Source organism: Pelmatolapia mariae, linkage group LG8, assembly GCF_036321145.2.
Source record: "Pelmatolapia mariae isolate MD_Pm_ZW linkage group LG8, Pm_UMD_F_2, whole genome shotgun sequence".
NCBI lineage: Eukaryota > Metazoa > Chordata > Actinopteri > Cichliformes > Cichlidae > Pelmatolapia > Pelmatolapia mariae.
The window spans coordinates 9926558-9998646 of NC_086234.1; the positions used below are offsets into that span (position 1 = coordinate 9926558).

The window sequence follows — 72089 nt, forward strand, 5'->3', positions numbered from 1 at the left end:
ATCTAGCATCAGAGTCCTTATAGAAGCAAGTTTCAGCTCTGCTTTAAGCCGAGCCTTGTTGTGACTGCATTTCTGTGTATCTGATAAGTTTAAGGCTCACAAACTGGAAAAAGCTGAGCAGATCACTTCTGCCCAGCAGTGCGGTGCAGTCCAACTGCTGAGTGAAGACAAACCGGCCTGGCAGCTCTCTCTGTTTTATCCCTTCTGATGTGAAATGCTTCTTCCTGGATCAGCTTCAAATGCAGCATTCTGAAGCAACACACACAGACAATTTTAGTGACAACAAATCAAAACGTGTATTTTTTTTGGAACACTTTTTGCTGCCGTCAGCCAAAACCTGCTGCTTGGCTGAATTTATTTTGCAGCCAGTTTCTGTTTTGGATGTTTCCTCTTACAAAGCTGATAATGTTTTATTAGTTTTACTGGAGCTGCAGCAATAAAAAGGAAATAGTAGAAAAACGTATTTTCCAGCAGCAGTTTAAATAATTGAAGAAGAGCACCTTTCATGCACAAACAGGGACAGGGCCTCGTGTGGCTCTCTTTATTGAAACTGTATATTTATAGATGAATGACTCATGAGTGTCTGGGTGAGGGGTTTGTCTAAAACCAGCTTTGAAAAAACTGCTTCAGTGCTTACACTCATAGATTTTCCAAATCACTGGATCAGTTTTGCAAATATGTTTTATATTTTCCCACTGTTTTCAGTGATGATGATGATGGCAGAGCTCTAACATGTTGGTCCAAGTTCACAGCAGATAATCAGTGACTCCTTGAGTTGTGCTTAAATGTCTTTGCTCATTTATTGATTTAAAAAAAAGTCACAATTCTGTATATATTTAAAGATATTTATGGTTATGAACTCCTGAGTCGTTTTCAGCCAAATACAGGTTGTAAACTGGTGTTTAGAGTCCAAAAATAACCTTAATGTTTTTATCCACAAGGCTTAATTCCATTATATGTTTTAGTGTTCATTTTTACTCCTGTAATATTTAAAAGCAGAAAGATTTCAGGTCCCAGTTTTTTATCAAACTCCTGTGATCTCTAATTGCAAATTTTATATAATTTAGTGAAAAGATTATTGTCTTTTTAAGCCAAAGACACAGCAACTTAATCAACGGAAAAAAATATGTGAGCAATGAAGTAATTTAAAACTCATGTAAAACATCAAACATAGCAAGATCTATCCATGTAATCCAAACTAAGCTTTAAGGTAAGCTAAAGTCATTACAACCAGGAATACAGTGGCTTGCAAAAGTATTCGGCCCTCTTGAACTTTTCCACATTTTGTCACATTACAGCCACAAACATGAATCAATTTTATTGGAATTCCACGTGAAAGACCAATACAAAGTGGTTTACACGTGAGAAGTGGAATGAAAATCATACATGATTCCAAACATTTTTTACAAATAAATAACTGAAAAGTGGGTGTGCATAATTATTCAGCCCCCTTTGGTCTGAGTGCAGTCAGTTGCCCATAGACATTGCCTGATGAGTGCTAATGACTAAATAGAGTGCACCTGTGTGTAATCTAATGTCAGTACAAATACAGCTGCTCTGTGACGGCCTCAGAGGTTGTGTAAGAGAATATTGGGAGCAACAACACCATGAAGTCCAAAGAACACACCAGACAGGTCAGGGATAAAGTTACTGAGAAATTTAAAGCAGGCTTAGGCTACAAAAAGATTTCCCAAGCCTTAAACATCCCACGGAGCACTGTTCAAGCCATCATTCAGAAATGGAAGGAGTATGGCACAACTGTAAACCTACCAAGACAAGGCCGTCCACCTAAACTCACAGGCCGAACAAGGAGAGCGCTGATCAGAAATGCAGCCAAGAGGCCCATGGTGACTCTGGACGAGCTGCAGAGATCTACAGCTCAGGTGGGGGAATCTGTCCATAGGACAACTATTAGTCGTGCACTGCACAAAGTTGGCCTTTATGGAAGAGTGGCAAGAAGAAAGCCATTGTTAACAGAAAACCATAAGAAGTCCCATTTGCAGTTTGCCACAAGCCATGTGGGGGACACAGCAAACATGTGGAAGAAGGTGCTCTGGTCAGATGAGACCAAAATGGAACTTTTTGGCCAAAATGCAAAACGCTATGTGTGGCGGAAAACTAACACTGCATATCACTCTGAACACACCATCCCCACTGTCAAATATGGTAGTGGCAGCATCATGCTCTGGGGGTGCTTCTCTTCAGCAGGGACAGGGAAGCTGGTCAGAGTTGATGGGAAGATGGATGGAGCCAAATACAGGGCAATCTTGGAAGAAAACCTCTTGGAGTCTGCAAAAGACTTGAGACTGGGGCGGAGGTTCACCTTCCAGCAGGACAACGACCCTAAACATAAAGCCAGGACAACAATGGAATGGTTTAAAACAAAACATATCCATGTGTTAGAATGGCCCAGTCAAAGTCCAGATCTAAATCCAATCGAGAATCTGTGGCAAGTTCTGAAAACTGCTGTTCACAAACGGTGTCCATCTAATCTGACTGAGCTGGAGCTGTTTTGCAAAGAAGAATGGGCAAGAATTTCAGTCTGTAGATGTGCAAAGCTGGTAGAGACATACCCTAAAAGACTGGCAGCTGTAACTGCAGCAAAAGGTGGTTCTACAAAGTATTGACTCAGGGGGCTGAATAATTACGCACACCCCACTTTGCAGTTATTTATTTGTAAAAAAATGTTTGGAATCATGTATGATTTTCGTTCCACTTCTCATGTGTACACCACTTTGTATTGGTCTTTCACGTGGAATTCCAATAAAACTGATTCATGTTTGTGGCTGTAATGTGACAAAATGTGGAAAAGGTCAAGGGGGCCGAATACTTTTGCAATCCACTGTATCTGGATAAACTGAGCTTCTCCACTTGGGAAAATTACTTTTAAAAACCACCACAATGCACAATTTACTGAACAAACAGTAAATACAAATGCAAAACACACACTTGTCTGCATTTGCAATAAATAATATTGCTTTGTAGTAGCAATGCTTATGGACATTGGTTTAAATGTTGTGTATTTTCTATCATAAAAAGCGATTCTGTGTTTGTTCCATGAAGGTCAGTTTCTCAGTTTGTGTTTTTAACTCATCTGGCCTTAGGACTGACGAGCTTGTGCCATGAGGAGGCATTGGTCTTCCATCTGTCCATCCAAATTCACAAGAGTCACTGCTCTTCCTAGAACATTGATCAGAATTTTATCAAACTTGTGGACAGTGGTCACCTAATGGGTCTTCATCCAAATTGTGCCCCAGATCAAGGTCACATTTATCGCTTTATGGGCTGATCTTCATGGACACTAATAATTTCACCACATTCTCCCTCATGATGTACTGAACAATATTCAGTTCAAACCCTTTACTATCCATTAACATAAGATTCTCAATGCACAAATTGATAAAGAGCTTGAACTGAAATGAAGAACTAAGTGATGTGATAGCTTTAATCCTGTTCCATGTTGCATCCTGTTAAATGAATCTTTTTTCTCGTGATCATGTAAGGAATGGTCCTGTTGATTGACTCCAACATTAAGACGGTGCAGATGGGACCTTCCAGTGGAATTCTCATTAGTTTGTGCAATGGAGGTAACCCCTTTTTTCTGTACTTCACACATTACAATAATCTGTGATTTATGTGCAATATTAAACTGGATGAGCTTCCACGTCACTGATGTTCAGGCTTTATCTTCATGAGAGATGAGTGAAGCTGTGACACCATGAGTGCAGTGGGTTACTCGACCTATGGCAGTCCCTGGCTTAAAAAGGCTGCTTAAAACACATTACTAACTGAGAGCTGTGAAGCAAATCACCACTGTTCTGCTGACCTGAGAAGAACCATGCTCCTAATAAAAACTAATAAATGAGTTAAGTCCCATCTAAGCAATTTGCACAGTGTGCTTTACTTTGTAGCTGCTAGTGAACGTCCCAGGCTCTGCTTTGTAGGTAATCCTCGAATGTGTTTACCACCTCATCATAAGTCAATCTGCTTTGTGTCGAGTGGCATCTCAAAATTGAGACAGTTTTAACTCAAGTTGCTGAATTTCCTTGACATACAAGGGTATCTGGTTGTCATATCAATACTAATATTTTTATGTGTCCATTTGCCCCTTATAAGATGTTAAAAAGCCATCATCAATCATGCCTAAGTGACATGTCTTACTCAGAAATGTATTCATTTTCATACATTTTAAAGGTCACTTGGAGAGTATTTGAGAAAAATTTTCTGCATAGTCTTAAACCTGCTACAGCTTGAGACCAACAACGTAAAATGAAGTTAAATTCAGTTAAGTAATTCACCCTGACAAAAAATGTGTCCGCGCGCGGGCGTGTGAGCGCGACATGCTCGTGGCATCAAGTTTTTGCAGAGCTCAACATTATTTCACCCAAGATTGGTTCAGCGTGTGTGTGTGTGTGTGTGTGCGCGCGCGCATCTCTGTGTGTTTCATCCCGTTTATAGTGCCGCACCCTGCCTTCTGTGCGTAAAAGCCACCACGTAGCCGACATCATCATCATCATCATCACCACACACCACGTTTCTTCCAGCAGCGGGACGAGCCGGAGGATAACGGTTCACCTCACGGGCAGGTTGGACACAGAGATGGGAGAGGAGCGGCGGCTTTTCTGGCTATGACACAGACACAGCGGGCGGGAAGGATGGCTCTCACCAGCCGGGAAATGTTGTGCTTGATCGGAACCGCCTGTCTCTGGCTGCCACTGTTAGCTGAGGTATGTACTGTATCCTGCCTGCTGCTGATGAGAATGTGTTTTTTCTTTATAGTGCAATGTGCCCTGATTTATTTCTTTTCTTTTGTGTGTCTCTCTGTGTGTGCTTTCCTTTTTTTTTTTTTGTCCCGTGACGGTCACGCTTTGCTGACCTCTGCTGCATTTTATTTAAAAAAAACAAAAAACAAACAAAACAAACCTAATTAGTCCGACAGCCTGATTAAACTGACAGTTGTATTGATAAGCCTGTAGAAGAATTCAGGGCTGTGCCGCCACGTTGTAAGGTCTATATCACAGAAAGGATGCTTTCGTGTTTTTTCTCTCTGGGCTGCATTTCCAACAATGCAAGTGCAGGTCGGAAATTTAAAGAGCACCACATTTTAGCCAATTAATGGTTCCATGAAGGTACACTGCCCAATTAAGCGGAGTCTACATTGTCGCACACACCCATTCGTGCTGGGTGACAAACACAACCCCTCCACATTCCTCTCTTTTCTCCTGCTCCTCACCCTCTTCCTCCACCCCCCGCGGCAGGATATCATGAGAGGAACCCGTCGGTGCCTCCTCTGCCCCCGCGGTGTTTGGGGAACGGACCCAGCACGGGCTGTTAAAGCTGTCACTGCATGTCAGCACAGATATGTTAAATTCGAAACGCGAGGAAGCAGGTGTTTCTGTCATGCGTGGGTCAAAACACGCGTTTCTGCAGCAGCTGGAAGTCAGGTTCACTCATTTGTTCTGTGTCTTGCAGAAGCAACGCAATCAATTAATGATTAATCAATCAATTAATCGTCACATTCGTCCAGTTTTCCTCTCACTGCAGTTGGAGTGTGCTGCGTTAATATGCAGCATATGAGCCGAGTAGCCAGTGTAGAAGTCATTAGTGGAGTACAGCGGTGTGCGGGATTTAATTAGACCCACTAACACTGAAAGCAGCCGTGCACATCGAGCACACCGAGCACGCCGCAGATGAATTCCTAATTTTTCATCTTTATTAGACAGTTTGTTTTTTCCCCCTTGGCAGGAATTCTTGGAATTCAGAAGCTCTTCATTTTGTTGGAAACATGTGAACAAAACAGAAAATTAATCTGGAGATCTCTATACCCTGCAAACTGCTTCCCTGTGGCTCAGTCTGTGGAGACTAAAATGCTTGTATGTAAACAATAGGCAGAAACCAGCCTCCAATTTACATCACAGAATACATTTTTTTGTCAGCTTCACTTAATGAAGAACCAATATACAGCAGATTTACAAATATAAATGATATTATTAATACTACAGTAGCATAATGTTAAATAAAATGAATGTTTCTGCAGATTATGAACCCTTATTAGAGGCTACAACATCAAAGTTAATGGGATTTGTGATGAAATTGCTTTATGATTTACCTCTGCCAAGGAGGTTAGTTGATGTATCGGATGGTTGAACAATATTTTATCACACAAACTGAAACATCCAACTAAGAATCATATTCACAAATCTACAGGATACTAGTAACAGCAGAGGGTGGCAGAAAACACCCTCACTGTGAAATAAAACAGGGAGCTTAAATTGAATTGGTCAGTGAGGACATGTGCATGAACAAAGCTGTTTGTAGTCATCTATGGAATCTAAGGAATTTGATTGGAAGATTGGAATGAGGGTTTTTTTTAGGTCCTGTGTTTGCATCACTTTTGTGTTGGAGGAACTGCAGATTCATGAATGATCATTCGCATGTCTTCAGGGACTGCAGTCCTCCAGGGATATTGGTTGGATAAAAGAGTGGAGCAAAAACAGTTGAGTATTGAGTATAGACGGTGTTTTCAGTTGGAGGACCTCTTCAGAACACTTTAGGACAAGACCCCATTCCCGTGTTCATTGCCAAGAAGTTCATGTCTGTTAATTGGAGTAAAACATCACCACTACCACAAATCCTGTAGACACACGCATAATGGCGTTAGCGAAGCTGTGAATTAGTATGGATACATTCATAATATATAGAGTCACAATTGCCTCGAACCCTTTAAACCTTAATTGTCAAGGAATGTTCAGCCATCCTATGTCCAGTGTTTAGTGTTCTGTGCAAGATATATGAGTTATTAATAAAAAGTTGCAGACTGTTTTACTTGTTTTAGTTTTTTACCAAAGGTGTGGCTTGACCTACAAGTGATTAACTTTTGAATTTAATCTGGATCTGAAGCCCTTTTTTCACTATAGTCATAATGAAAGAAGAAAAACTGTGAGACATTGTCATAAACTAATCTGGATCCAAAGACTTAATGAATGTGTGGTGTGAGAGGACTTTTCGGTCTTGGTGGAAGCATGCTCATGTATTATAATCAACTGATTTACTTTACTTTACTTCAGCTTTGGTAAACATGGACGTGCAACTGCAAAGCATTTAGAAAATCCCAAACGTAGAGGTCAACAAGAGATGTGCAGGGCAAAAACAAATGATCTTATAAAACTATTATCATCTCATAAGTCAGCTAGGATATCTGTTTATATCAGCTGAACCTCCGTATAAATTTATGCTTAGATAGATTTTGCACTGGCTAAACATTGAGGTTACTGTAGCGAGGAACTTTTTATAATCAAGATTTCTTTGTGTCACTTGCACAAAGGGAGGAATAAAAAATCATCACCTGTTTTGCCAAATTTTCATATTAAACATCAGCATTCGACCTCAATTTAACAGTGAGGTCAGTTAGTGGAGGAGAATCCTCCTAATCCTGCTCTGCTGGTTATAAACTACCCCTCTCTGTAGCTGGTTTGCTGTCAGACCTGATAAATACTTTCACTTTTCTTATCTGTGCCTGACAATCATTGTGTCACTATGCTTTCAGCACCACCGTGAAGTCTTCTGCAGGTCTCAAGATTCCCTTGTAATAACACATAATAGGAAATGCCAAGTAAAATCACTCTACCCTTTAAAGGTTTTGACCCTTTTAAGGTTTCGCATCATAAAAGTGACAAAAATCATCATTAATATCCCGAAACCTTACCAGCAACAGTCATCTGGGTGGCACGCACGAGTGTGATCATTTATGACTAAAAGCATCACTTTGGAGCAACTTCCTATCTCAGTGCTGCAGTGGTCTCGATTATTGCTTATTTATTTGTTGCCCTTCCATCTGGTGTGGTGCGTCTGTTTGCATGGCCAAGCACTGGACGCAGGTGCAAGAGCGTCGAAGCAGATTAGTGCCGTAATTGAGCCGTGTGATTGACATGAGTGGAGATATCGGCACCCGTGTCTGCTATCACAGGTCGCCTGTTCCTGATGTAATACCATTAAGCTGAGTCTTCTGGGAGGCGTTTGCGTGTTGGTTTCACTCGTGCGTGTACAGTGGCCAGAAACAGTGACAGGAAGCAGAGAGCAGAACTCACCTGTGTGACGGTGAAATGTGCTGTATATCGCTGCCCTCTCAGCAGAGCAGATGGGCTGTGTGTTGTGTAAATGTGTATCTGATATCTAAAATGAAATAAACACTGCCATATAAACTCTGATGCTGTCTAGTACTGTGTGTGTTTGCAGTTACTCCCTGGGTTGCTTATACTTATACTTCAAGTGGTGAGAATTACCATCAGGGAGTAAACTCATTAATACATTGAAAGTACATCGAGACGACTTCATGTTCAAGGATAAATACCAACAAATCAGAATACTTTAGGGGGAAATGCTTGAACCTGCATGTAAAGTTGTACAAAAACTAAATATATGCAGTACTCAAGGGATTTGTGGAAGAATGAGTCAGATCCCCCGTGTGCGGTAAACCATTAAAGAGGACCTCTTCTGCTCGTCTCCAGCTCCATGTTTTTTATTCCAGGACTCAAGAGTAGCTTTGCATGATTCACAGATCAAAATAATCCTTATTTATCTTATTCTGGGCCTTGGTGCACCCCCTCAGTTCATCCTTTGTCTGAAATAGAGAGTTTCAGCTTCTCTACTTTTCAGTTAACTTTTATTCTGAGTGGTTGTCCCTCACAAGTATTAGGCTGGAACAGCAGGTGAGCAGGGCACCTGTGCTTCAGATATATCCGCTCCTTATGATGTCTTACAGAGCCATGTTTAACACGAGCATCTGTGTATAAGGCATGAAATGAAACTAAATTATCTAAAATATACACCTTATAGATAGAAAATTACCTGTCTTATTTTCTAACAATGGCCACAGTTGCTTTCGTGCTCAGTGATGGTAATTGTAGAGATAATCTCGAGACCTTATGACTCTCTGTCCATTAAATTTGTTTCTAATTAGACTCAATGAAAGGATTTTCCCCCCTTTTTTGTGGGTGTTAAGGCGTTATTATCGAGCTGCAGTCCAGCTGTTTTGGTGCTTTCACATTTGCTTTTTGCAATTCATAATTATGAGAAGTCAGATACGGCCTGTAACTAATCATCATGCATATTTTAGAATGTTGTTTATGCGTCACGACTCACTAAAGTTCAGACTTTGTGGTGGAAAATGAATCATGCACTGGTGGCCTAATTTCCACCAGTTTTCAACCAAATCTGCTTAGAAGATCTTTGTCTTTTTATGTTTGTTTTTAAATGAGTTTCATGTTTTTTTTCTTGTTCTTTGTTTACTATTATACCAAGATGAAATTCTGGTCCTTTGTCTCACTCTCTGTCTTTCTCTTGTGCATGCAGGTGGTGGCTGAAGACAGCTACTTAAACGAGGTGCAGAACTCAGGTAGGCGAGAGGTGACGCTCTCATCCTTTCTCTGTGCATTTACTTTCTCCTCCCATCTGTCCTCTCCTCCTACACCATCTCTCTCCTTTCTGCTGTTTTCTCTGTTCCCTCCAGTTTAACCCACATTCTGACTCAGACTCTCACAAAGCCCCTCCCACTCTTTCCTACCTCTCCTCTCCCCCTCATCCTGGCCTGCACCCCTCTGCCTTTCATTTTCCTCTTCTTTCTTTCTCCGCATCCCTGAGAGGAGTGAAGGGCATGATGAAGATAGGAGGGGGGGTTGGGGCAAAGAACTCCTCCCTCTCGGCTCATTTCCAGTGCGGTGAAACATCTCCGCTTTAACACTCGCTACACACTGACAGACAAGCGCCCATGCAGTCAGAAACACACCATCCATCATGGGGAATCCAAATTGAGGCTTTTTAACAATACTGAACACCTGCATAAATTCACATACTGCTAAAATTGCCTCTTTTTATTGGGTGGAAATGAGGATAAATGGTGTAAAAGCAAATTTCCTCAGGTTTCCAGATTTATTAGTGTGTTTTGTGTAGAGGATGTTGTTGCTACACACCCACCCCCCATACAGCCAGCCTCCAACTGTGAACCGTGTCAAATACTCATTGTGGCTGGGAAACGGATTACGGGAGAAGGGAGACTGAGTGTTCCCATGGCGATGGGCAGAGTGCGGTTGTCGTGGCAATGAGGAGGGTGTCGAGTATTGTGTGAAATGCATTAAAGAGCGTAGTGAAATATTAAAGTGGTGAAAAAAATAAACAAGGGGAGAATTTAGGGATCATATTGAGACATGAAAAATCATAATAAATGTTAGTTTTGAACGATACTGAAAATGTTGCTTTTGTTTAGTTACGTAACGCTTTTTTACTCTATTAAAATTTTATGAAGCTGAAGATAAAAGTTTGATTAATGCTACTGTGCAGCTTTTAAGCATGTTTTTGCCATTCAGCACAACAAACGCAAAATATATATGTGAAAATATTACATGATATTTATGGTGAGATTACGAATTACAAAGCAGTAAGGGAACGATAAACATAGCGGCTATTTTGTTGTTCTCGTATGGCAGTGTATCCTGTGTTTTTTTAAATATTTGATAATTGTTTGTTTGTATTTGTGCCTAAGTGCTTAAAAAGAAGGAAAAATGGCTCAAAGATAAAGTTGTGCATTTATTTTTCATCAGCATCGACACAAAACAAAACGTCAGCGTTAACTCTCCAGCAACCCAACTAGTAACTACAATGACCTTGAGGTGTAATTCCTATCTCTAATTGTGTTTATCTTATCTATATCGTTTCTTTTCTCTTGCCGATATTCTAAAATGCTCCACTTATTTAGATTTTCAATCATTTTTAGCTCATCCGGCCAAACGTCTGATGTTTTTATGCCACGTATAAGTGTCAGATGGACAAGAATTGCAGGTGTAGTACTTGAGCACAGTGATCATATAGTGGATTTTCACCCAAATTCTGCTCAAGGCCAAAGTCATGTTTGTCACTTTATCGGAAATTTTACCATTTTCAACTTCGGGTATTTATGGAAGAGGATTAGGGCCACTGAAAAAAAAAGTGGGCACGTCTTTTTTTCCCTGCTTTTCCAGAATTCTGAGAAAAAAGTCAGAAGTCTGACTTTAATCTCAGAATTTTGAGTTTTTCTCAGAATTCTGGAAAAGAAGAAGAAGAAGAAAAAAAGACATGCCCACTTTTTTTTTTCTTTTTTCTTCCAGTGGCCCTAATCCTCTTCCGTAGGTACTGGCCAGATTTTAGTACAACAACATTTATTTGCCTTGGACACGACTGTTTGGCTCCTCCTTGACTTCTCAGTGTATTTTAAGCCTCATTTGTTTGCGGAGTACTGCCAACTAACCAATAACACAAAAACCTATCACTTTCTTTCTGTACACATTACATTAACTTCTAAACTGTGCTGGATATGAGAGAGGTGAAAAAAGGAGCTACAATTTATTTTGACTTTCATTCCTCACAAATATTATTTATTTGGATATTGCAAAAAAACCAAAAAAAAAAAAAAAAAAACAACCCAAAAAACCCCATTGCAATGAGTCAGGGAATTATATATTACAGCACACCTGTATGATATTAACACATTATAAGCTAATGACTCCAGTTTGACACTTGAAAATTAAATCAGATCGTCTTCAATCAGGTATATATGTAATATTAAATATATCAAAATTAAAGGGACAGTTTTTTTTCTCTGACTTGCTATGTGGATATATCTGTTGTATCTGTTTAATATACTGGAATCTACTTTAGCAGTGCTCACAGTGCCCAAAAACACATACAAAAGAATACACTACTCAGCAGCAACATTTCTTTCTACAAATCCGTAAACACGTGCAAAATGTGCATCTATTCGTGACTTACAAGAACACATCCTTTTAGTCCTTTCACCACTTTACACACTCCACTCGTACTTCCATGTCGGCTATATAAGTAAGAACACCTGGTGAATTCATATTTTGTCTTGAAATCACAGGTGTTGCTCCCATTTACAGCACCACTTTCTTTTCAGTTAAATCCTCAATTTTATTATTTCCACCCATTCTTCTGCCTCGTTAACATGCTGTTCTATCTTCTGAGCACGAAGTGCCGAACTCGTTACAAGCCTCGAACCTTTCACACTTAAACCGACGTCACCATATGTAGCAGAAAAACCCCCCTCTATAGTTTAGTCTTTTATTTGTAGTGTAATGAATTAGTCTGCCTGTTTATAAGATGAAGCCACCATCCTACATTCATAAGACAATTATGAAGCTGCCTGGCAATGTGTCAAAACGTGATAGACTAAATAATTTAATTATTATACGAAAAACTATGATAATAAATAACTCATTAGTCATTAAATGCACATTGACTGACTGCAGAGCCTGGGTTAAAGACGACTGGCTGGTGTTTTAAGGAAAGAATTACTTTTATTTCTACTTGGTTGGCATTACGGTGGTTACATATGGTGTTTTAAGGAAATAACTTTTTATTTCTACTTTGTTTGTATTACGGTTGTTAAAATTATTGCCACTTTGTGAATTGTTGTATTTTGTATTTTCAAAGTACCGGAACTATTTCACTCTTGATGAACTTAATAGTACTTGCGTTTTCTTGTTTGTTTGTACTTTTATTATTTTAATATATAATATCAAGTTTCCACAGACACACATGTCTGATTCAGGGTATTGCTTACTTCAACATACGCCGATAGGTGATCTTTACGTTGTAACCTGTCGATGTCACCTTGTCTCTTCATACATTACTTACGGTTTTAAAGTTACTTCAGTAATAGAAAGATCAGAAGAAAGATTAGTAGATTTTGCATGCAGTAGTGTCATCATATTTCGGGCTATTCGATTATACTGTAGAGAACATAGAAACTTAAGTCCCACTGACGCCGAACGGGACTTTGCTATATTTTGTGCAACTGCATTCAGTGAGTTTAACATTCTGTTTGAGTGGAGGGGATAACTTCCTGTCTCCTTTCGCTCGCATGTTTGATAACGGTTCTTGTGTGGTTGACTATACATGGACAGGCGACATTGCAAACGTCACCTGTCGTTGTAAAGCTGTGCTTTCAGATGTTCATTATGGTTTTTTAGTAACTGCAGTAGTAAGAAACTCCCAACAAGTGTTATTAGACTTTACCGCTCGTAGTTTGATTATATTTCGGGCACTGGAATTATATTGTAATGACAATAGTGATCCCATTGAGGCGGAACGTGACTTTCCAGGATTTTGTGAGCGCGCTTTTCAGGATTTTGACATTGACTTCCAGTGGACCGGATAGCTGGCATTGTATTTGTGTGTGTGGGATATTGGACTTTCATTCTTAAAGAGCACATGTACATTTAATGGATGACACACAAGATATTGATTTGGAGTCAGTTAGTAGAAATATGACTGGATTCACTTTCAGTCTGGTGTTGACTCCAATGACAAATGGTGACACGTGGTGGGTTGAGACTGAGCTGCGTGTTTGCTGTGAGGTTGGTCTTACTGATCATAACTTCAGTATCACTCTTAATTTGACTGAAACAGAATTCCCCCTGTTATTAAATGACTGCCTGCGTTTGGTAACCTCCCTGCGTGAGATTGTGGAACACAATAGCGAGGAGGCCGCAGAACTGTAGAGTTACATGCCATTGTTGTGTTATATGCCTATGTTAAATTTCCTGTTATATGCCTAGGTTACATTTTCAGCTGCATTACATGTGCGGTGCAGCCCAGCACATGGTAGAAATAAATTAATTTTGTTTGCTATTTCTCATAACGCACATCATACTTTGAAACAGGAAGATGTTCACTTTTGGGTACTGCAGAATAAAACTTATTCCTCTGGGAGAGGGTCTGTACAGGGCGAGTCGTGTTTTCCGTGGAGAACGGGCAGACGCACCTGACGACCCTGTAGATATCGAGGTGGCCACAACTATTACAGAAGCTGAAATTGTCTGGTGGTTGACCACGAGCTTTTCATTATTTAGTGCTATAGTAGATTTGTGCGAGGACGTTCAGATTACCCCAGAGCCATCACAAGATGAAGAACATGGAGAGTGACAGTAATAACGCTGATGTTGTGTTATAGTAGCCTTGCATTTGCGGTGATAATGTGCTAGTTTGAAATATTGATCTGAAGTATAATTTTGGTGAAGACCCTTGCTGATGTATGCAGTGACTGTCTTCCCGCGCGTGAACTTCAATAAAGATTGCTTTGACCCAGACCTTCTGGACTGTCTTGGTTTTGTACTCTCTACCAATTTCGAACCCTTAACAACATCTAAACTTTCTGAAGGTTTGAATATTATTTTCCTCCATTAAAACGAACATTGAGAGACTTTCATATTGAGATTCACATTCACTGTTTTTATCAGTTTGCTTTTCCTTTTTACTTGTCAAAACTGGATTTATTCTACTGTCATTACTTTATATTTTCTTTCCAAGGAGCCAGTCTTTCTTGTAATTTTAAAGTGGTCTGCAGCAATAGTTCTTCAGGCTTTCTGGAAGATTTTTCCCTCATTTTCAGTCCCATCCTTGTACCTGAACATTTTCAGACGAGAGAAAAACGCCCGAATGTTGTGTCAGTTTGACGAGGAGCTGAAACACGTTAGAATTGTTGATCTATTTTTCTCTAGCTAATTAATAGCAAAAAGAAACCAAACAAAACTGAAAAAATCTGTACTTGGATAGTATATTAGCAAATTTAGCAGGGAAAAACCTCTCGTATTCACATTATCTCACTGATAAATATCTATTAAAGACATTAAATATCCAAAACGTCCTTCATATTGGATATATGTCTTTAAATGTAAGGCACTTGGCTTTTACCCCACAAAGACTCAAACAGAATAATATATTTGATTCAAAGGGTGAGTCTCTGAAGCCCCGCTGACTCGCTTTCACCAACAGGAACTATTATCATGGGATCTAAGTTGGAGCCAAATTCATTGTCACAGGGATTAAAGTACGGATAGAGCTCCTCGGTAAAGAAACACTCAGTGAAAGAGTAAATAAGTGTTGCAGCCTCCGTGTCCCAAAATGATATTTGACCTCGGTCGTAATCCACAAAAACCCCGATCCGCTCCACTTTCCCAAAGTGTACCGGCTCATCCGGAGAGTTGAAGGTTTCAAACTTATTTTCCAGGAACCACATGGCCCACAGCCCACTACGCGAATCCCGACTGAGTGACCCTCTCCTCTGGACCGACGCAGCAGCCATGCCCAGACACCACTCGGTCTTCTGACCCACGTAAACCTCGAAGTAAAACTTGCGGGATGAGAAGCTTCTGTTTCCCAGAACTGCAAGATGCTCAGTGAACATGCTTGGGTTCGAGATTTGGTTTGCCCACCATCCTGAGCGCATGCTGTATCTTACTTGTTTCAAGTCGTCCGATATCATGAGCAGAGGATGAGCCGTGTCCGGATCCAGCAAGACGTTCACTTCGTACTGCTGCATATATCTGAGCGTGGCTTTATTTGACACGTCTGATCTGTCGCACAGTTTTTGTATGTCTGTGTTCATTTTGTTGAGCATTGTTCGCAGCTGGGAGACGGAGTTTTTCAAAGATTCGCCTACGTGTTGTATCTCCAGGTGTCGGTTAAAGCTGAGATTGGAAGGATCCATTGTTTGAGGCAGGACAGAGGAGCTTGGGTAGTGCTGGAGAAAATGGAGCTGATCTTTAGTCTGCTTTAGCTCAACCAGCTTCACACTTGTCAACTGCAGCTCTGTGATCTCCTTCTCCATATCACTAATTACCCCTCCTGCTTCTTGTTCTACAGTTTTTTGCTTCTCCTCGATGACCGCGATGAGCTCTGTCTGACTCTTCTGAATCTCAGACACCAGGTCTGTTAGGTCCTGCATGCCGCTGGCAGTCACCTTTTCAGTTTCTGTCTTGCTTAGCTTTACTGATTCCTTCACTTTCACAACGTTCTGGAGCCTTTCCTGGATCATCCGCTGCACTTTACCCTCAGTGTGCTCCAGCAGGTTCTTCTTCTCGTCGTACGCCCGCTCCACAGGAACAACAGAGTGCTCCTTGTGGCGGGAGCTGGAGCAGACGTCACACAGCAGAGCGCTGTCGTCTCTGCAGAACCACATCAGCAGCTTGTTATGTACCTCACAGATCCGCCCCTCTAGGCTCGCCACAGGTTCAATCAGCGTGTGCTTCTTCAGTCCAGGAGCAAGGTGATGAGGCGCCAGATGAACGTCGCAGTATGAAGTCTGACACTCCACACATGATTTAATTGCTTCTTGCGGCGTGTCGGTACAGATGCCACATAGCACCACAGCTCCAGGGCTGGCCTGCAGTGAATGAGCACTCCAGGTGTCAAAATCTTTAGCTTTAAGCGACAAGACGTTTGACGCGAGCTCTGAAATGAAAGTGTTGACCTTGAGATCCGGTCTTCTTTCAAAAGCGTGATTACAGACAGGACACCGACAGACTTGCGCATCTTTCCAGTAGGTTTCGATACACAACATGCAGAAGTTGTGTCCACATGGAGTGAAAACTGGGCGAGTGAAGACATCCAGGCAGATGGGACACAGAAACTGGTCCTCAGAGAAGAGACTGCTGCCAGATGCCATTTCTAAGAAAACAGACAAACACTATTAAATCTAGGCCAACATTCAGATTAGCTGCTTTAGCTAAAATAAGTTCATGAGCTGTTCTGGAGCTTTTAACAGCAGCTGTCACTGCATTTTTAGTGGAAGTTACATTTTTGCCAAACTCTTTAAAACAACCCCCGAGAGTTTACTTATATAAGCAAAAGGCTTATCTTTGCATTTAGTGCTGTAATTATTTAACGCTGACTTTAACCATTAAAGTTTAAACTCGAATGGCAGGTTTCACTCTGTTGTTTTCAGGCTGCAGAACAGGACGCGACCTGTGCGATCACCTTAATGAGCCTCAGTATTGCCCGGGGACAAATTTTTCCTGTTTCAGCCAGCATCGTCCTGATAACATTCAAATCAGTTCATAACCAGATAGTCTGCACTTAAACCACAGAGCAAATGTACCAAACTGCACCATCATCGAGACTCAGGATTAAATGGACCCATGCTTATAGACTGGGTTTTTAATAAACGCCATTCTTTCTCGTTTCATTTTCAAATTATGTATTTGCATTTTTTTGACCTGTTGCTATGTAGTAACTAGGCATTTTCCTGTATAAATAAAGATGATTTTATTGCTAACTTCATGAATCTTTATTAACTTAACCTTATGAATTTAAAGCCACTAACCCATATAAAAACAGCACCTGGCTGTGTAGATCTGAGCTGCAGAGCTCTAATAACATAACTACTGATGTTATTCACAAATAGACTGATTAGATGAGCGAATGTGAGAGCTCACTATATGGAGATGTGGGGTAACACATACCCACATAGCAGACAGGTCTGGCCTGAACCTGGTGTCAAGCCGGCACTGCTGGGTGGCTTCTGGCATGGGTAAGTGGTATGTCATCCAGATATTGGCCAGGCCTGGCGTAGATGGCAGTGTTTATGTGATGGCATGCCACATCTGGCCTGATTGTGGTTTGGTTTATGTGGCCCAGGCTCATAGAAAACAGGTCTTCCCCGGATCCGGCATCAAGCTGGCACTTTTGACTGACTGGTGTCATGGCAGGGTGTATGTCAACCAGATGTGGGCCAGGTCTGGCAATGATGGCACTATTTATGTTCCTATTTTCCTATTTTAGTTAGAAGACCCAAATGCCATGTTGCAATACTATACTGCTATGGTAGCCAACGTTTCAAATGTGGGTGTGACAGGTTTGTGAGTGTACACTTTATCCAAAACCAAGTGAGGGTTTACTCATGTTTACTACCGGGTAGCTGTAGCTCAAGCGGTAGAGCAGGTCACCTACTGACTGGAAGGTTAGTGGTTCGATCCCTGGCTCCTCCAGTCTGCATGTCAAGAGTGTGAGTGTGTATGAATGTAGTTATGAAGCACTCAGTTTAGAGGAAGCGTGTGATTGGGTGAATGTGGCATGTTGTATAGAGCACTTTGTGTAATCCGGGAGAGTAGAAATCGCTGTATAAGAATCAGTCCATTCACTGTCTGAACAGAGTTTTCTCATGTTACTTTTGCACTATTATGTTCCGGCACATGTTTTTATTACATGGCTTGATTAAGGTTCACATTAGGCTGACATCTGGGGCCAGAACTGAAACTGTTCTGGGCCAGCAAAGGACCACCAGTGTGTCTGCAACTGGCCTTGTGCGGGTCCATGTGTGGGCCACCTCTGGCAAACATGATCTGGGCCACCAAAGGGCCGTCATTCTTTGTGGTATGTGGGCCATGTGTAAGCACATTGTGTGGGCCAGATCCGGGCCATACCAGTTTTGCTATGTGGGTATAAAAGCACACTACAGTCACTATGCACAAAAAGTGCAGTAAGGGTAGTTAATAAGATCGGATATCTGGAACACACAAACTCATTATTTTTAAATTCAAAAATGTGGTAATTCACAGATCTGGTCAAATTTAAAACTGGTCAAATAATATTCAGAAGAAGAAATAATGTGTTACCAAAAATTTAAAAGTGTTCACAGACAGAGAGGGGAGCTACATTTTAAAAAACACAAAGCGAGGACAACAACGAGGAGCATGCGGTTAACAGTCTGTGGAGTGGTTTTGTGGAGTAATGTGGAGGAGGCTATACAAATATAAATCAGTTAAAAAAATTATATAAAACACCAATAAAGCACTATATGGAAGAGGTGGGGTGTTAAATATTTATATTAAGAATGACGTATTATAAAAAGCAATACTTTTGGATAGGTGTAGTTAAATAACTATAGATCAGTGTATAAAGGTGTATATGTTAATATAACACAGGACTGTGCATTTGATATTTATATAAGTATATTTATAGCATATATGTATATTTTAGATTGCATAATTAAAACAGATATATACGATGAATTAATAAGCGTGGGAATTAATACGAATTGAACTGGATAAGGCCAACATTTTTTTTCCATGTGAATGTGATGACTTCTACTGATTTATACTGACTTATATTGATTGATTGATTGTTTAATCTTGAGTCTCACTAAAAGGAGTTAGTAGCTATTAAAGATGATCGTAGTTGTGCATTAAGAGGAACTGCTCGTTTGATATCTTGAACGTCATTATTTATTTATTTATTTATTTTTAAATCCCATGCTATCATATTTGGAAGTTAGTTAATGCTTGCACTAGTTTGGGTGGATGGTTACCGAGCTTTCACTGTGATATTAAATAGGATGGTGATTTTGGCAACCAAACAACAGACTTGAAACAAAATGTACCTACTGGGGAAAATAAACAGCCGATTCCTTTTCTTCTTATATCTCAGTGCTGAATAGGGCAAACCCACCTGTCAATCAAAGGGCTTAAACCCCTTATAATCACGCTGGTCTACGTGTCCCTGGCTCTGCTAAAATTTTAAGAAATTCCGAGTGGGGTTAAAGTGTAAGTAAAATTGACTTTCACTTTCAGTCTGAGAAGACTAGCAGAAAGCATGATCTTAGCTGTTTCAGAGCAAAAGCTACTCCTAATCAAATAAAAGAGAATTAAAAAGGATTCAGAGTGTCAAATATATCAAATACTCACCTGGTTGTTGACATCAGAATTTCGTACACTGGTGAAGTCTTCTTATATCGCTGAACCGCGGCAGCTGTCTCACATTCTGCAGTTAGAAACGGTCACTTTCAGGATGCCTGTGAAGAAAAGTTATGTACACGGATTGTTGGCTTTGCAGTTGATGATGGAGTTGCGGTGATGGGCTGATGGGGAGGTTGCAACCACATTTCTGCGTTACATCATCTCTAATCTAACTGTCATTTAGTGCATCGTTCACATTTAGAACTTGTGGTCCATATGCTGTAAAACACATTAGAGAGCTGAGTCATTTTCACACATTTATTAGTTCGTTGATCTCAGCAAACGAACAAGTTTGCCTCCTTCTCAGTCTGAAGAGTCGCAGATATGGGTAAAAGAGGGTTTACAGATGACAGATTTCCTCTATGGGAAAAATATATGTCATTAAAGCAGAGAAAGAAGAAATCTGCTGTGACAAAATATCATATTTTGTGTTGTTTTGTAATTGGCACAGCTGGCCAAATAGCACAAAGTGAAAGAAGTCACAAACTAAACAGTCTGTGTTGCCTTGTTTTATTGGCTGACCAATGTGAGACTGGGAATATTACACATTTTAGTTTCACTTAGAAACTATGCAGCACAGTATACGCTGTTGTCATATGTTTAAGTTCTGAACTTCTATAGTTAAAATTCATAATTATTCTATAAACATTACATTGAGAATAGAATACATTTAAACATTTTCTAATAGGCTTAAAAATATACAGGACCACTCTGGTTTCTAAATTATTTTCATGGGAAAAGAAAAGCACACATCACACCCTGCTTATGATTCATATGTTTAAGCCTTTGAACAATTAGAAAAAAAGATGATTTACAAAAACTCCACGCCTTGTACAGCTGCCATGAATGGGGGAAATCATCTATAAGAACCAAATCTGTTTTTTCCCAGGCTGTACAAATGCTTTTTCTCCTGATGTAAGTTTAGGCATCTTAACATGCTCCTCTTTTAAAGCTAGCATCAACTGGCCACTAGAGGAAGTGTAGTTTCTAGCACTTCTATTAATGAACTCGGTTTTATCAACCTTTCCAGACTTGATTTGACACAGTGAGGCAATGAATGAGAGAAACCACTTTAACTATTACTCATTTGGCCAACTATGTGTGTACCATACAGGTATCATCCCACTCTGTCAGTAACCTTAAAATAGACTGGCAACTTCCTTGAACCTTATGCTATTGTTGGAGTCATAATCAGATAAACTACAAAAAAAAAAAAGGAAAAGAGAAGTTTTTTTCATATAAAATTAGTCCCACGTGGCCTTTGTATCCTTGGCATATGCAGCTGGAAAGTATGTTGTTATTGTTACTTTCACTTCTCATGCTTTCTGCCTTAAAAGCTGCAGTTCAGAGTTCACTACTGACACCGGAAACATGGTGAAACGTGGGAAATTCAACTCCGACATTTAGACAACAAATATCTTTAATCAGGAATATCACTAAAGAGATCATGTGATCATATTTTTGAGACAACAGCTGTGGCAACATTTCTCAGCTAAAAGGCTTCAACAGCAAAGAGGTTTATGACCATACAGCACATAAATAATACTAATGGCAGTAGCTATGTGTTATTAAGAAAGCTTAGGTTACTAGTGACTACTTACTTGTTGCTCCTTGTTGGTGTGGGAGTGAGAAGAATGAGTATGGCTCAGTTCCCTTTCTCCAGAAGTATTTTGCTTTTGGTTTCCTCGGTGTCAAATTTCCTTAAAGGGACAGGCACCCTTTTTCTTGCTGCTTGCTCCGCATTCAGGTTTTGAGTCCAGTATGAGGGTGATTTAAATTTTTTAATTCTTAAGGATACATTTGTGCTTTACTTCAGAATTACTTTTCCTCTTATCTGCCTGCAGTCTGTCTGTGTGTGTTTGTGTGTTGCAGTGTTGGTCACTCTACAGTGAAATCTATGGATGTGCGTTAGTGTGTGAGGTGAGCTTCAGGGTTGCAGGGCGGTGTGTGCTGAAGAGATAAGGGTTGGGGGTTGCTGATACACCGCCACCATTAATCATGGTTTAGTAGCCGCTTGGCCTCCGAAACCCCCGAAGCTTTGGTGCGGGAAAAGTACTGAAGTTCTTCAGACGAAGATGCAACGACTCAAGAGGAAAACACTCCTGTATCTGTAGAAAACAACATTCAGTCGAGCTCTTTCTTTGGTTTAGGGGGTTTCATACTTACAGATCAGCCAAAGTAAAACAAGAAAATACAGAAGAAAGTCAGGAAGAAATCAAAGAAAAAACAAATACACTCACTAGCCACTTTATTGGATGCAACTGCTATTCAACTACCTAATCAGCCAATCGCATAGCAGAAACTGCATTTAGGTTAACATGGTTAAGATGACCTGCTGAATTTCAATTCAGTATCAGAATTGAACAGAAAGGTGATTTAAGTGACTTAAATGTGCAGTGGTTGTTGGTGCCAGAGGGGCTTATCTGATTATTTCAGAAACTGCTGATGTACTCACAACTATTTCTAAGGTTGACAGAGAATTGTGTTACTGATGCAGGAGGAAAATGGCATAAACAGCAGTTCAGGATCCTGTTGTATCTAATATAAGTTAGATGGTAGGCTGATGTAAGCGCATTAGTGCTAAAAACTGCTCATTTCAGTCTGTTGCTAGGTGGTTGTTAGGCAACAAAAGGTGATATAGATAAGAACCTGCATGTAGCCCGAGTTGGCAGACAAAGGAACAAACAGACAGACAGACAGACATGTTGTGTATTATAGTTAACATTTTGTTGATATTTGTAATTAACTTGGCATAATTTTCACTGGGATTGTTTTATTTTTTCCTCTTAACTGTCTTCAGCTTGTTTGCTGTTGTGCTGTGAATAAAAAATTTAGTGACTGATTGTTTGTGCCACATTAAGCAGATGTTGATCTTTCACAGGAACGAGTTTGAGGTGCTGCTGCTGTGACAGAGTGGAAGAAAAAACAAAAAAATCATTAGCAAACATCCTGGATATCTGTACCAAAGTTCAGCCACCCTTCCCACATTTGCCACAGAAGCAAACGACTAATGCAATCAGCATAGGTTCATCCTCTGTTTAACATGTTATAGTTCAGACCAACATTCCAACAAATATGGAAATACATTTAAAAAGATCAAGTAACTAAAGTCAGAGATCCTATTTTCCACTCTACTTATATAAATCAGTCACCTTTTTAAGTGACTTTGCACCTCTGAGTGCGCTGTGCAGTGCCTGTATGTGCACCACTCTGCCCATTATATTCTTTAGCATGATTTCTTTTCATTAGCGCGTTCTGTGTGCGTTTTAATCAGCTGCAGCACAAAACCTGCTCTACATTTTGTGGCCTAATTTTGCTACACTTTGATGTCAGCAGTTTCTCTCTCAGACTGTCGAAGCTTCACTCACCCATTCCTCCCTCTCAGAGAAGATTACTGGCAGTATCTGGCCACCACCGTGTTAAATAAGGAGGTTCAGGGTCATGGAAATTTCCCCAGTTCACCATGGATCAGTGTGGTTGAATGCCTTAGAGGGGATCCTGCTGCAGTACTGGAGAATCATCCATGTAGGGTTTTATGTTAAGATATAATAAAGACACGGGGATAATGTGATTTGAATAAGACCCGTTTTACTCCCATTTCACCTCTCTTTTCCCAAACTATCTCTTTTATTCTCATTGTCCTCGCTGACCCAAATACCCGTCCTTTCATCCAAAACATCTCATTCTCTCATCTTCCTCAACATTTACTTACTCTCCTCTCCCTTTGGTGTGCAGTGCCTCTGTCATGCTCTGAGGGATTCACAGAACTGGGATACTACAACGGCACCGTGTCGCAGACGGACTCTGGTGCCCCCTGTCTGAAATGGACTGAGTTTCCAGACTATGTCATGCAGTACCCGGGCCGCGGCCTGGGTGACCACAACTACTGCAGGAACCCGGATCGCGAGTCCAACCCGTGGTGTTTCTTCCGACAGAACTCAGGAGCAATTGGCTGGGCCTACTGCGACTGCCACCAGGGTATATCCACAGATGCTCTGAACAGTTCATGCATGATTAAAAACAAGAGTTGACCTTTAAATGATTTCATTCCACATTTAGTGCTGTACTCATTCCCCCCCCCCAGCAGATTCAAATGAAACATTTGTTAGTTGTTGGTTAAGCTGTTCACAAGGTTTTCACACCAAAAAGAAGGGAAGATACTCTTTTATGTAAAAGATAATATCTGCAAAACAACTGCAACAATTCAAAATCCAAAGAAATTTGGTGTGTAAAGATACAATTCTATTGATACTTGGCATTCATGACTGATTAATGACTGAGCTGCAATAACGTGTCGACCCTTTATGCACAAGTTCCTTAAACTGCATTATTTTAAATGTCCAAAAGGGGAATGTGACGCTGTTTTTCATTTTATTTATTTTAGTAAACATTTTCCTGATGAGTTTATATTCTCAATACAAGTTTGAAGAGTTCTTTAAATCAGCAGGATGTTCATTTTGTAAATTGTGGCTCCAATTACAGTAAAACAGTCACAAACCGAACCCCAGTTCCTCTTGTAATGGAGAATAATTTCTAAATCTGGTTTCTGGCATGTAAAATCTAAACTTTCTATATCAGTATTACTCAATTTAAAATTAAGCCTCTGACTGGCTCAACAACCAATTTCTAAACTGATTAGAGTTCCAGGTATTTCAAATGTTACCAACATGGTCTTTCTATCAACTTAATGTATTTAATAGAATAACTGCTTTCAAATCCATGTGATTGTGGGGCTTTTAGTATTTATTTACACTCACCTGACACTGAGGGTCCCCCTTTTTTCCTTCACAACTGCTTCAGTTGTTTGTGGCTCAAATTCATCTAGATGTTGGAAACAATCCTCAGAGATGTTGGTACCTACTGACATGATAGCATCACATTAGTGATGTGAATCTCCTGTTCCACCACATTCCAAATGTGCTCAGTTGGACTGAGATCTGGTGACTGTGGACTCACTCAGTCAGTTCAAGAAACCAGTTTGAGAATATCTGATCTTTGTGACTCAGCACGTTATCCTGCTGGAATGCTTTCATGTTGTTTACAAAATGTTCTGACACTACCATGTGTGTGTTGCAGCAGAAATCAAGACTCATCAGACCAGGCAACTCAAATTGCCCACTTCTGGTGAGCCCATGCAAACTGTAGCCTCTGTTTCCTGTTCTTAGCTGACAGGAAGGACACACGGTGTTTTCTTCTTCTGCTGTAGTCCATCTGCGTCAAGGTTCTACATGTAGTATGTTCAGAGATGCTCTTCTGCATACCTTGGTTGTAATGAGTAGTAGCACGACAGAGGTCCATGCTTCTGCTCACTACATATTTTTTCTTTTTCAGACCAGTCTCTGTAAACCTTAGAGATGGTTGTGTGGGAAAATCCAAGTAGGTCAGCAGTTCCTCAAATACCAGCCTGTCTAATACCAACAACCATGCCACATTCAAAGTCACTAAAATCACATTTTATCCACTTTCTGTTGCTCAGTTTTAACTTCAACAGCATCATTTTGACTAAATACACTGAGTTGTTTCCACATGGTGTACCTAACAAAGTGTCTGGTGAGTTAATTTTATCTGATAAATGTAAATGCTTTTTTTTTTTTTAAACAGGCCACTGGTTTTGTGTCATCTTGCAAAAGTAGCCTGCTGGGAAAACAAGTTCAGTTTTGTATAGCTATATATTTGCTATGAAACAACAGACAGCCACAGATGATTACGAGCTGTTGGATGTACTGGAGGGATTAGCATTTGAAGAGACAGATATTCCCCTCTGGACAAACGAGTTTAAAGGATGACTGTCGGTTTTAGATACACCTGAAACCAAACTTCAAAGGAATGCTAATGTTTGTCTGCAGGATGTGTCAACAGACAAGTGCTTGATAAAGTGATGTAGAGGTGTTCAGTGCTGAATATTGAATCAAACAGTGGAGCTCTGCCAGAGATACGATCACAATCTAATAACTGAATCATAACAAACACCTTGATAAGCGGTTAACCTCACAGTATGTGTGATGCCTGTGAAGACGAGTTTGTGCTGGACTTATTTGGGTTATTATGTCAGAATTATGTTTATTATCTACTTGTGTTGCCATTGTGAATTTTTGAGTTTTCTGATCATTAAAATTTGTGTGTTTGTGATTTTAGGTGCTACACGTCTGGTTGGCAGCTCGATCTCTGGCAGCGGGCGAGTTGAGGTTTACCTGAACGGCCAGTGGGGAGCAGTGTGCGACTCTCACTGGACAGACCGGGATGCCAGTGTGATCTGCAGACAGCTGGGTCTGGGGTAGGTCAGATGAAACATCTGCTAAGAGTTACAGTGACGTGTGACTGATGTAAAAAGTTCATTCTCCCCGGTGACATTTCTATTTTCAGCGATATCGGCACAGCGTTGCAGCACTCTCAGTTCGGCTCGGGCTCTGGCCTATTTCACTATGAACGTCTGGGTTGCCGCGGTGATGAGAACACCCTGAGTAAGTGCCGGAGCAGGATGTTCGTCACTGGTGACTGTAGCCATGGAAACGAAGCAGCAGTGGTGTGCGCACCACCAGAAGGTCAGTGTGACTTCCACAATGTCGTGGCAAACGCACCTGAATGTTTCGGCCCATACATAAGAGGCACAGAGTGATTCGGTTCCAATAAAATGTGTGTGAGAGCATTCAAGGTGGATGCTGCTGGATCTCATGCCATCTTTTAAACTCCTCTCAGGCAGTGGCCCTCCTCTGCGACTGGTTGGAGGTGAGGAAGACTTCGAAGGTCGTGTGGAGGTGTTTCATGCAGGAAGGTGGGGCTCTATCTGCGATGACCAGTGGGACGACAGGGATGCAGAGGTGGTGTGCAGACAGCTCGGTTTTGGGTACGTTCACACCTCCACCACAACTAGATAAGAGATGTATGGTAACATTTTGATCTTTGTCCTAGTTTAAAGGTTACGTTGTGAGCCTCAGGCCACAGAGACACCTACTGTAGTAGGAGAGCCACAAATGTACAAATGAAGAAAGCAAACACTATGCCTGTTTTAAATTGGCTTTCTATCCCCTTTAAGGTCTTCTCCTTGTGCACTTCTGGACCAGGTCCAGAACTGCTTCTATTTATAGATCACTCCCTGTATGTCCTGTTCTCACCACCTGGCAAGTTGACCCGACTTTCATGTCAAGGATCGTCACCGGCTCGGTCTCTGCTCACGAATAAGAGGCCAAACAGTTTTCAGGGGATAAGTGTACTCCTAAAGTAGCAGGCAGCATAATGTGTACTGCGGTACCTGCAGAGTCTTTTATGTCTGTCACATGTTCTCAGCATGAACCTGGTCTCATTGGTAAAGAGAACCGGGTGCCACTGGCACTGCCTAAAGATGATGAGTGCTCATGCACCCCTCAAAGTCTGTTTGCGACAGTTAGGCTAGAAGAATGAACTTGAGTAGCCCGCTGCAGGTCCCTGTGTCGGTCTGACAGTGATCCTCCTGGTTGTACAATCGTACTCAAACAAAGAAGTAGATAACAGTTCAGCTGCTGGCTTGCCCTTCTATAGCCGTGCCCAGCTCTCCTCTTGTAACAGCCCGGAGACACAGCAGACCTTCCTGTGACGGGACTTATGGATACCCCAGCCTGAAGGAACTGGAGCATCTGTACAACACTCAGAGTGTAGTATTCTGTGGCCACCACCTGCAAAACCATTCTGTCATGAACCAAGGTTCATACACACAGAGTGGGGATCAAAAAGCAGACTCAAAACAAAATTCACAGGAACTATGTACAGATTTATTTCTCTAACATAAATGATCAGGAACAACCAAGGGAACGAGAATAAAACTCAAGCCGAGGAACTGAAATTCCCTGGGAAGCTGTGATTTGGACCGTGGGAAGCTGCAACAGAAAGGGGAACAATTACTTGTGTGCAGGAAAGGAGAGAGTCAAAACTAAACCAGAATTAGAATGCTGCGGCTTACAATCAGAGTCAGACCGTGGGGCTCGGATGGGAGGGTGTCCGTGGGAAAAAATCCAAGGAGGGAGAGATGGAGACTGAGGGAGTTCTCTTGCGCGCAAAACAGGCATGAGGATAGGCAGGAGATATCTTCAATTGCCAGACGGTGACCACTAAGAGTGACTAACGGACTGGCGTGGAGCAACCGTCCGCGCTGGGTGAAATAGTTCTCCAGTAATTGCCTCGGATGGAATACAGGTGCGATGCGACCCAGCCCGAAGGCGTGGCCACTGAGTCAACCCGAACACTACCTGTTCCCATGGACCATGACACATTCCCTTTTTGGGACAGTTGTTGCTGCCTCTCCAGTGCACCTGTTGTCAATTTTATTTGCGCTAAAGCAGATGAAATGGTTTCACAGTGGTTTATGGTTCCAAATCGAAAGATTGATATCCCTGAAGTTTAATTAACGTTGTGTATACTGTGATGTTTGTGTGTTCCCTTAATTTTTTGAACATGGTATATAAACATGGGGTTGTGTGCTGTGTATTGAACTCCCCCAGGGTCTCTGACTGCATTTAGATTACTGTAACTGCTTGATGCATCTTAATGGAGAAAGAGCAAGCGGCACATTGGAAATGCAGGATTTTTATTAGCTAAAATGTAAAATTTAAAACAAATGTATCACGCCACCTGCCCTAGATGCCCGATTTGGCTCCTTGTGACTTTGTCCTTAAAGTGTCGCCTTTTTGACTCAGTGGAGGAGATCCAGCACATATCCCAAGTGTGCAGGTTGTTGCAGGGCTGCTCAAGGAGACGACCTTCAGGGGGATAGCAGCCAAATGTAAATCCGGTCCACCTTATGCTTTTTATGTGTGGAGTTGCATAACTTTTTGACTGCACCTTTTGCTTTGGCAGGTGTGTATTTGTCTCTCTCTCAGTGGAAAGACTAATGGCACCACAATTACACAAGATTTGCAGGTTTGCAGTGTGGCAGCTGAAAATGACTGAATTGATGGGCCATTGTGGATGATACAAATATAGGGTACATTCAGCTGCCAGTAGCTTTAAAATCCAAAAAATGATTTAAAATTGAATTATTTATCAGATGCCGTTGAGTAAGCTGGAGATGTTCAGGATTCTCCAGCAGAGCAGATTACAGTTTGTCTCATCTTGAAAATACTTCCTCACACACAGAGTGTAAACCCTACGGAGAAGAAAGTGAACTTGTAGCTGCAAAGAGAAAGAACTTCCTCCATGTTTAACACGAGGTTGCATTTCATCTCCCGAAACACCGGGGGACGCCTCACCATCTGTGTTTCTGCCTGTAAATAATAGATGTCCTGACACTGATGCACAGGTTCCCACACAGCTGTGTACAGCTGTGCGCTGATGTGTTTTGACACGCAAAACAAAACGCGATTTGTTTTTCCCCACATGGATTGTATTTGTTTTTTGTTTCGCTCTGCAGTAGATAGAGAATATGTGTCAAACATTTAGACACTTTGCATGCTGGCACTAGCTAACACTCCTCCTCCCTGTGAACAAACAGCAGAGGAAGAAAAACTCAAATCTGTGACAATAATCAATTACAAGTAAGAGTTCTGCATTTAGTACTTTAATTGGAAGTGCAAGTTTTTAAATATAATGAGGAAAATGGAGAAGTAAAAACATTAAATGTAAGTAATGAATGAAAAACACAAGGTTTTACTTTTTTTTAACTGATTAAAAAAAGCAAATTATTACACTAATAAATAATTCACTAATGAATTGATGATTCATATGAAAGAAAATAAGAATTTTTTTTAAAAATTATATCTGAGAGGCTGTAATTACAAATGTTCAGTATACATTAACCACCCGTATTTGTATTTTGTTTATACAATGTTTATTTGTAAAATTTAAACAACACATGTTAACACGAGTGCATTTAAACAGAATGCAACTATACAGTGCATATAAAACGTTTAGCCACAGCTACCTTGCAGACCGTGTCCCTGGTTGGGCTTTTTAAAGACACAATATATCAATGCAAATATCAGATCAAACAGAAAACAGCAACAAAGACCACACAAGCCATAATTTTGCCTGTTAATTAAAATTTTTAAGATTTGATGGCAAAGTGTTCAGAATCTGTGCGCCTTTTAAAGTTTAAGAAGCTGTACTGAATAAATTTCACTTTATAAAATCATTTCTAGATAATTTCCAGCCCTTCCCCTGCTTCCCGTACTCTGATTCTTCCTATTTTTCCATATTTATAAATAACAAATAATTAGTTGATGGTTTTCCTGCACCATTTTGTAGTTTGATATGTTTTACTTTTCTTTTTAACAAACCTGCTGCATGCTATTTTTAGGTTAAACATCACTTTTAGCACAAGCAGAAACACAAAAGGGCTTTTTATAGCAAGCTGGGATTAAGAAGACATCACTAAAAAAAGCAGTTTATTATTTTGGATGATTTTATTTATTCAAAGAGCATCTTTAGAGTATTTTTTTTGTCGTAGTCGTGTTTTTCAGAGTTATATCCAGTAGACTGACAGATTTTGTGTTGATGAATCGTCCTCCTGGGAAAGCTGATCGTTTTGTGCGACACTGTGTAGCTTTATCAATGCCAAATTGTTGGGTCTAAACATGCGACCCTGCTGGAATCAGACCACGAGAGACTGCGAACAGAACACAAGATCCACTCGTACGTTTTACTTCCAAGGGGAGACTGCGCTCACAGAGCTAACACAAGCACACCTGTAGCCAACTCCAAAGCTCCAGTCTCCCCTCACAGCTTTTACTCCGTTACACAACCCCTCACTGTAAAACCCCTGTGGTGTATCGTAAAACCTAAGGCACTGTGTGTGCATGCATGTGCAAGCACGTGAGTGCGTGTGTGTGTGTGTATGTGTGTATGTGTCTCTGTAGATGTGACTTCCTGCCACACAATATATGCTTACAACTGTTCGACCATATTTCCTAGTTATCCAAAGGTCATCTCCCCTCACCTGTATATGGCTTAACCCCTTTAATGGTTCGCCATATACAAGCACAGGCGAGCCCCTAAATGGCAGGGAGCAACCATCCCTTACCAGATAAGGAAACCAGAAGCTTTAGATGGAATGTGCCTGCAGTTAAACATTATAGCTATAACGTCCTCCACCATCCTGCATGTGGGGGAGGAGAACAGAAGAATATCTAAACATGCAGTTTAAGACAAGGTTTACAAATTTAAGCACAACAATGACAACATTTAACAAATCACCCCAACACAAATGTTGTGGGACGACAGTTTTGTACTATTCACTGTTTGGCTGCCTGACAGCATTTTATCTGATCCCTTTGTTTAAGTAAAAACTGCCATCAATTTAGATGTTTCCCTCTGTCAGTTAACCTGATAAATAAAATGAGGTTTTGAGGTAATTGGTTTTTAACTATTTATTAATGGCCTATTTATTCTCAGGTCTGCCCTCTCTGCTCCTTAAGACAATATACTTATCTGATCTTAAGTAACCTTCTGGAAAAACCTTCTGTGTGTGTGTTTGTGTTGTAGCGGTGTGGCGAAAGCCTGGTCCTGGGCTCACTTCGGTCAGGGTTCAGGTCCCATCCTGCTGGATGCGGTGAAATGCACAGGAAACGAGCTGTTCCTGGATCAGTGTCCTCATGGCAACTGGGAGCAGCACAACTGTGACCACATGGAGGACGCTGGGGTCTCCTGCAGCCCTTATACAGGTACACGCACCCAAACACACACACATATACACAGTCACACATAGCAATTGTACACACTGATGAGCTTAAAGCTGCTATTTATAGCCGCCGGGCTCCGAACATCAATAAATCATTACTGCATAGAGCAGCAACATCCTGTTTGTGACAAGTAGGAACAGGATTTATGTGAGCTGAGCAGTAACATATCAATACATGTGACCAAACTCTGATCAATAATTAAGCCAAAAAAACACATTTTAATATTAATTTCAGATGTAGCATCTATAAAACAGAATCTTCCCTTTGAGAAAAGAGGATCAGATCTTTGCTTATAACCACAAAATGTTTCAGACGGTGTGGTGCGTCTGGTTGGAGGAGACAGTCCCTGGGAGGGCCGAGTCGAAGTGTTTCATAACGGTGACTGGGGGACGGTGTGTGATGACCACTGGACCCAGCAGCATGCAGAGGTGGTCTGCAGGCAGCTGGGTTACAGGTATGAACACAGTTTTAGTATTTTTGCATGCAGCTTTTTTCAGTGAAAATTGCAGCTGCACTTTTTGCACCCCAAGTTTGCCATAGTTACCACTTAGAAGACTGTTGTTTGCATTTTGAACACTTTATAAGTAGATGATAAACTCTTCTCCATCTCCAGGGGTCACGCTGAGGTCGTATCTGATGGGACGTTTGGCGAGGGCGTGGGCCTGATCCTCCTGGACGATGTCCAGTGCGAGGGATCTGAAACCTCGCTGCTGGATTGCCAACATGGGATCTGGGGACGGACCGACTGCTCCCACAGCGAGGACGTCGGTGTTCGCTGCAGAGGAAGGTCCGACGAGGGGACTAATGAGGTGCCGGTCATCGCACCTTCCACAGGTGAGTGATGGGGATGATTTCATGCGGTAGTTTAGGATGAATCAGCCGATTCGTTTTTTAAATTCTGAAACATTTTTAACTTTCAGGATAATTTTCCTCAGGATCCGTCCTTTACACACCTCTAATACATTCTGGTAGTGTCACATGATGTTTTTAAGTGAGAGGGAGTCAGGTAGACAAATACATTCCTGGGAAAATTTTCACTGCTGGATCCCTGCTTTGTGTTATGAGCATCTTTTGAGGCAAACATGTTTGTCACTCAAGGTTTTCCACTTTTTGTGATTCCATCACATCCTTCCTGATAGTTTCAGCAGTGTCCCACCAGGAATTGACAGATTCTGACATCTGTGAGACCTTATATTGAGGCGATGGCTGTTATTCTCTCAATAATAACTAATAAATGCTAAAAAAAAACTGCAAGGAAAACGTAGTCAGAAATGCATAGGAGGAATCTGTGGTACTGAACAGGCCAATCGGAGTAGTCACAGCTGTTTCAGGGGAGTTATTGCACACATACGACGCAGATTGAATGCAGAAGTTTAAACCAACTGTAAGTCATCATTTATATACAGCCTTTGTTGTGAACAACTTGAGACTACCGCCTTGCCGAAGGACATCACAGCAGCAGCACTCACCACTTAGATTTATTTCCCCAAACTGGCAAACCTCCAGAGCTCTCCTCCTCACCCTTTAAGCCACTCATACCCAGTGTTTGTATGGACAAAAATAAAGATCAGGTTTTAAAAATAATAACTTGAATTAAATTTACAAAGATATATTTCCTGTCTCAGAACATAATCACAATTTTAAAGAGTTTATTTTCTTTTTCATATAGTGGAAGAAATAAACCAGCTAAACCAGGAGTATCATTGCACCGCACTGCAGAAATTTGGTGGTGCTGAAATTTATTTTGCCACAAAAAGGCAAGATGTTGCTGCAGACCGCTGCTCGCATGCTGCCTGCCTTCCTTGTTTACACTGGTGTTTTTCTGTCCAAATGGTTTACATGTCACATGCTGACAGCTGTGAAAATAAAGCGATGTTACTGGCTCTGTTCTCCAGAGGTCCTGCTTCTCCTGTCGACACACACAGTCCATTAGAATGAGAACAGCGGCCGGATAAAGAGACACTGGATGACATTTAACACCGTCAGCGGACATACAGCTACCTCCGTCTCTGTAGATGCGCAGGCATGAATATGAATGAGCGTTGTTTTTCTTTTCTTTTTTTTTGGTTAGGTCCCCTGGTGCGTCTTGTGGGTGGCAGCAGCAGGAAGGAAGGTCGAGTCGAAGTGTATCTCCATGGTGACTGGGGAAGTATTTGCGACTCAGGCTGGAACGATCTGAACGCAGCCGTGGTGTGCAGACAGCTTGGACACAGGTTAATGTTTGTGTGGGTGAATGAGAGATGACAGTTTTAGTGAAAACAAAAACATACCATAAAGTCACATCTTCTTGAATATGTGTCATCCCCAGCGGTCGAGCGGTTGCAGCTGGAGGGTTCGGTCAGGGGAAAGGACCCGTCCACCTGGACCAGGTGAGGTGCACAGGGAAAGAGGAGTTCCTAGGCGAGTGTCCCTCTCTGGGCCAGAGCATCCAGGGCTGCAGACGAAGGGAGGATGCAGGGGTACGGTGTGACATCACGCCACGAGAATCAACGGCACAGATTAAGCCTGAAGAGCCGAGCTGTGGGCTGAGGAAGATGGCCGAGGAAGATGGCAAGAGGAGGAATCAGGGAGAGGAAAACATACTCAGGTAGAGGGAAAAAATCAGGTAAAATAGAATTAATGAAAATTTAAACCTGTTTTGCTTCACTTCTCAGACCATTTTCTCTAAAATATTCTCAAAAATATTCTCATTGGTGGCTTAACTGGATAGACAAATATATATATATATATTCAAAATATTTGGCTCACCTCCCAGTCCGCTGGATTATTCATGCAACCTGTGGCTTTCACAGAAATCACAGCATACAGCACATGCAGGACTTACAGGATTAATACTATTAAAAACGGGTTTTCTAAGATTCTTAGTTTATAATAATTTGTATGCAATTTATAAAAAGTAGAAAAAAGCTGATGGCTGAGTTGATCTCTTTCTATACATCCAGTTAGTAAATTTCATATAAGACACACTATTTAAATTGCTTTTGCCTGCCTGCAAGCTGCTTTGCAACCCACCTCCACCCCGGCTCCTCTTTTCCGTGGTGTGTCTGACTTGGACCTGCTGCTCCCAGAGCAGACATATGAAACGTTTGGCTAGCTGGTGAATCTTGCACAACTTTTCCTTCCGAGTTGGAAAACATCACATATTTTGTGGTTATTTTGGTTTGACTGACATTTATATGTTGAACAAAAGTTCATTTGAAAGGGCAAAAAGATCAAAAAGAGAAGCAGGAAGTAGTTTTGATCTGTTCGTTCTTCTTGCTCAGGACCACGTGGCCATGGCAGGTGTCTGTGTGGCTTCGGTCTCAGGAAGAAGACAGCAGTCCTCTCTGCAGTGGCACTCTGATCAGCCCCTGTTGGGCCCTGACATCTGCATACTGTGTCACCAGGTAAATCCAAAGCAATATTAATAAATTAGTTTCTACACTGCAGTGGAATCACTCAGCGTAGTAATACACAAGTGTAAATCACCCTTAAGTTGCTTCTGTCTCTCTCCTGAAGGTTTGGCGGCGATCCGTCCCGGTACGTGGTGATAGTTGGGGGGTCCGAGCGGCGCCTCACACCGGAGCAGGTGGTGGTTCACAGGAAGTTTAAGGGTCAGAGCGGTGGACACGATCTGGCTTTACTTAAGCTACCTAGCTCGAAGAATCACTGTCTGACCTTTGAGCCCAACACCAATGCAGCATGCCTTCCTGCCGCTGACACAGACTCAGGGGGAAGTACTCCATCTTCTTGTGTGGTCACGGTTACAGCTGGCTGGGCGGGTCCAGGTAGGCAGTTATATAAAGATAAAGTCTGAAAATATGTTTTAGATGAAACATCTGGGTGGAGAAGATCACCAGTTTGTGAGTAGTGTGTTTCAACACAGGTGCACAAATTTGCAGAAGTACAAGAATAACCTGGAATTGTGGAATTTTTGAGGTTTACTTTGACCAGTAAGTTTTATAGAGGGTGCTGGGCTACAAATCAGAAACACTTTCATTCTGAAAATCTGTTTAGTTACATCTGTAGTAACATCTTTAATGACAGTCTAACATTCAACAAACAAACGTATAGAACAGTGAAAATCAGCAAATCTTCACATCAGTATTTTATAGAGGACAGGATATAAATGAGAGAGCAGAGGAGCTGGACTAGTGTCAGGAGCAGGATCCCACCAACATGTGGCCGGATTGCTATGAAATTACTATGAAATTTAATACAGGTTTCCCTTTTCCAATGCAAACAAATCACAATGACATCGATGAGTTCCTAACTTTTCCTCTGGCGCCACCATGTGGTTAATATGTGCAGTGTTTGATGGAACTAGCCCTCAGTGGTACATGGATTAACAGGAAACTGCATTTCATTTCATTCCCTGTGATTTGATTTTGTTTAATTAACAGTGAAAGTGCTAATTGACCAATAGGAAAATAACTGTAAATGAGCCATGACTCTAAAGGTTCATTTGTATCTGTCGTCTGGTGAAGCCAGTTACAGCAGCTGCTTGAAAATGAAAAAGAATTGTCTCAGTTATCACATGCAGTAGAGCTAATTCATACCGACAAAAAAATTAGCAAAATGCACATCAATCATCAGGCTACGTAACACAAAAGGCAACGAAAAAACAGAAAACATGACACACGCACATCTAAGCCCTCCCACAAGATGAATTTTAATAACTCTGGAGATCCCATCACATTTCATCGTCTTTGTTCAAATACTTGTACAACAATGGCATTACCATCAGCTGCTTCTGTACTATCGGGTGCTAATTAGCAAAAGTTAGGGCTTACATTAGAATACTAACAAGGTAAACTAAACATGTAAGCTTGAGTCCCCCCCCCCCCCTCCCCCGCATAATCACGGCTTCACAGAGCTGCTGTAATCTTTCTAAAAATGCTCTAATTTGCAGACTTTTTCCAAAGCAGAAATATAAATGTTGGATAAAGCCATATTCAAAATTATTGTTTTATTTTGCTGCGACATTTCGAACTGAAGGCCTTCACAGAGTGATTACATTTTTATGATAACATGCAAAGAGGAAAATGTAACAATAATCTTGAATAACTGAAAAATTAAGGTACTGATCACAGAACAACATCAATTTTCAAGACCTTGTTTAAACAGATTGTCAGATTCTTACTATAAGGATCAGTAGTTCATACAATGAATGCCAACAACACCTTTATCCAACCGTAGTTAAAGCAGATGGGCTACAGCAGCAAAACCCAAAATTAGTAAAGTATTAGTATAATATTGTTATTATTAATTATTGAATTAGTGATATGTTGATGATTTTAAATACTTCTATATATTCCTCAGTAGCTTGATCTAAAATAATGCAATTAATCTGAGAAGTTATAAGTAACTAAAACGTTAAGTAAATGGAGTATGAAGTTGAATATTCACATTCAGAATGTGATGGAGTAAAATCAGAACGCAGCATAGTACAAGTACTTGAATAAATATACTCTGTAACATATGCTGGCTCTATCCATGCTCTCACCCAGTGGTTTTGGGGACTATAAGATTAATGGTACTCTGCTCCAGTTGCTTTGGTGGGGTGGGGGTTCAGGAAGGGTTGGTGCCACTCTATGCGACTCTTCTAGATACACCCCTGAAAGATAGTTGGAGATCAGAGATGAACATTAACCCAGCCGGGCAGAAAGATGACTTTATGTTCTGTTTCTAAAATCAGTTTATAAGTTATCGATTGCAGATGTGAGCATGCTCTGTTGGTACTCTCTCATGTGCTTAAACACAGCACTAATGAGTCCTTTGGTCTAACATGTTATACACCACGGCCCAAAATGAGTATAAAAACATATTTATACCTGTAGCATCGCCTTAATCAGCTGTTTGCTTTAGTATTTGTAATCCTGTTGTCTTTTCTCTCTTCTTCTAGACTCTGTTCTTGCTTCCTGGGTCCCTCTGATGTCGTCATGGCAATGTAAGAAGCGCTATGGCAACAGTTTCTCCAGTCACGGCACCCTGTGTGCTGGCAGTCCTCCAGACACCAGCCTCCTCCATGACAACAGTTGCCAGGGCAACTCTGGAGGCGGGTTAGTGTGTCAGGTGGAGACAGGTCGATGGATCCTCACTGGCGTTGTCGCCGGGGGTTACGGCTGCGCTGATCCCTCCTCACCTGCGCTCTACACGCGAGTCAGCCGCTTCAGGAGCTGGATCGACGAGGTCATCAACGTGCGAGCACGCCCGGAGGCTCCAAACGCACATATACAAGAAGATCTGCCACACAATGACATAACACACATGCACAGCGAGGGCAAAGATGTGTCCTTCCACACGCACGGCAAACACACACACGATCAGCAGCCATCAAATGAAATCAATGAGATTAAACACACACACTCTCATCATTCACACACCAAAAACACACACACAAGCCGGGCGGAGGACGCAAACACACAAATTCTGGTCTGATTGAGGCCGTGCCGTTGGCTTACCACCTGTGCCATGTGACCACCTGAGGAGGGTTAAAGGATGAGGAAAAGAAAAGAAAGATGCTCCCAAACTTCAGTCAGTGCAAACGGCCGTCTGTCAAATCTGAACTCAGTCTTCGTGAATCGCAGGTGTGTGCTGTGGGCAGGCTTTCCTGAGCTGTACGGGTCATTTGCGGTGCTCGACGTGTGAGTTTCAGCCCGTTTAGAGCGAAACAGGTCGACAGATTTATCAGCACGCCGATCAGGCCCTTTTACTGAAAATAAAAAAAAATCCGAATTGCATGTACTTTAAGGAATCTACTGCTCGCGTAAAATATTCCGGGGGGAAATTTTAAGACGGTCACACAAGAATCTATGCTAATTTCACCTATTTACATTGTGTGAGCTTAAGAAAAAGAGCAAAACATCAAGTACAAAGGCTGACCGACCATCACTGATGTCCCTTTGAGATGATTAATGTAGATAAACTCCAAACTCCTCACAGAAGGTGAGGCTCGTCCCACATTAGGTTTTTATAAAAATCCAGATGTGGCTTTCTTTTTCAAACAGGGCTTCTCTCTTCAGGCTGTTGTCTTATACCTTTACTGGTGAAAGTGCAGTTGTTCATTTGGACCCATGACTAAGCTACTTAACTCAGGACCATACCACTGATTTAGCAAGTTTTAGTGCATTTATTACAAATGAGGTCACTTTGCATTACACACGTTCTCCGTTAGCTTGTTTCTTATTTGGATAGATTAACCTTATTTGCCCCTTTTAAAGCGCTTATTAATGCCTTACTGAGCCAATCTCCTTGTAATCTCCTTTATCTTCCTTCCTTTCACCTCACCTCTCAACCAATCATGGTCTCTCCCTGATCCTGGTTGACCCGGAGGTCTCTTCCTGGTAAAATTGAGTTCTTCCTTCCCATTGTTGCCAACATTGTACTTACAGGGGACTGTCTGATCATTGTAGTAATTATTATTGTAAGTATTGCATCAACTGTTTGGGAATTATTAATACAAAGTTGCTGTACGATTGACTGACAAACAGTCTCATGACCAGATAGGGCAGTTCCCTAATTTTTCTATGATAAATTAAACAGATAAAAGATCCAAAGTTGATTTTAAGTGTTGACCCTGCATTTGGTAGCTGTTCACTGAAACACTTAAGGCACAAAGCAATGAAAGTGAAGGTGACCATCATTGGGCTGAAGAACCAAAATAAATCCATCAGAGAGATAGGAAAAACTTTAGGAATGGCCAAATCAGCAATCTGGGACATTCTGATTACACTCAAGAACAACAAGGCCAGATTAGGCTTTGCCAGAAAACAGAGGGACAGATGAAACCAAGATTAACTTGTGGCAGAATGATGGGAAGACAAATGTATGAAGAAGGAGAGAAACACTCATCAAGTTCTGTCAGAGCTTTGCACCGGAGGAAGCCAAGCATTTGGTGTTGTCCATAGGTTTTAGACTTCAGGCGGGGTTTTGATCCAAGAATTAAAAACAACCGCTATATTGAAAATAATGCTGGTTTGTCCAGTTAATATGTTTTAAAATGGCTGTAATTCCCAAACAGTTAATGGAATACTTTAGTAAAACCCCTTGAATTAAAGCTGAGTCTCTGCACTTCAACCACATATTGATTGCGTGATTGAAAATCCACTGCGATGGTGTGCAGAGGCAAAGAAAAAAAAATCTTATTGTCCAAATATTTATGGACAGACCTCTACCTTAACAAACTGATGTAGTGATAAAGTACAATCGTGCAAAGTAAGGAATTATTATGTGCTTCATCTTGATCATTGATATTTGCAGTAAGCTGCAAATATCACACAAACTTAGACTAACCCAATACAACCAATAGGAAATAAGAAAAACTGAAATACATATGAGAAATTTAATCATTGTGTGTTACATTATATGACAGAAATGTTTGAATTTTTCTATTATGCCAGAACCTGTAATAACAACAAAATGCATATTATTCTTGGTTAAATGAAATAAATTTTAAAAAATGGTTAAAATACAATTTTATAATAATGATAATGATTTTCTTTTGGCTGTGGCTAATGAGTTGTTAATTAATGTGATTTTTGTGCAATACAAAATCAAAATTCCTCACACTAAATGTCTTATCTGTAGATATTTTCTCAGAGTAGTTGAGGGGTAAACCAGGCCGCTCATCCTATGATAACAGCATAGAACAAACAGCTTCAGGAGTCTGCTCATTGATTTCTGATGTCTGAGCAGGAAAACAAAGGAAACGGTGGCTGAATGACAACAACTTTGTTTAGAAATAAGTCCACGGTTGCATTAAGTGTACTGGACTTGTTTAAAGAGCTAAAATGTGCAAAAACATTGGTATGGTCCTTTAAAATTGTACAGGACTCTCCTTTTAAAGCCATTGGAAGCTGACTGTTGGGTCATAAATATCTTTTTGTACTGGCTCTAGATAGATAAATAGACAGGTCCTCAGATAGACAGATAGCTAGCTGCTACTTCTGCATTTAGATAGTACGTGTTCTGCATTCATTCTTGACTGAATTAGATAGCCGAGCTGGTGAAGTTAAACGTTGTCTGATCTGTTGTTCTCTGAGCAGATGTGTGATCTGACCAGAAGATGGCGACATTGCTCTATTTTAACAGGGTCCATCAGGGACCCTGGTGGTTCTTTTTATACTGTTTATGCTGTAAGTGTATGGACTTGTGCTTAATATACTGTGAACCATTGTGTCGTGAAGCATCCTGTAACCTTCAACTCCAACATTTCTCCAAGCCTGTTGTTATAATCCTGTACATAAACTCAAGCCCTGCTACCACAGACTTGCTGTTTGACCATGCAGATCCTGTTGGTTCATGTAAATACTGTATGTCTCTGGCTGGGTGATGAGGGCGCAGACAGGCTAAAGGGTTTCAGATGTACTCTTGCTTTGCCTGTGTTAAACCCATCAGCTGCTCCTCAGTGTAATGTGCTGAATCATGGTTGAGTATTAAAAATGTGTACCTGCTGAGAACAAGTGAGTGTTGCTGTCGTCTCTGTTTTTAGCACTAGATATTTATTAATTAGCTTTCCTGAACTCTGTTTTCCCCATGTGGCAAGAAAACAAGAAAAGAGCTAAGAAATGCAGTTCCTCTAATGACCACTTGAGGCTCTGAAAGGGAGTGAATTAATATGTTTAGAACCTGAAACGGTGGTTTGGTTACTTTTATTGACTGTACTTTATTCTACACATGGGCACTTCTCACGCCAAGAAGAAAAGAAAAATGTGGTCCACATGCTAAATTTCAAATTGTAAAAAATCTAAACGAGTGGTTTTGTCCATCTTTTATTTACAGTCTATGTTTTCATGTCCATTAGATCAGCGGTCCTTAACCTTGTCTGACAATATTTTCACTGACTGACCTTTAAGGTGTCGCGGATAAATACAACAAAATAAAAGCAGTAACGGTACCAAAAAAGAAGATTTATTCATAACACACAAAGAGCCAGGGAAACCGAGTTAACGTTAAAAAAAAAATAACAATTAAAAGCCATGAACACCATCAATTTTACACCCGAGCCTCAACTTTGCGGCCCGGTACCAAATGACTGATGGACCGGTCCATGGCCCGCGGATGGGGACCGCTGCATTAGATTATATTGTCTCAACACTTTCCACTAAGAAATATTAAACTACAAAAACATCTTTCTGGTTTTCATCATCTTGGTTGGTTTCCATACTAGAAACATGGATTTTATAAACTGGGGGGAAAAAAAGTGGGAGATTGCTTACAAAACGTTTCTACCGTCCAAGTAATTGAAAAGTAAATCTGCTTAGCTGCTGCTCTCAGTCACCCATGAGCGCTGTTAATCTCTTCTTTTGTTGGAATGGGCTCCCCACTGAAATAAAAGGGGATCAGAGGATACCCTTGCTGGACTGGATTGACCAGACTATTGAAAACTGTAGAACAAGTGATTTATAACGAGTATAATTGAGATGGTTTTGTTGGGACAAGGCTAATTATTTATAAATCTGACTAATGATGCTAATGTTTTGAACAAGATGGGATGCGATTATTGGGATCCAAATTTGAATTTGGGCTGGGAATATTGGATTAACACTTTAATTAAAGTGTATAAAAAATCTTTGCTTTTTATCTTTCTTACTGTTTGTCTTCTTGTAACCTTTCCTTAATTTTCCCTTTATTCCTTTTATTTCAGACGTGGATGAAATAGTACAATTTATTCTCATTTAAGGGTACTTATACCACAATGCAAAAAACAAAACAAAAAAACAACTAGAAAAAAAAGGTAGTTTTATCTGACTTACAGTTCAAAATAATCCTTATTTAACTTGTACTGGGTCCTCTGCCTTAGCTCCTCTCCCTTTAAACTGCCTTTCTTTTGATTGGCTGCCCCTCACAAACAGCAGATGACCATATTAGGGACATCCCCTCCCTCTGATGTCATAGAAAGCCAATAATAGAAAAAAAAGTGTGAAATTGAGCATCTGAGCAGTCACATGTTTGATCCCATCCCACCATACCCCAAATGCACTCTGGTGGTTATAAAAGGATGGATATCTTTACTGTCTACATGTGTAAATGCATTGATGGGAGGATAAGATATCTGATCAGCAATCGGTCGATAATGTGTCAGATGAGTGTATATATGATCGAAAAAACAAAAAAAAAAAAAGAATTTTCCAAGTAACACAACTTAAATTGTCTGATAAATCTGTCAAATGTAAGAAATAAATGGTAAATATAAAAACATAAATAAATGATATAAATTTTCATCAATACTTTTGTATTCATACAGCCCTTTTTCATCCTCCTGGAGTTTCAACATTCAACATTTGCCTTCAAAGTGTTAATCACGTCTGCCTAAAACAGGGTCAGCAGCGGTAATACTGACACAAACACCAGAGCAAAAGTTCAGACAGATAATGATGAGCTATAGAGAAACAGCACACAGTGGTGCGTGCACACGGATAATTGCTGTGTCATTTTCTAATTTAAGCTTGCAGAGCACGTGTATGGGCTGCATTCATACCCTCAGGTGAGTGGATGCATCTGTGCGAGCCAGTGTTATGTGGGCCTTCGGTAGGATACAAGATAATATGTTAGTTCACCTTTAACTGAAAGATTAGAGCCAAGTTAATCTGGCTTATTCAGTGTGTTTGAGTATCAGGGCAAAGAAAACACGAGCTCGGAGATGAAAAACAAAAGCTGATATTGTTTTCCAGGAAGTAACATTGTGGTTTACGTAAGCTTGCCGCCATGGCTTCCTGCAGCAGTCTCTGGTGTGAAGAACAGTTTCAGTGCTCAACCTCTGAGGTCTTCACTGAGCCCATGTCTGTTGCAATGTTTCCTCAACTTCTGTGAGGCCTGCTGGGACAATAATGACCACTGCTAGTTTGCAAACTGCAAGCAGGTCTCGGATCAGTTTAAAGGAATAAAAGAAAGAAGCACAGACAAACCTGCCACAGTGGATGGAGGTGAAGCCTGCGAGAGCTGCACTTTTACAGAATTTCTCCTTGAACGCCTGACATCTTTGTATGAGAGTCACCTGGAGCCTCCACAGGGTTGAAGGCCTGAAGAGAAAGACATGCTGTGCAATCTTAAGGTCACTGTGGACCACAGGTTGCACAAGAATCGCAGCCCTCTTCTGGACTTGCTTAGCAGGACGGAGCGTGTTTGCACTCATTCTAGACTTTGAATGAAGAACTCAACCCATATTTACCCTGTAGCACAGATCCTATGGCTATAATCCTTGTAAAAACTTAATATCAAGATATGTATTGTACACATTAACAGGATTAAGGTTCAAAAGTGGGCATTTCAGTCCTGTCAGACTTAAGGTAATATGTTCAGATGTTCAAACACTTTATGTTTTAGTAGACTTACATTGTGGTGTGGCTCATCTACACAAGAATAAACACCTGAGAAGATATACAGTATCGGGGTGCTGTGTGCAGGAATAACGCAAAATAAACTGCAATGCTGATGCTCATGGTTGCATGATGAAATGGTCTGATGCGTTGTTAACAGTTTTTGGGCTTCAAGGACTTTTGTAAAAGCTTTATGAGACAAAAGATCTGGAGTGAAAAGTGTTAAGATACCGAATTTATTCTAACACACATACAACACCCCCCCCCTCCCCCCTCTTAGCTGTGCTGTTTCCTGTGATAGCCTTTGAAACTTTGCTTTTTCTACTGCCAGAGACACTGAAATCTAAAAGAGAACTCTGCAACAGCAAAGACAGTGGTACAAGTTTAACTTTTAGGGGTTAAAAAGAGTTTAAAAACATTATTTTGGGGTGAAGTCAGCAAACCTTTTAAGTGGTTTTTGTCAAATTTCAGTTTTTATGTCCCTGTAACTGTCCCCAGTAAATGCTCCGAGGTGTTATAAGATGGCTGGATTTTGGGCACAAAACATCGATGGACTTTAAAAGCATTTTGAACTTTTTGATGTGCTGACTTTTGGGACTTGCAGCTGTCAGTGAGCACACATATTTCACCTGGACACTTGATGTTGAAAGCTGGGACATTTGCTCTTTTCTCACCATTATTTTTAAAACTTATATTTTAAAACGTTTCCAGTTTTGTAAACTAACCAAATAAACTCACAGTGGATAGAATCTGTGGGCTGTATCTATGAGTCACTGGTGAGTTTCTAGTGGTAGTGACATCGGTGGTTACCACCTTAGGCTGAGGGATTTTGTTTGTGCGAGGCTGACAACAACCGAAATGGGTGGAGCGGGTTTGTGGACTGGATACCGGCACGCCTTGGTGGAAAATGTGTGATTTTATATGATGTTTTTTAAGTAGTTACAAGCATTTTCCAGGATCACCTTGCCACAAAAGCTGAGCATGATTGAAAAGACTTTTACAAACTCTGAGATGAAAGAATGAAAGACGGGGAAAAGTCCTTTAAGACCTCAGCAAAGTCAAAAGTAATTTACATTCAGGAGACTTGTTCTGGCTTTTCTCCTAATTTCATTGGCACTAAAAAGTCAGAGGTCAGAGAGAGCTAACAAGACACATTCCCTCCAGAGTTCCTCCCTTTCTGTGTCTTTGATAAAGTAAGTATAAGTGTGGAAGTTAACCAACTGCAGAGCTCTTCTCATTAATCACACAGAAAGCAAAGGAACCAGGGGGAGCTGTCCTACATCCCAGATTCACACACACACAAGCCAGACCCTTAAAATAACCGGGACCATCATAAATAACAGCACAAAACCTTTTTAAATGAAGCTGAAGCATTACTCAACACTTCAGTGTTCGGCTCAAATAAGACCACTGGAAAATGGTAAAGGCTGAAGTGGTGAGAAGGGAAGATGCACGAGCAACTGAGCAGCGATTGCTTTAGTCTGTATGTATGTTAATGGCCTGCAGGCTTTGCAGTGTTACTCGGGGCTTAATCTGAATTCGTGATGCGATGACAGTCCTGTTCAGAGGGCAAATATTATGCCAGCTGTTGTTGCTCAGTGCATCCTGCCAACCAGTGACACACAACCTACTGCCAGTTTGTTTAACTCTGCTCTAATCAAAATCTTCCTCCTGCAGCAAGCCAGTGTCTCCTCTAACATCGCCTGGGACAAACTAGTATCCTTCCTAAAATTCCCCAAAAGCGAGTATGGGAGCAGAGATTTTCAGCATAACTAATCAATGTTGCAGTGTTACATAATCTGCAAAGTGTGTTACATCTCTATTAGCGCCAAATTTGGTGATTTCAGGACAAGTATGAGCGACCATGGTGACAGAAAGCACACTGGGTAAACACAAAGGGTTTTTGGCAGGTTCCTCTGTCTGGGAATGGATGGAGTGCAAGCGATGGATACCTTTCTGCTAAGATTTTTTTTCTTTTTAAGAAAAAGGACAAAAATGTTTTCATATGACAGTGGCTTTCACGAAGTTAAAAAAAAATAGCAACAAAAAAGAATCTAAGTTGAATTGAATGAAAAACAGGTCAGCACTGTAGTATTATTATCCTCCGGGACCCACTGGGGCCAATGCAAACCAATGCATTTTAGCACATTACACCTGGTCAAGACAACCTGCTGAAGTCCAAACTGACCATCAGAAAGGAAAAGAAAGGATTTAAGTGGTCCACCCTGATCTGCTTTTCTGTGATTTTCCCCACACAACCATCTTTAGGTTTACAAATAACAGTCTGATTAAAAAAGAAACTATTCAGTGTGTGGCAACTCTCTTGGTGAAAACGCCTGTTGATCTCAGAGGAGAATGGCCAGATTAGACACAAACCACTCATTCCAACCAAGGTACGCAGAGGAGTGTCTCTGGACGTACAACACATCAAACGTTTATTAAAGCACATGGGCTACAGCAGCAAAGATCACACCGGCTGCCAGTCGTGTCAGCTAAAACAAAACAGGAAGCTGAGGCTACAAGTTGCACTGAATTGCCAAAATTGGGCAACAGAAGACTGATCTGTGTGGTCTGAAAAGTCTCTTCGGCTGTAATACTTGAATGGTAGGGTCAGAATTTGGTGTAAAAATTGGATCCATCCTAATTTGTACTTATAGTTCAGGCTGGTGTTGGTGTAGTGTGCACTGTTTAGCACACTTTTGGGGGCTTTAATACCAATGAAGCATTGTTTAAATACCGAAGAATACCCCACGTCCATCCCTTTGACCTCAGTGTTGCCTTCTTCTGATGGCTGCTTCCAGCAGGATAACATGTCATGTCAGAAAGCTTTGATCATCTCAAATTGACTTCTTGAACATGACAGCGAGTTCACTGTACTCAAAAAGCCTCCAGTCACCAGAATCGTCATGGATGTGCAGCAGCTGTGTGATGCTGTCATGTCAAGATGGACCAAAATCTAAGAGGAATGTTTGCCACAAAGGACAGGAATCCAACTGTACTGATGACAGATGAGTGCATCATGAGTGCATCATATTGACATCGGCTTGTGTTGAAGCACTCTGTGACAATCCTCGCGACAATAAATGACTCTGAAGACAAACCAGTGCTGAAATAGTATTTTTATTAAATACTTTCAAGATCCAAGTTCGAAGAATAACAAAGCTATGATGAAGACCAACTAACACTCAGACAAACACTTGATAGTCGTCAATTCATGGTTGTATTTCATTGTACATCATGATCATGCAAAAAAACTCCAGCATCCATGTGAAGGCTGGGGAGAAAGCGCAGCCCAATATTATATCATTACAACGCAGGGAAAACATCGAGGGCCTCATACCAAGCTACGGCTCCTGAATCTATTTTTTTTTCTTTAAATTTTGCTTTTTTTTCAAATATTTTTCATGTCACCTATTAAACATTCTGGATGGAGGAAATTCATATTTCAAAAGATGCAAATATCATATATTAACACTAGCTCCATCCGTATTCAGGTAGGTACATGGTAGAAATGTGTAACTGAAACATGCATATAACTAGGTCTTCCCGCTCTGCTTCGTGACATGTGTAGGTCCCAAAAACCTGCACGCCCACACCAGAACTTTCTCAAAACTCCTCCCGACTGAGCAGGCACGATTTAAAACCACCAAGGGTAGATTAGATAAATAAATAATTTAGTCCTGATCAATATCTATCATTTCATTTTGTCTTTACTGCTTCCCTCTTTTCCCTTTTTTTTTTAAAAATTCCTGTGTGCGAGGGACAGTGCAGAACTCCAGCTTGGCAGATCGGCAAATTACCAAAACGACAAAGTTAACAGCAACAACAACGAAAGAACTCAAACCAGTAACACGGAAACAACAGAGAGAGAGAGAGAGAGAGAGAGAGAGAGGTACAAATAAACATCTCAAGAGCAGAGTCTGAACACAGAGGGAGGGGGAGGCGGACACCTTGCAGGTTAGGGGGCGGGGACGGTTTCGGATACAACTGTCGCACATGGATGGAGACGATTAAGCAGCACGGCGAGGGCGGCGCCGATGGTTGCAGCAGCGGTGTGGATATGTTACACAGCTTAAAAACACCACCAGGCGTGCGCGTGTGCATAATATGATATGAAAAGATGGCTCACAGCATTGTGGGATCAGGACTAAGGACACTATTATGAAGGTCTTCATATCTAAATATGCATCTATTAGGCTGAATTTAGGGGGAGGGGTGCTCAAACTACTTTTCAACCGGTTATTTCTTTTATTTTTATTCCCCGTCTCAAAAAAACAACAAAAAAACCCCCCAAAAAAACCCCAAACAAAAAACAGTCGTACGGCCATGGATCTAAAGCTGGTAGCCTACACAAGCGTGTGTATTCATGTTTGTCGTGATCGGTTGGAGAATTTAAATTACAGGGGAAAAAAAAACCCAACAACAAATGTTGCTCCTAATCTACTCGGGGAGGTCACAGAGGTCATGGGGTGATTCCCACTGCCCAAGTGCACAGGATGAGTGTCTCTTAGATACATGTACATATATTACACTTTTCTACATATATCTATACATACACTGTATTTACACAGTGATCATAAACAAACCAGGGCCTTGCAGAAAGCAGAGAAACAGCGTGGGAGGGAAGGTTAAAAAAGAAAGTGGTTAAAAGAGAGAAGAGAGGCGGGAAGGGATTAATGAGGGAGAGGCGGCAGCAGCAGCCCACTCTCTCCATCCACTGCATATAGACACAACAGAACCTGCTAGCAGCTAAGGTTAGCTTTAAATTTGCACAATAAAAATCCCTCATTTTTAAAAACCAAAAAACAACAAAAACTCAGCTGCTTTAAAAAGGAGCCAGAAAACATAATGAAGCGAAAAGGCTCCGGTTATTCACAGGAACGCAAAAGGGATCAGGACGCTAAAACTGCAACAGAACACATACACCCCCCCCCGATTCAGACATTCCCAGCCCACATTCCCACCCCCACAATAACACAGTTTCCGTTCTGGCGAAAAAACAAACAAACAAACAAAATAATAATAAAACAAGCACACAAACACGTAAAAAGCCTAAAGTTCTACACTTTGGTGCGTCATGTTTTTGATATCAAGTTTCTCTGGTCATCGACTGTCTGACTGAGCCAACCTGATTTGTTTTTCCCTCTTTAATTCAGTGGGGGAAATAACATAAACTAAAGATCTCCCTACATCTTAACAGCAACAGTCCAGGTAGTGAGCAGTTTCTACCCAGTAATCCCTAATGTGACCAAAATCTCAGCTGCTAACTTGACACTCCTCCCTGTTCCTCCGTTATTAGATAGTGAATATAAATGCTTGGTTGGGTTTTGGTGGTTTTTCTGGTACATCTAGTCATAATTTACACAGTATATTCATAACTCATACTCATAAACTGTCACAAGTTCAACTGTAAATCCTCTGCTCCCCCAGGACGTCTCATCTCGCGCGGGCAGAAAAAAGATGGCTGCCAGGGGAGGGACAGAGGGCAAAGACGCGCCCTCCAATCAGGCGCCAGATGCATGCATCATCCCATGGGGGCGGAGTCTTGTGTTCAGCCAGCCCCCAGCAGGTCAAAGGAGGGACAGGATTGGTTGGTATCGTGGAGAGGGATGCGATCTCGCCCGGCCGGGCTCCTGGCACTAGCCAATCCACGCAGAGGACGGACCTCTTAAACACGCTCGCTGAAAAAACACTGCCCCCCAAAACACACACTCCAGTAGACTGGAGGCTCAGGACCACTGGGAGAGGAGAGGAGAGGAGAGGAGAGGAGAGGTTGGTACCACAGCTGGAATCATCAGAATGTAAACAGTTCCAAGAATAGTTTGAGTTTATTGCTGGTTCTTATTTTTGTCGTTTCACTAAGTTTGTGTTGGTGTTTTTCTTACAGCATCACAGTCAGTGCTGCTCCAGGACCATCACTGAAATGAACCAATCACATTTTTGCAACCTAGGGATGGCAGGTGTGTCTTCAAGGCTTTCTGCCAGAAAGGCTTTTCTTTAATTTAAGTTCTTACTCCTGTCAAAGCATCTGATTTACTGGAAACCATCTTCGCCTAAATCTAACCCAGATTTCTCTTCTTTTTGCTTAAATTTGATCAGATTTGCCATTTTGGTGGCGCAGCAGTTATCACTGTTGCCTCACAGCAGACAGTCCTGTGTTTGGACCTTGGTAGGGCCCTTTAGCGTGGAGTTAGACTGGAGGCTTGTGCTAGTTTATGCTAGTTTTCTCCAGGAGTTTCAGCTTTTCCTGTCACTGCCCATCTGTGGCCAGATTCTTGATCTCAAGAGTTTGTCCACAGATGGGCAGGAAAACGGCCACAGATAACGGTTGACGATTAAAAAAAATAAATAAATAAAAAATTGAATAATAGTCCAACAAGTCCTTCCATCATCATCACTTCCTTTTTTCCTATCTTCCTTCCCAATTCTTCCCAAAACTTCATTTCTACCTTCTTTTCATCTTTCATCCCTACCAGTTTTCCTTCTTTCCTTCCCTTCTAACCTTTTCTCCTTTCCTTCCATCCCATGACACCAAACCAAGCCTTATTTAAGCCAGTTGAAATAGTCCATGAAGCACCATTAATTTGAAGTTGAGGAAACAACACCAACCTGGTGATATCAGATACACTAAATAAAGTCACATTAGGGAAAAAAAACGACAAGATTAAAATGATCAAGGGTCCAGGGGTAGTTTTAGGGGGCATTTTTGGTCTGCCTGCAGCACAGATTCCCAGCTGGATGTGGCTACTGGGATGTCTCAACATTATTAAAAATATTTAAAAATAAAAAATTTAAATATTTAAAACTGTCTCTCGTGGACTATTTAGACTTTTCTGTAACCGATCATGTTTAACCCAGTAAAGCAGAAACCAAAAAAACTCTTGTGAGGAGTAAGGATGTGTACCTGATCACTGTAGTGGTGCAGCAGGCGCTCCCGAGCAGTGGAAGTGGACGTTAAGCCACTTGCCATCGCGGCGATGCCACACTCTGGTCTCCTCTGATTGGCTGGAACGGGGGCGGCCGGTGGAATCCACGAACTGTGTGAGCCGGATGTAGGCGATGCACGCGGCGTCCTCGCCGATCAGGTGCACGTGTGGGTTGAGCAGGGTGGTATGCACGGGCTTGCTGTTTTTGCTCAACACTGCACAAAGTGGAAGAAATGTCCATGGTCAGCAGCGACCTCCAAGCATGACAAATGAGCTGCAGTTCCTTCAATCCATAATCGGGTCGTACCTGAAGTTTCCTCACGTTAAAAGGTGAAACAACCATATTTAAGCCTGGCATAAATTGGTGTGTATAGCTGATTTCCCCTTCATTTTTTAATGTAAACAGTGAAATCACCCATTAGTATTTATTAGGACGTAAACTGTAAATATTAAGGGCTTGGCTCACTGAAACTATTCAAGTCACTGAGGTGGACCTCTCGATTGAGTCTTTTATGTTACAGTATGCCATTTACGTGTATGTCACAGTTTTCTGTGTTGATGTGATGCAACAGTCCATGAATGCACCATGCTAACAAAGCTTAGCCCTTCACCTTCTCATGCATACATGATTTCAGTGTGGCTGTGTTCATATTTCACTTACAGTCTATGGATCACAGTCCTCACTGGATACAGAGACACCACAGGATTAACTCACACTGACGGCCAAGCAAAAATACTCTTTGACTCTTTGACATTCACTGGGAACAATTCAGCTATTACTGGAAGAACATCTCGTCCCATAAACTGTGCAGTTAGCAGACATGCCAGCTTTACCTGTAGGAGCCTACAGTGTACCTCACTACATGCTTTAATGCCTGATACTAATACTGTATAGTGCATTCTTCTGTTATTTGTTTGTTTGCTTGATTAAAAAAAAGGCTGAAACGTGTTGGTCAAGTAATACTACAAGAGTTGTCGTAGCTTTGAATTCTTGAGATCATTGTTCTTTTTTTTATGCACTTTTATTTATTTTTATATTTAAATCCCTAAAATAAAGATTTTAATAATCACAACCATTTTTGACAGATATTCGTCTTAACTAAGGGCTGAACACTAGTTCAGGCTGTGGATTGACAGAAAAATGAGGGACTGGATGTGTACCATCATCACGGTTACATTTTCCTGGCTAAATCAGGAATCTTTTCCTTTTTTTTTTTTTTTTAACTTTTTTTTTTTTTAATTTATTGGACATAACTGGGTTTACAACCAATTTGAAGGGGCAACCAAAGCTGTATGCGTTGAGCATATTTTCTTTAAATAATGAAATAATGATAAGTTGCAGTTATAAATAGTCCAATAGTGGAGTTTATCCACACTGCCAACTATTCTTGCTATTTCCTAACTTGCCTGGTATTTCAAACCGCTTAAAATAAACGGTATATTATGCAAGTAAAGAAGAAGACTCACAGTTTTCAAAGTAGAATTTGTGAAAGTCCATTCCCTCCACCAGGTTTCCCAGAGCCTCGGGTTCAAAAGAGGTGAGTCCAGGATCACAAATCCTCCTGAACATAAAAAAACAAAAACAAGATGAGCCTGTTACCAAATTGCACTCGTTTCCACTCACAGAAAGCATCTGCTGCTTTTCACTTTTACACACAGTTGTACTCACGTGTAGGCATCAAAATCTCCATTGTTGATTGCTTCAATCAGCTGCTCCGTAATCTTGATGATCTCCTGTTTACGAGCTGCAGACAGAACAAGAGACAGAAAGAGGCAAACAGATGGCAGCTGGTGAGATGCCAGTTGGAAGGTGAGACAATAACAGTGTGGTGGGTTTCTGCACAATGACATTTTGTCTCGTCGCTTCAGCTCCTGCCTTCCTTCACGCGCTCTTCCTCTGCGGCTACGGCTCGAGTCCCCTCTTTAACCTGGTCGCCCGGATCCAAAAGCTGCCTCGTCACCGGAGCTCGACCCCCATCACTGTCTCTCGCTCAGCTTCTCGCCTTTGCTACGACACAACAACTGACTGAACACGACTCTCCGCTGTGAGCACACACTGCCAACCAAACAGAAGCAACAACTCTGCTAGTAGAGATCACAGCCTTCCTCACTCGAGGCCCACTTAGCTTTCTCCTGCTATGACCAACTGTTGAGATGCACAAGTGAGCAAACTTGCCAGACTTTGACGGTTTTATTCCCTCAGCTATTCCATGAACTGATTAACAGTAACAGTCTGATCAACTTCAATCCCTTTCCTCTTTCTGAAACCCCCTTTCACACCCAGGTTTCTTTATATGAAAGAAACTGGTCCACACCAAACAAGCCATAACCTACAAGTTTACCATTTATTTATGCTAGTTGTTATTCAGTGTAAAGTGCCTCTCACACTTTTAAAGTAACCGTAAAACCAAATGAAGAGATTACACGTGGTACAACCCTCCTCTCCACAAAATCAATCAAGCGATATTTTCTTCTAGTCAACAAATTCTATAAAAAACACTAAAACCGGCAATAAATCGAGAGCACTGCATTTTATTCTGTGCCTTAAGAGCTCTACTGATTTCTAAACACATCAGTGAACCACACTGATGGGTCAGATGACATGCTTGGTTATTAAAATCAGCATGAGCGCTACAGCTTATCTTGACTCGTGTAGTTGTTAAGTTGTTCCTTCTACTTTTAAGATGAAAAGCAGAAACAATACAGATGCTCCAAAGATGTTTTATTTCATTACTCAGAGCACTTAAACAACAAATATCAATGGTTTCCAGTAAATAATCGCTAAACATCCTTTCACTTGCATTGTCAGGATTACTGCTACTCTTCAGTATTACAGTATTATCTAGGTCATTTTATGTTAGTAGTTCATAAAAACTTTGTCGCATGCCCCACTTTAGGAGAAAAAAAAAGTTCACACCTCAAAAACCACAATTTCTGTTACTAATGATGTAAAAAGTGAAATAAAGATCAGCACGACAGACACTCGGGAAATTCACATTTATTTTTGCTGTGAAAAATAAAATCATATTCATTCATCTTATTCATTTTCCATGTTTTTCTCCTCATCTATGGTGCACCCACATAATTTGAAAATCACTGCCATATCTAATGGCTGCCTATTACGATTTCAGAGATTATTACTAAGAAATTGTAGTTTAATAATACAATTTGCTATAAAAGTTCTTGCCATCTACTACTGGTGTAAATGATCTGGCATGTTTCTATGCATGTGACGTTAAAGACAGCTTTCTGACGCGATTCACTGAATTAAGGGGACATTAACGTAATTTTTTTTCCACCTGACAAGTTGTATCATTACTTCAATAATAAGGCATGAACACACCTTTAATCACACACACCATCTGGCTGCCTGAAATACTCAGAAGGGCAACAAAACCAGAATAACCTCTTTCTTTCAGCTGCTCCCTTTAGGCGTCGCCACAGCAGATTAACTGCCTCCATCTCACACTATGGTTAAAAGTTAAACCAGCTCTCTGCATGTATTCCTTCACTACATCCATGAAACTCCCCTGCAGCTTCCTCTTTACCTTCTTCCTGGCAGCTCCATCCATTCTCCAATATATATCCACCATCACTCTTCTGCACATGTCCAATCCATTTCAGGCTTGCCTCTCTAACTTCATTTCCAAACAGCTCAGTCCCTCTGACGTCCTCATTTCTAATCTTGTCCATTCTAGTCACTCGCAATGAAAATCTTAGCATCTTCAGCTCTGCCTCCTCTCTTTTTGTTAGTGTCACCCTCTCCAAGCCACACATTATAGCAGGTCTCACTATCAACTTTGGAAATCTTCTCTTTTACTCTTGCTGTCATTGTTTTGTTGCAAATCAGGCTTTACTTCGGATTTTTGACCCAGGTGTTTAAGCTCATCGGCCTTCACTACTTCAACATGGTACTTAAATCAAGACAAGTCAACTGTAAAGAAGCAAAACTGGCGACCAGACGACTTATTTAGAACCAGCTTTTTAAAAAAAAAAAATACTCAAAAAAACCACTAACACACTCGAGGAATGCAGAGTTTTAGCGAGCAGCAGGTAACAGTGAGGCGATGGCAGGGAAAACTGAGTTAGTCAGTGCGGATGTGTTCTTACTCTGCTTAGTGTTGCTTTTAGCAGCGACAGTGTTGCTCCCTAGTGGAGCAGCAGGTATGGATGACTGTGAGAGTTCAGACTCGGGGCAGGAGCTGTTGCCTGTGCTGTTCCATGCAATGCGCTTTACGTCATGCGGTGGAACTGAAACACACAAGGGGTGGTCAACAAACAAAAACATGTAGATGGACAACAGACAAAAATGACAGAAATATGATCATTTACACATAACGCGCGCACACAGCTCATGCAGGGAAAAAAAAAAGTTGATGAAGGTGATGTGGGTTAGTACATTTGGTAGAATAAGAAAGAAACAGCTAACACTGCGTTTATGACAGACATGCAGATGGGTGACATGAGGACGGGGTGGTAGCTGGAAGCCAGATCAGTGCCGCTCTGATCGTGATGCTGTGCGATGTGGAAGTCAGTTAAATGCCTGCTCTGCTCACATCTACTCTACTCTTAACGCTCATACACATTAACATTAAGCCTCCTCTGATGAACTGGAGCACTGAGCAAAGAGACGATCGAAGCCATTGTTTGTTATTTGCTCAAGTTATGCCTGTGGGGAAACTTAGCATGTTCAGGAAGGAAGGCAAGAGTGGAAAATGCACACAGGAAAGAAGTTAGAAGAGGAGGAGGAGGAAGGGAGAGGGGGAGAGATTAGATTGTACTTTAGTGCAAGTTTGCCTTGCAAGAGCAGGAGGATGAAGACAAGAGGTCAACAGACTAGTGTAAAGATGATAGAGAAAGTTTGATTGGTGAAGAATGGTGTATTAAGAGAAATGGAAAAGAAATTAGAAGATGAAAATACACACACACAAAAAGAGTACAGGAAGACTGAGAAAGTGTGAGGACATGACGCTCTATGGCGTGCAGGCAAAGTCAGACAGGCTGCAAGGTCTGTGAGACTGGGCGACTACTTTAGGACGATCAGCTGCAAGGTAAGCAAGACTTCCTCCAGATGGAGCTGTCACATTAGGAGGACAAGGGGATAGATGTAGCCATCACCAAAAAACAAACACAAACACACACACACACACACACACACACACACGCACAAGCACACACAGGTTTCAGGGTTCCCACAGTGGCCCCGATGAAAATAAAAATAAAAATCTGTGTTTTTGAAATGACTTTCCACAATTAGGTCGAACACCTGTACAAGAGTTAACATGAGGAGAAAAGAAACATAAGACAGGGTCTGTTATTTTTTAAAAGTTTGATCAGAGCAAAGTGACGTTAAAGGGGACCCGTTATACTTTTCCTTGTTTTCTGTCTGTTACAATAGTGGATGCTCATGTTAAACAAAGTGTCATATAGCCAGAATAAATAATACGTTTTTTTCTACTCTTGGTTCTAGATGATATCAAAAACATAATTAAAACGGTCGTCTGAGGCACCCGTCCCCACCGTCCGCTGTTCAAAACCTTCTGTTTGCAAGGGGCAGCCAATCAGAAAGAAGTTAGCGTAAAGAAGGGGGGTTGAAATGAACTACTGATCACACAAAACAACTTTAGTAGAGTCAAAGCATTAAAAACAAGATGGTGTTAAAGAAGCATAACAGGTTCCCCTTAAAGTGTCCATTAGAAGAAGTTACACAAGATCTGTGTTGCCTTGCTCTCACACAGCGAGCAAGAATGGAGAGCAGGAAGTGTGTCAGCAGTCAGTGTGCTTAAAAAAACCAAACAAACAGCATGTTTGTCATAACTGCTAAAAGATTATTCCAGTTTATTACAACCTAGTTTCAATAAGACTGCGTATAAACTAACTGCTCATATCTGGAAATGCAGTGGCACTGTTGAGGTGAAATCAAATAGGCCAAAAGCACAACTGACCGATTACCCAAGATGTAAAGCAGTGACTTAGTGATTTGGTGGTTTTCGAAGAGAACATGATGCTGATCGTGTGGTCACAGTCAGAAGACTTCGCTTGAAGCACTTAAAATCTGCCTGTTTACTGTTTTTAAAATTATTGAAGCAGTTTGGGATCATCTTGACAGAGTAGAGTAAAAGGCAGCAACCATCCAAAGAAGAGCTTTGTCCTTCAAGAAGCCTGGGGAGCCATCACTGAAGACTACTTAAATGACAAGAAAGCTTACCTAAGAGTTCAGGATATGTTGAAGAATAAAGGCGCTCATACCAAATATCGACTTTCAAGCTTATTATGTACTGTGTTTCTATGCATGTTTGCACGTTTCAATGCATCGCTGCACCTGTGTACCATTCTCCTAACAAAATATAAAGAAATGAATCGTGGCTCTAGACTTTTGCAAAGTACATGCTACCATCACTCACCTTTTTGTGTCAAGATAATGATTATAGTAATCAACTGTGCAAACGTCACAGAAAAATGTTTTTTTGTGTATTTGTGGGTGCGGTGAATGAAATATTAATTAATTATCTGAATACTGAAACGTCTGAATGGAAACCTGAGTCCAAGAAATAGTTTTCCTACTGGGGAAATAAAGATTTCTGTCATTTAATTCAATGACTTGTTTCAACTGGAATCTGTCATTTGTCAATGTGCAGCAAATGCTACTGAAAATAATAGGTTCAGAGCAAGGTAGTGCTGTCGTGTCCCCATGATCCTGTTAAAAAACTGATTATTTAAGCCGTGTTACTAGTGGTGCAACGGATCAAAAATGTCACGGTTCCGATCGGATCACGGTTTTAAGTCACGGATCGGATCAATTTTCGGATCAGCAAAAAAAAGAAAAAAAGACAATTTTAACATTTACTTATTAACTTATTTAAGTATTTTTTGCCTATTAAAAACATTCAACTCAAGACTTATTCCACGGAATTATATAAAAACAAATTAAGATGCAATATAGGGCAGTACAGGGCTTTGTGTCTGCCACTCCGCTGTGATATAATGAGCGGTCACGGTCACGTAGCTTTCCGTTGACCTGGAGGTCCACCCATTTGTAGTTGGGCAACAGAAGATGCCTGGGACAATTCAGCCATAACTTTAAACTTTTCCTGCTCATACATGCCTGGGTACGATCTTGTCACTGAAGTGGACACGCAACGGGATATCATAGCGTGGCTCAAGCGCGTTCATCATAGTTTAAACCCCTAGTTTTGCACAAGGATATACGGCCTCCCGTCTGCAGCTAAACACCCCAGTAGCTTTTGTAATAGCTTTAGCCCGGTAAAATGCCGGGCTAAAGCTTAAATGCCGCAAACTCCTCTGCTCCTCCACTTGGACCGCTAGCGCTGGCCATAACCATCGCTTGACAGACTGACCACGCGCACCATACACATACTTTTTTTCCTCCTTTTTCGAATCTTCGGATCACGTGCGCCCCGAACCGTGGATTATGGATCAACCGTGATCCGTTGCACCACTACGTGTTACACAGCATTAATTGGAAAGCCGTTGCTACAAGATGGCCAAATGGTGTTGTTATGCTAAAACTACCAAACTAAGATCAAAAATGCAATAAACTGGAATTAACCTACAGAAATTTGTAAAAGCCAAACATAAAGGTGAATCATTTCAAAAATCTAAAACCAGTGGGAACCCTAAAAGAAAAAAAGCTTGGTGGATCAGAGTGAGGGTGGGGGCTCAGAGATGTAAGACGTTATTGCCGGTGACTACAGAAAGCCAGGGTGGGAGTGAGGGGGGGGGCAGGTGGTGGTGGGGTTGGGGTGTGGGGGGTGTTATGTCCTGGCCAGAGGCGACCGTATAGCTTTCCGGTTGCCATGGATAAACTTACTGGCAGGTGAGCTTTGAGGTGAGGGCAGAAGTGGGGGCATCTCCTCTGTGGCGCTGCTCTGACTCAGCGCCGTACTGTCCGCTAGAACACACATACAAAACGCAGCCAGACACACAATAAATACACACATACACACACACGACAGACAGTCAAAAGTGTGACAGACGCGTCGTATCTCAGCACACCTGCCAGTCAGTACAGTCCAAAAATAAATAAATAAAAAAAAACCTGCACACTTCACTAAATGGGAGACAGAAAGAGAGAACAGGATAAAGGGAATAAAACACTGGAGTACCTTTCCTACCTTTCATTTCCTCCTCGTCGTTGGTGGCATTGCTTTCTGTTGATCCCTGGGATGCAGAGGAAAGAGACAGACACATGCTGAAATCAAGCGCTGCCAGGATCCGGCAGGATCGAGCCCATCAGGTGCGTGTGATGCTCTGCGTCGGCTTTCAGACAGAAATAAAAACAACAAAACACACATCTCACCTTGACGCCATCGGGAGCATTGTGCACCACTGTGCTCTGAGATTCCTGCGATACAGAACAAAACAGTTAGTCCAAAATATTGTCCTCAAACAGTGCCTCTCAACTGGATTTAAAGTGGGCCCCTTTATTTCTACCTCAGCCAAAAGCTAAAACTTAAACATCTTCACAACAGCTGGTGGATCCAAAACTTTCAAGAGTGCCCGTGGCAATGGAGAGGAGACACTTATTTTGGGCTGTAACTAATGAATGTCTCGTCTATAAAACACCAGAAAAGAGTTTGTAATTTCCCCAAACGTTGGTCACACACTAAAATGCATCTTCAGATGTTTGTTTGGTCTAAACACAGAGATGCTCTCAGAGAAGACGAAACACAGGGGAATCATCTGCTGAGAGCTCACTCAATCAATTAATAGCCTCATCATTTCTGGTCTGTTATCATTTATCAGATTTTACTGGAACTACAACGAAATAATGAGAGCATACAGCGTTATTGTTTTACAAAACACAGTTAGGAGAATTAAATGCATTAGCTGCAGTTTTCTGTTTTATGTGTGAAAGTATCATGAATATTACTTTGAAAAAAAAAAAAAGAAGCAGATTCTGTTAGCTTTTAAATAACCTCAAAACAGACACCTGATACTTGACCCGAGACTTCACAGAGCAAAGAAAATGTGGCCACAGTCCCACAAGCACTGGGTCAAACAGTTAACGTCCCATTTTAAACTGGAACAGTTTAAATACAACGCCCGAGGCTGCACCCAGAAGTACCATGAGATCTGGCAACTGTTTCTGTCCCATTTCAGGACGGAGCTTCTTTCCTTTCACCACACAGTCTGTCCTTCTGTTTGTTTTCAATTCTGCTCATATAACCGAATCCAATAAATGCATAAATTACTTTATGGAAGGAGTTTTGTACTTTTGAGTCCTGAGTGCTAATCCATAAATAAAAAGCTTAATAACTATTATTACTCAGTTTAAAATATTAAAAAAAATACGTAATAACAAACCCTCGAGAATGAGAAGCTGCTCAGATTTTGCTCAGTTAAACGGGTAATATTTCATGATAATTGCTGCAGGTTAACAGTAGGTTGATTGGCTCCGTGTAGTTTTACCGTGTATGCATTACATAACTGGGGAACTGCTCTCTGAGCTGATCATCAGTTTCTCTATTAGACGTTTTTTTAAACATAATATCTGTGTCTTTGGGGACCTGTACCTCCAGTTGAGAAGCACTACCAAACCAACCCGACAGTGTTATCCAACCACAACACTACAAGATGTAATTTAATGCATGCTAGTAAAAGCTTCTCAAAACCACAGCATGCTAGTGCTGAATTGGAGCACAATGGTCAAGTTTTTCACTACAATGAGGATGTCAATGGGGATGTTATGGATGGTGCGAGGTTAGAATGACAAAGAACAGCTGGCTAAAATATGTAGATGACAAAGAAAGATGTTAGGATGGGAAAAAGATAAGAAAGTAGCAGATTGAGGATTATATAGAGATATAAACATGGGGGCCATTACATAAGACTGAATTATACTCGGCTATTAACAGGTGGAGGTCTCCAAACGGGGTCTCGACAGCTTTACGAGCTGCCACTTTAGGCTGCACACAGTCCTGCAAACAAGGTCATGCTCCTGTGGCTGACAGGGTGCACATGTGCACCTGTTTAGATTTTTTTTTTTTTAACTAAATTTAAATAATTTCCAAAAGTGTTTTACCTAAATCAGGAGCACACGTGCACCACGGATGGTAAGCTTTTTGGGACAGGGGATGTTACAGAGCAAGACCTCCTGGGTGGTAGATGAAGGATGACAAGCAGATGATGGAGGATGAGGCCCAATGGGTTACTATGCAACTACTGAGGGGACAGGGGGGATTAAGAGGCAGGAACTGACACTGCGGCGGCCTACTGTACCATCTGTGCGTTCGTTGCCATGTTGGTGTCTTTCAGGGCATTGATGGCGCTCACTATACTGTTCTTACTGTTGTTGGTAGAAGGCTGGGACGAGAACGCAAACACTCAAAGTGAACACATACGTCACACACACATAGAGAAAGATGCATTAGAATTGAAACACGCCTTTCAGGAAACGGGGCTAATGTTGGTGGAAGCTCCCGGGCTATTGAGAGCTAACAGGGTAAATGAGAGGGTGAGTGCCATAGAATGGCCTCTAGATCATCCCTTTTACTGCCTCACTAACTCTCTATGCCGCTCCCACTTAACTACACAGAGTGACCCCTGGGGCAGAAAAGAAAAAGAGGAGTGGGGAGCGAGATGCTTAATAGCAGCAGAGGCTGATGGAGATTGCTGGGAAACAGAGCAGCAGACATTTGACTGAAACTGACTAAAGGTGAAAGAATAAAATCAGCATTAGGGAACTAATATTTATAAATTATGAGTGAAAACGTTGGTTAAAAAAAAAAAAAAAAAGTTAAAAACTTGTGGAAAGGACTGCAGGATTATGGGATCTAAAAACATGCCATAGAAAGAAACTCCTCTGCAGATATAAAACAAGGTCAATGTGCCTGAAAACAAAAAAAAAAACAAAAAACTGAAAATTAATAATAACTACTGCACAACAAAAGATATTCGCTGAAATAATAGGAGGAAAAGTGCGCAAAAGAAAGATTGTGAAAGACAGAAAAAGAACAGAAGGCAGAAAATCGAGGTCAGCTGACAGAGAAGAGATAGGACACAATGTAGCAGAACAAAAGAGGGCAGAGAGGTGATGAAGAGAACCTTACCTTAGCAGAATCTGACTTCTTGTTGAGTAAACTTTTGCATGCTGTGGAAAAAAGGAGGATAGAAGGGGAGAGAAACAGGTAGAAAAGTTAAGATTTACTGATGATGATAGTTCGTTTGTACCTCTAACCTACGTTACCATCTATGAATCCCCAACACCTCAGTCACTGTGACAAAGTAAGCTTAGATGTTTCCAAAGCACAACATGCATTTAATGGATTTCTCGGGCATTTTTCGCCCCTTGGCTGTACAGGCTGCTACACTCTGCAAAACCCATTCACATCATAATCCATTCATTGCCATCTGGGGATATAAGAGAAACCTGAGAGCAAAGTAAACTTCCTCAATCCATTTCCTGCCTGGAAGACCCCAGCAGATCTAGAAAGAGAATGATGGCCAGACTCAAACTGCCGCCAGGACTGACGGTGATGAGCTAGGTTAATGTAAATCATTGATTTCCTTTAAGGGCTCCAGTCACTTTTCCTCTCAGTCTAACGCTCTCAACTCTCTCTTGCTTGCTTTTCTCTTGTTTTTCTACCAACACACACAGGTTCCAAAAATCTTATCTTGAGTTTCTTACCTTCCAATAGGAAATTGGAGAGGGATAGAGGGGGAGGGAAGAGGGGGGAGGGTTGTAAGAGAGGGCTTAGTATTTCAATACATGAGAGGAGAGATAAGGGGCACAGCATTTACAGCAGCAAACAATATCAAGTGAAAACTCATGCTCCCTAATCTTGGCTGTTGCATTGATAGGCAGCTTATACCTTGGCCTGGCCATGCAGCATCCAAAGGAAAAAATATATATATATTTTTTTAAAGTTTAATTTTCAGTTTTCATTTTCATTCAAAAACTAGAGAAAGGAGAGCTGATTGTTCACAGTGCAAACATCTGCTCTTCATTTGGCTACATCTTCTATCAAGCAGTCACCAGGGTGCTAATGTGACAGCATGGGACTACCACGTTCACATGCTCTCTAGCACAAATTTAACATGGCAAGATGGGTAAAAGTCAAGGTGACCCTCAGGAGGAGGGCTTCACCACTCGAGCAAGATTCTAGCTCGGTGATGAGAAAGGAAAGATGTGTTAGAAAGCATCTGAAGGTGTGTCTCCTGAGAACATTTTCTAGGAATTAACCACACAGGACACCCACATGCGAAAGGCAGCAAGGCAAAAACCGAATTAGAAACACAGAGAGATGCTTCAAACTCACACTTCTGTCACATTCTGCTATAATGCCATTAAAAGGAAACATCATGAGCAAACGGCCAAGCCTTGCCTCAGAAATACTCTACAGAGAAGTGCAAGGAAGCAGTTATAGGTTTGCAGTGATGAGTGACATCATCAGAGGACCAAAAGCCAAAAGCCAAGAAAAAGAAAAAGAAAATAAAAAACAAAAATCTTGATTATGGATGATTTAAAAGGAGGAGAGATGAGGAGTCCAATCTGGAGTGATGATGTCACACATATTTACAGAAACTTACAAAACAGGCAACTTGGTCCAGTCTCAGTGAAGGAGCCCGCATTCGGAGGGCTTTAGCTGACAATTAAAGCACCACAGGCACCCCGAATCTCAGCGCACCAATCACACATCCTAGGATTAACACCCGCCTCCCCTTAGGTGTCTCAGGTGAAGTTATCTCCCCATAAACATTTTACCTTTATCCTGCCTACAAACAGATCCTATGGAGAAGTGTATAGGCACTGCAGAGCAAAAAAGATCCTCCGTTCTAAAAAGGGAGACAGAGAATCCAGTCTGCTCTACATTGCTTCTAATGTACTCAATCCATGGAGCCACCATTGGAATCGCCAACCTTCACCACCCATCTCCACCGGGCAGGATGAGAGGAAAATCTGATTTTAATACTTTCAAAACAATCCCTTCATCTAATGTGGCAGACTTGCTGCCACGTTAGCTTGTGGAGTTCCTGTCTCAAGGGGGAACTTTGTTTTGAAAGTACTAAAACAGACCTTCAGAGGGGGAGTTGAGACGTGGGATGCCTTTAACCTCAAGTGATTCATTGGGAAGAAACGGTGATGTTTTCAACAGTAGCGGCACTGAAGTCAGCACTCCCATCCTCCGTCTCAGTTATTCTCCCCTCTAGCTCCTCAACATCCAACTTTCTTCCTTTGTCCCATCAAACCCAGGTCTGACGATGGCAGCACGCCAACCCAGCTCTTGCCGGCCCCCTGCAATGTGAGTTCCCGCCCCCAGGATACATGCCCCTCCTCATCCCCTGCCCCAGTCCGCCCTGTGCGAGCACAGAGACGTAAGGGGTCAGCTGGAGGTCAGGATGGAGCTTGCTGGAAGTGACGCCATAACTAAGTGAAGATGAAATGTGGGTTACGAGGTCACGATTGAATGGCGCTGATGTGTGAATGTAAAAAGCACTTTTTAGTGCAGGCTGAAGTAAACTCAAGTGAAGCTTATTTACATGACTGCTACACAATACTCCTAAATGAGCAAAATCTGTGAGGGGATGCATGCTTGTGGGTGTGTATGTTGATGAGGATGCTTGCAAAGGCTGCATGCAGGATTTGGGGGATGGTGATGAGGGCCAACCCTGTCCCATGAAAGAAAGTAGCTGTGTATGTAAAGAGGAAGTGGATGGGCGTGTCTCTGGGACGTACCTTCCTGAGCCAGTGAGGCCGTGGAGGAGGCGGCAGCAGCAGAGTTGGTATGCTGCCGGCCCACTATTGGATAGAAATGCTACAGTTGGGAGGGGCTATGGAAATTATGCAGGTCGATCTCATGCTGTTCAGTCATGGGCCGAGAAAGCTACAGGGGGTGCTGGCTACAGCCCAGATGCATCTTAGACTTTGATACAAACGGGCCAAAGCAAAGACGTGCACCCCTGTGGATTCCTAGGCCCAGGGTTGAAATCATTAGCCATCGACTGACCAATTACTTAAAGGCTGAGAACAAGGCTTCAACGAAAACAAGTCACTCTCAGCAGGCTGAGATAAAAAACACAGAATCTTAATAGTCACCTGGTTTTATAACACCACACTTGCCCCCAAACATTAAAAAAGAAAAATCTCATTAAAGTCTAGGCTTTGTTCTCTCAAACACGCTCCATGGGCAGCAGAAAAGAGGGACACATACGCGCGCGCACACACATACACACAGGGAGAGATACATTAGCACAGACAAGGACATAACTGGCACCCACATATAATCTGGAACAGATTATGACAGAATATCAAATTTTAGGCTGCTAACATACATGATAATGCACTCATAATAATCCAGTAATACAATATTTCTATCATATCACAAAGGAGCTTCGTGTTTCAGTTCAGTTTAATGTTGTAAGCAAGCAAACTCCTGGGCGCACACAAAAACATTGTTATTTTGAGAATGAGTGGGTGAGCGTGCGTGTGTGGTGAGGGGGTTAAAAAAGGTGCAGAGGACTCTATCCACTTTCCTTCCTCCACTCCCTCTGCATGTGCTGCGTGGGAGGCTGAGGGCGAAGGGCACACCCACCTGAGAAGTTTCTGGACACCAGCATGGTGGTGAGAATGGCTCCCTGGAGGAGGAGGAGGAGAGGAAGGAGAAGAGAGAAGTGAGGGGAGGTATAATGAGAGCATGGCGTTTTTCTTTATTTAACATGAATTCATTTTTTTTTTTTTTTTAAACTGCTATGCATGCATTTCATTTTCTTTAAATGCAGTGAATTCTTAATGTTGTCTGTAAAACTCTGCCTAATGTTTCAAAAAAAAAAAACCCCAAACTTGTATGCTGTCTGGGGAGATGCACCTTTAACTGTACATTCTCACATCTCAAAGCCCTACATTCCTCTATGCAAATTAATTTAAATGATGCGGCAAAACAAAATAGCTGATACTTGAGGCATGAGTTTGCATCAGTGGCAGTGAATGCAAACTACAGTAACTGGAGCTGGTTGACATTTAAAATGTTTCCAATAGAGGAAAAAAAGCAGAGGTTCTCAAAAGTAAAATGTTCATATGCAGCAATTTAGAAAGATCAAAGACTTTGGCAGACATGTGATCTCAGGGTTTGGCTGATAGTTTCGATGGTTGATATCAACCCCTCAAAGCAGCATAATTTACAAACCTTAACATTTTAATCCTCACAATCCAAAATATATGTCAAAATGATATAATAGACAGGGCAGGTCTCAACAGCTTCACAGCAAATGACAATGAATGAGATGCACAGCACAGCGAGTTAAAATATTTTCAATAGTCTCCAAAAACAGACGCATAGAGTGAACTCAAACTTTCCAACACTATTGCATTGTTACAACTCAGAAATAATCGTCCAAACACAAGTTTCCTTATTTTTGTGCTACGTTTCTATGCTCACACAATAACTAACTCATGAAATGTCACGCACAATAACACCCATATCACAACTACATTGCACAATTATCTAAGATACACAACAATATCTGTGTAGCTTAACATATAATACACCAAACAAGGGATTAGTTACTTATTCACTGCACTGTTGTATTGTTGTGTCTTGTTATTATTGTTCAATTCAGTTCAGTTAATCAGTTATATCATCTTTCTCTGCCATGTGCCCCATTCGAGCCATGAAATGCTGACAGATCAAAGTGGAATGATGAATATTTTAAGAGCACCTACATCTTTTAATAAAAGTGTTGACTGACAGATCACATCTCCCAAGAGGAAGAGATATGGTATACTTCCACACTGATATTTTGTCCCAGCCCTTTAAAACCACAGGATAAAAAAAAAGTAACCAATCAAGGCTGGTTTAAAGCCTGAGAAGCCTACCTTGAGTTTTCGGCGAGCATTGAACTTGCGGAGACATTCGACTGTTTCCTGTCTGTGCATCATGGACGCCACTGTAGAACGGTGCTGTAAGGGGACAAAAATGTAACAAAATAAGTCAACAGATTCTCAGGGCAAGTATGAATCCGAGTTATAGTTATGTGACAGCTTTAATATGGTAAATCCCTAGGTTTCTCCATAATGTACTCTGTGGTGATTTAGGTGAATACTTACGCAGATCCATGGGTGTTTGAGAGCCTGTTCGGCAGTGATTCTTTTGGCTGGGTTAATTGTCAACATCTGGTTAATCAGGTTCTTTGCCTCTGGGGTCACCGTGTCCCACTCTGGAGACGGGAACTGAGGAAATAGGAGAAATAAGTGATACGTCAGTTGTGAGAGATTTCTGGTCAGCTGATCAAGTGGGTTTCTAGCAGATCCATGCCATATGGAAACCAGTGCTTGAGTTAACTCATTAAAATAGGGAAGATTATGGAAGGGGGGGAAAAAGGGTTTTGGATTCACAGAAAACATGCTGCAGTTTTAAAACTCAAATCCCTGCAAACAGGCTGAAAAGTGACTTCATTATTCATCGACTGAGAGAGGAGAATACCCCTTCTCTGACTCTCACACACTCTCTCTCACACACACACCCCTCTGCAATGCGTCAGGAAGGCCCTGATAGGATCAATAGCTTTGGACCACATCTCAATTGGACACTATTAAATGTTCAAAAACTGCTTAGCAAACCCCTGCACTGCACCCAACACACACACACACACACACACACACACACACACACACACACACACACACACACACACACACACACACACACACACACTTACATCGTATGCCCCAGCTTTGATCTGCTGATAGAGTTTATGTTGATCTTCATCCCAGAATGGTGGATATCCCACTAACAAGATATAGAGAATAACACCTGACAGGAAACAAAGAGGGGAGAAGTGATTCAGAAAGATCATGTTACGATACCATTTACCGTGGGCAGCAAAGAATAAAATCAAGACAAGGAAATGCAACAGTAAGAAAGGGAAAACTTAGTTATTGCAACACTTTATGAGCACGATGAAGTCACCTCTCTGAGAGAGGCTGCAAGGTCATCATGCTTTTTTATGATTCCCATTAACCCCTACGAAAACAGTTTTACTTTTAAATGATACTTAAAAGCTGTTGAATAGGTTCATTCGACCCGAGGCACACACAGGTGTCAAAACTCACCACAGGCCCATATGTCCACAGGCTTGCCGTAAGGGTCCTTCCGCAGGACCTCAGGGGAGAGATAGCCAGGAGTGCCTGCAAACCCTGCCCAACAGATAAATCAGAAGCTACAATTAACTTTTATTAAACTCCCGGTAAAGGCTACTTTCATGCCGTTATATAAACAGCTTAAATTATAGCGACCCATACGCAGGGCCAGATTATGATAGTGTAGAGTCACTAGCAAATACCCATTAATCATTTCATCCCCGCCACAGAGTCAGCCAAGTGCTGGCAGCTTGGCTGTTAGCCAAGACACAATGACCTAAGCATGACCTGGAAAGTGGCAGCGAGCCTCTTAAGCAATGCTCCTGCAAATGTTCTGTGGCTTCAAAGCAGCAGCAGATGTGAATCTATGTGGCTTGCTGTATGAAAGAGGGCCTGTTCAGCAGTGATTCATGCCTGGTGTAGGAACTATCAAGTGCTAAACACCCAGATAGAATAACAGATCAGGTAAAGGACCTGCTCATTTGATATGCGTGTTTGTGTCACTGTTTTTGTTTTCTTACCAAACCAAGCCTGCTGGTCCCCCTGCACTTCAATAGCAAGTCCAAAGTCTGCCAGCTTCACTGCGGCTCCCTTCATCTTACTGGCCAACAACAAGTTCTCAGGCTGAGACACACACACAGAGCAAAGCAGAGATCAAGACAGTGAGAGACAGGCAGTTAAAGGCACTCTTCAGTAAAGCTTTTCCTCAGAAATATTTATATTTGATGTGTTTGACACAGCATGTGGGGGTGGGATAAAGGTGTGAGAGTGTGATGGAGAGACAGAGGAGGTAGGGAGAGGATAAGTAGTTGAGAATCTCCCCAACACCTTATATGGGCATGGGTCCGTAGCCATGGAAACCACTCGGGAGTCATTTAGGTAGAGCTGCAGACTGCATGCTAAATGGAAAGTGTACTTAGCGCGAGGCGGCGTGTGTGGCAGTGTTGTAAATGGCCGTTGTTTGGGCAGCGGGACATAAAGGGCCGCAGTAAAAAGCCCACTCAGGATAAAAGGCCAACAAATCAGACAGGCAGCGCTCGAGGTTATTCTCTGACATAGTGTGCACACGTACAAAAGCCGCCCACATGTGTCTCAGACATCCCTTGAGATAGCGGGTTTTTTTCCCTACCCCCCCTGCCCCTCACTTCGTACTTTCAAATTCAGTACATATATTATTAACATCTCATCAACTTAAACTGGGTTAAACGTTAAACTGCAGGCAACAGAGAAGCCATCCTCATCCTCTACTCTTTACATCTCAACCCATCAGCAATTTGGGACAAATCAAATCTCCTGACGCTTGAAGGGTGGTGTGATGTCACGCTCGTCTATGCCTCCGCCCAAACACAGCCCCTTCACGAGTGAGCTTGTGCACGTATGAGCTCTTGAGTCCTTGCCATAGGTGAGACGAACCCTTCCACGTGATCATGACTCACCGTCTCTGTGCTCAACATGAACATACATCATGTGATTATGCACGCGCAGACACAAAAACACACACACACACACACACACACACACAGTCCCGGTCAAGGACAGGCAGGATGACAGATCTGACGACAGACAGAGGAGGGCGGGGGCAGTAGACGGCAGAGGGATGCAGGGGAAAAATAAAAAGGATGGAAGCAAAAATTGCGGAGAGGGAGAGGAAGAGAGATGGAGCAACTGAGAGCCATCTGTATGTTGCCATGGCCACGAGCAGAGGTGTGTGTGTGTGTGTGCGTGTACATGTGTAAGAGTGTGGTTGTCATGGAAACGGGCAGCCACTCACCTTGAGGTCTCTGTGCACAATATCATGCTGGTGGATATGATTGACACTCTCCAAGATCTGACTAATGCAGTGACTACAGAGAGAGAAGAGGGGACAGAGAGAGACAGAGAGTGAGACGTGTCAGTCACCACCCTTCATTGCAAAAACAAAAAACACCACACATTTACCCCACATGACTCGTCTGCCAGGCAGAAAAAAAAAGGATGCATGGTATTGCCATCATTAGAAAAAACAAAGAAAAAAAACGCCCCAACAACCTCACATCGTTCTTGATCACTGTGACGACTGGCAACATGAAACTGGAGCTGTCGCACAAACGGATTACATATTTTCCAGAGATAGACAAAAAATAAGTTCAGACAACCTGCAGCGTTTCCCACAGAAATAGATTCTATTTGTGGCATGTAGTGTGTGTGCTCCACTGCAAATATTTTAATTGCCCAGTCCCTTGTGACAAATATACGAAACAGCAATGTATTCATTGCCTCTTCAGTTAACCTCGAGTCCCAAGAACCAACTCCACTGCCTCATTGGAAACTGTGCCCCTTGCTTTGCTGCAAAGCCCTAGTCACATCTGCGTAACAGCAGAGCCAGCTCTCCACCTGCTGCAGGTTATGGTTGAAGTGGCTCTCTAGCTTGCGACTGATCTCCAGAGCAGAATAAGGACTACAGTCAGCTGAAGTCCATTTGACCATTGTGCAGCTGAATGATTCAGCCCGGTGGCAGTCCTATTTTACACGCACGTTTGTGAGACAAAAGTCATACAGTTTGAGAAAGAAGAGAAAACGAGCTTTACAGAGATATTTGGTGTATCACAGCAGCAGAAAGCATTCAAAAGGTACTGCTGTCTGAACACAGACAGAAAAATCTGTCCCTGGCTAGATTTGACCACGTGTAATTCACGTTAGCGTAACTGCTCGACCAGTTTGGGCCAGAGAGAAAATGCGAATGTTTCCTGAAAGATGAGAATTGTTCTGTAAGACAGCCAAATTACATAATTCTTCCAAGTAGCTTATATGATCCTTGGGTTAAGGACCATATCGTCCTAGTATGGAAAACTGGTTGAAGAAAACAAGAAAACTTCTAACTAGCTAGCAGCTAGTTAGGAGTTATTTAAGTTTCAGTATAAGAGTGAGGCGAAAATGTCCCCCAGTAAATCAATCACGGACAACCTCACGTTCTTGGACAATTGCAAAAGAAAATAATGCTGGCAAGGCTGCAGTTATCATACCTGGGCAGCCTGCCAAGTAAAGTCTATGTGTGGGAAACACTGGCTTTTGAGTGATGAATTAAACATTTCAAAAAGCGAGATGTAGTGATGGAATGATAGCCAAAAGACCCAGCTATAAGCGTTTTCCAGGCAAAACACTAATACTGCATTGCTACAGCTTTTGGAAAAAACGGCACCTTTTTGACTTTTAGCTGTATTTTAAAAAGCAGTATGAACACTTCACTGTGGATATAAAGCTTATGTAATATACGCTTGACGGCCAAGAAAGTTAACCAGTTAAAACAGTTAACTCGATTAATTAATGAGCACACTAGCTGTTAATGGCATCTCTACCGTGATCCCTAAAAGCAATCAATTTTACGTTTCAAACCCATTATCCAGGTACAGTAGCTTAAAGAACAAATACTACGTATCTGATGTGGGAAGGCTTGAACCATCCAGTCAATAAATCTGTATCCCGGTAGCAATTCTAATAATGGGGGCGTCAATTCAGCTGCCACCGATATCGTTGCCATTATTTCTCAACACTGGCTCATAAGCATGTTTCACACAATCCTGTGGAGTGTGTTGGCACATTACGCGTCTTCTGAAATTTTCTTACATGCCCGTACAAGACCATCCTCTTACTGTCTTACACACTGTGGCACCGGGTGATGATTTCACTCTCTAATGCTCATGTTCAGGTTAATGGGTCAGATGTCACCTGCCTACAAAGAGTGAAGCCCAGGCTTAAATCATATGGCTTGGTTTCTGTGGGTTTGTTCACCCCTTATGTGGGAACAAAGGCCCCTCCGCTAACTGCAGACAGAATTCATAATCTGCCCACCACACAGCCACAGGAGGATAGCGCAAACAAAGACAGAAAGATTACATGAAACAACACCAGCAAAATCAACGAAAATCATGTAAAATGCCAAATAAAATTTCACAAGTTGCCAAGGCGAGGTCCCCTAAACACATTCAGTGAACAGTAATACAAGTCTTCACATCCGAGCAGACAGAACTGGCGTTTTTTTGCCTCATAAAAAGGCAATGATAATCAGAACTGTTGGTTGACTGTGCAATTGTTTCAGTATTATTTGAATGGTCCTATACTACGCCTATTTTAAGACAAGTTAATCTAAACTTCACATGTCTGAATGAATAATCTGTGCATCTTAGTGACCTTGAAAGACTCAATCTTATCCACAGTAGGTTATTATACACAGACTACAGACAATATAAACTCACTCCTATATTTGCTCTTGCAGCCAACGACGCAACATTTGCTGTGCTCTGCTAGCTGAGACATTTTGGAGAGTGCTACTCTCTACCCCTTTGCACTCACTTCTAAATAATATAGCAGTGACAAGGCTGGATTACACACTTTCTAGCTGATTGATTATCACTTGCTTACAGAGCCGGGAGGGTGCTCGATATGACAGTATAGTTTTAACAAATTTTCATTTAAATGTCACAGTTTACTAAATCAAAACAAAAACAAATAAACAAAACAAAAAGAACAGAACTGCATTTTTACTGTAATGGAGGGAAAAAAACAGAGTGAGACATGTG

At 41.5% G+C, this 72089-nt stretch overlaps 3 protein-coding genes across 14 annotated transcripts in view; 1 reads left to right on the top strand and 2 right to left on the bottom strand.

The window, feature by feature from the left end:
• The first annotated feature begins 3029 nt into the window (after positions 1-3029).
• LOC134633746 (neurotrypsin-like) lies at positions 3030-40642 on the top strand. The gene is made up of 14 exons (XM_063482753.1): positions 3030-4727; positions 9352-9394; positions 23301-23543; positions 25701-25839; positions 25929-26107; positions 26262-26409; positions 31014-31192; positions 31523-31664; positions 31824-32044; positions 33282-33423; positions 33519-33797; positions 34474-34596; positions 34709-34977; positions 37095-40642. Exons 1-14 carry the CDS (start codon positions 4629-4631, stop codon positions 37628-37630), a joined length of 2742 nt encoding a protein of 913 aa, XP_063338823.1. The 5' UTR covers positions 3030-4628; the 3' UTR covers positions 37631-40642.
• LOC134633747 (E3 ubiquitin-protein ligase TRIM21-like) lies at positions 11065-21416 on the bottom strand. The gene is made up of 3 exons (XM_063482754.1): positions 21167-21416; positions 19515-19621; positions 11065-16500 (listed from the first exon to the last, which is right to left on the bottom strand). The coding sequence occupies exon 3, from the start codon at positions 16496-16498 to the stop codon at positions 14780-14782; it is 1719 nt and encodes a 572-aa protein (XP_063338824.1). The 5' UTR covers positions 16499-16500; positions 19515-19621; positions 21167-21416; the 3' UTR covers positions 11065-14779.
• Positions 40643-46610: 5968 nt separating the features above from the next.
• LOC134633748 (calcium/calmodulin-dependent protein kinase type II subunit gamma-like) overlaps positions 46611-72089 on the bottom strand; it is a 41070-nt gene continuing 15591 nt past the window's right edge. Inside the window, exons 6-23 of one of the 12 annotated variants that reach the window (XM_063482755.1) lie at positions 69305-69377; positions 68055-68157; positions 67507-67590; positions 67113-67207; positions 66502-66624; positions 66271-66354; positions 64991-65033; positions 64135-64197; positions 61508-61548; positions 60678-60761; positions 58756-58800; positions 58562-58616; positions 58267-58347; positions 54546-54686; positions 52105-52180; positions 51903-51997; positions 50414-50650; positions 46611-49247 (exon numbers count right to left, since the gene is read on the bottom strand). In XM_063482755.1, coding sequence (XP_063338825.1) covers positions 50418-50650; positions 51903-51997; positions 52105-52180; positions 54546-54686; positions 58267-58347; positions 58562-58616; positions 58756-58800; positions 60678-60761; positions 61508-61548; positions 64135-64197; positions 64991-65033; positions 66271-66354; positions 66502-66624; positions 67113-67207; positions 67507-67590; positions 68055-68157; positions 69305-69377 — 1519 coding nt within the window. In that variant the 3' untranslated portion in view covers positions 46611-49247; positions 50414-50417. The remainder of the gene's footprint in view (positions 49248-50413; positions 50651-51902; positions 51998-52104; positions 52181-54545; positions 54687-58266; positions 58348-58561; positions 58617-58755; positions 58801-60677; positions 60762-61507; positions 61549-64134; positions 64198-64990; positions 65034-66270; positions 66355-66501; positions 66625-67112; positions 67208-67506; positions 67591-68054; positions 68158-69304; positions 69378-72089) is intronic. The other 11 variants (XM_063482756.1, XM_063482760.1, XM_063482758.1 and 8 more) reach the window with 11 other exon arrangements.

Bases quoted from the DNA above. Each gene is read 5' to 3' on its own strand.
- LOC134633746 (XM_063482753.1), top strand. From the start codon at position 4,629: ATGACACAGACACAGCGGGCGGGAAGGATGGCTCTCACCAGCCGGGAA. The intron at 25,840-25,928 runs GTAGGTCAGATG...TTCTATTTTCAG, and splicing joins TGCAGACAGCTGGGTCTGGG to CGATATCGGCACAGCGTTGC. The intron at 31,193-31,522 runs GTACACGCACCC...AAAATGTTTCAG, and splicing joins CTCCTGCAGCCCTTATACAG to ACGGTGTGGTGCGTCTGGTT.
- LOC134633747 (XM_063482754.1), bottom strand. From the start codon at position 16,498: ATGGCATCTGGCAGCAGTCTCTTCTCTGAGGACCAGTTTCTGTGTCCC.